At 43.6% G+C, this 72,089-nt stretch overlaps 1 long non-coding RNA gene across 1 annotated transcript; it reads right to left on the reverse strand.

Annotated features, from left to right (window-relative positions):
• Positions 1-8,582: 8,582 nt before the first annotated feature.
• Positions 8,583-59,969, reverse strand: LOC141088369 (uncharacterized). Its single transcript, XR_012231931.1, has 3 exons — positions 59,789-59,969; positions 10,046-10,178; positions 8,583-8,896 (listed from the first exon to the last, which is right to left on the reverse strand). It is a non-coding gene; the product is annotated as an uncharacterized lncRNA (long non-coding RNA).
• Positions 59,970-72,089: the final 12,120 nt, after the last annotated feature.

Consider the following 72,089-nt stretch of genomic DNA (forward strand, 5'->3'; position numbering starts at 1 on the left):
TAGGTCACCCTAAGATGATAGAATATTGAATGCGCAATAGACTAAGTAGATGATGTGATAGACGAGTTACTAACAATGCAATAATGATGATGAAAGAATAAAGACACAATTTTTCAATAAGCCTGCATGAAAGATGTCATAAGTAATTACAATCTCCTCTGGATCTTGAAAATTAGAGTCAATCAGTACATTTAAGCATCATATTCGTTTTCAGCAGTACAAAATTAGTTAGGTTCACCTATTGTTGTCTCTGAACCAATTTGGCTGTAGAACAGTGTACTATTATTGGTATCACATGGTGGCCTTGATGTTTTTCTTTTAGTTCTTTTATTGGCGTAAAGGAAAGGAAATGCCAACCTCTGCTGGGCCAATAGGAGGGCTGGTGCCAGACTGGGACTGAACAACAACCAAGGGATCAATATTTAATTATCAAACAGCTACTAAACAGCTTTTGTTTTGCCTTTTAGGCAAGTTATTTTGGCGCCCCTGAGGGTTCAGTCGCCACAGAGGTACTGCACCTCCTCCTGAGGTGTGGTACCCCATCATCCAGGTACGGTGGAGACACCTAACCACGCTCCAACACCTGCATCCCACACAACATAGTAGTGTAGCAAAGCACCTTTGGTGGCTCCCTGCTTGGAACACGAAGCGTGCTGGGAGACGGGTGGAGTTTAGTTTTTTTACTCAAAAGAGCAGGAAGAGGATAGGAATTAGTCAGTTAGTCACAGGAGTCAGACGAGGTCAGTCTGTGAAAGGAGATCCCCTGAGTGGGATGGATAAAGGGAGTGCTGCAACCAACCTCAGTGATCTGGGTCCGCTGGCACAGGAAAGGAACATTGATAGAAAGCCTGACTCTCCATAAGAAGGAAAGGATTAGTACGGAACGTGAGGAGAAGAAGAGAACTAAGGATTAGGGTTAGAGGAGAACCCTTCCCAAGTTCTAAGCGCAAGGCCGGGGTCCGGTCCCCGAGGTTGTATGGATACTAATGGTCCTGCAACAGACACCGGAGGAATAGAAGTTGTCACCACTTTATTCCCACACCAGACTTGGGGGCACAACAGCATCGATAGTGAGCCGGGACTAGTTAGTAAGGAGTCACCGAAGCTGCCGTACAAGTAGAGTTCATATGAACATCTGACAGGAGGAACTCCAGTGTAACTCAGTACTGTGAGTACTTCACTAAAGGCGCTAAGAGGGAGACGTTCAGAAAAGGCACATATGTTGGCGGAGTGTTGGAAAGGAGTACTTCATCTTGCCTGGAAGTTGGCTGAGCTCCTGACCTGGAGGACACGGATCAGATGCAGGCTCTGGTGACTCAACAGACTACACGTTTCGACCTGTGCGGTCTTTGTCAAAGCCATGACATGACATGGCTTTGACAAAGACCGCACAGGTCGAAACGCGTAGCCTCTGTCAAGCGTGTGGCTATCATGTGGAGAGTTCATCTATTTATCTGATTTTAACATGATTCAATAAAGAAGAAATTTTACGCAGCTGGAGCTATCCAAGATTTTAACCCTGATTACAACTATGGTGGCGTACACTAATAGTGGATGTAGGAGAACCTCAGTAGATGACCCTACTACTACTAAAAAAACTCTATACAAAGACCAACACAGATAATACCGCCATATGATGACTCCTGGATACCCAACGTTTACATTAGAAACCAGCGTCCAGCGTCGCTGGTCCTAATCGCTGGGGCTGTCAATGTGACAGCTCACCAGCGATCAGCCTAACGATGTCCCAGCGATCCCATCCATGTCGGATCGTTAGTGGGATCGCTGGGACATCATTATGTGTGACGGGGCTTATTTCTGCACCTGTTTGGTACTGTGTGCCCTCTAATATTCCTCCAACTGGAGCCCTATCATTGCACTCAATGATGTCAAAAAAACGGCCCCACAGACACTGTAAGGTACCACCACAGTGAATTCCTCCACAGTACCCTCCACACGCACAGTATGATGACTCTACTGTACCCCACCCCACAATTCACCCAGAAAAGTATGATGTCCCCTACATCGTATGATCACCTTAAGGTACTGTCACACTTAGCGATGCACCAGCGATCCCGACCAGCGATATGACGCGGTCAGGATCGCTGGTGCATTGCTAATTGGTCGCTAGTGAGCTGCCACACAGGCAGATCTCACCAGCGACATCGCAGCGGTCAGGGGTCGTTACTTACCTGTCAGACAAGGTGATGAAGACGTCCTCCTGCCCGCGTCGCTCGTCGGCGCCACAGGAAGCCCAGCAGGAAGCTGACGACGAGAAACAGCCCAGGACGTTCTCGCGCGATCAGCGATAACCAGCGGGGGAGCGGTCGGAGGTAAGTATCACACATAGCGATATCGCTAGCAATATCGCTGCTACGTCACAAAAACCAGTGACGTTATAGCGATATTGCTAGCGATATCACTTAGTATGACAGGTCCTTAAATGTGACTCTCACACAATGATCACACAGTATAATGCATCGCTTTGTCCTCTTCATAATAGAATGCACCACATGCTCCCTAGAGTATAATGCACCCCATAGTCCTCGGTATAGTATAATGTACCCAATACTTCATATAGCATAATGCATTCTATAGTCCTCTGTAGAGTATAATGCACCTCATACTTCATACAGCATAATGCACTCCATAGTCCTATGTATAGAATAATACACCCCATACTTCATACAGCATAATGCATTCCATAGTCCTCTGTATACACCGTGTGCAGAATTATTAGGCAAGTTGTATTTGAGAGGATTCTTTTTATTATTGAATAACAACTATGTTCTCAATCAACCCAAAAGACTCATAGATATCAAAGCGTAATATTTTTGGAAGCTGGAGTGGTTTTTTTTGGATTTGGCTATCTTAGGCCTCTTTCACACTTCAGTTTTTTGCATCAGTTCAAATCTGCCAAAAAGGCAGACAAGCGGATCCGTTCTAAACTGATGTGAATGGATGCCACAGGAAGGAGAGAGAGAGAGAGAATGAATGAGAATATGTTTTTTGTCCGGCACCCAGAAAGAATGTCGGGTTAAATGAGTGTCTGGAGGATCCGCCAGAGAAAAAAACGTTACAAGCTCCGTTTTGAAATCTTTGAGGATGGTGACGGACAGCAACTTTTGGCGGATCCTCAAAAAAAACGGATGCAACGGACAGCAATCCGTCACAATCCGCCATTAATGCAAGTCAATGGGGAAAAAAACGGATCCTCAAAAAAAAAATTGAGGATCCGTTTTTTTCAAAACCTGGCGGATTGTGACTGATTGTAAAAAACTGAAGTGTGAAAGGGGCCTTAGGAGAATATCTGTTTGTGCAGGTAACTATTACAGTGCAGAATTATTAGGCAACTTAATAAAAGCCAAATATATACCCATCTCACTTCTTTATTTTCACCAGGTAAACCAATAGAGCAACACAAAATTTAGAAATAAACATTTCTGACATTCAAAAACAAAACAAAAAAAATTAGTGACCAATATAGCCACCTTTGTTTACAATGACACTCAAAAGCCTTCCATCCATAGATTTTGTCAGTTGCTTGATCTGTTTACGATCAGCATTGCGTGCCGCAGCCACCACAGCTTCCCAGACACTGTTCCGAGAGGTGTAATGTTTTCACTCCCTGTAGATCTCACATTTTATGAGGGACCACAGGTTCTCTTTGGGGTTCAGATCAGGTGAACAAGGGGGCCATGTCATTATTTTTTCTTCTTTTAGACCTTTACTGGCCAGCCACGCTGTGGAGTATTTGGATGCATGTGATGGAGCATTGTCCTGTGTGAAAATCATGTTTTTCTTGAACGATACTGACTTCTTCCTGTACCACTGCTTGAAGAAGGTGTCATCCAGAAACTGCCAGTAGGTCTGGGAGTTGAGCTTCACTCCATCCTCAACCCGAAAAGGTCCCACAAGTTCATCTTTGATGATACCAGCCCATACCAGTACCCCGCCTCCACCTTGCTGGCGTCTAAGTCGGAGTGGAGCTCTCTGCCCTTTACTGATCCAGCCTTGGGCCCATCCATCTGGCCAATCAAGAGTTGCTCTCATTTCATCAGTCCATAAAACCTTAGAAAAATCAGTCTTTACATATTTCTTGGCCCAGTCTTCATGTTTTATCTTATGTTTCTTGTTGAAAGGTGGTCGTTTTTCAGCCTTCCTTAGCTTGACCATGTCCCTGAGTATGGCACACCTTGAGCTTTTTGATACTCCAGTAACGTTGCAGCTCTGAAATATGGCAAAACTGGCAGCAAATAGCATCTTGGCAGCTTCACGATTGATTTTCCTCAATTCATGGGCAGTTATTTTGTGCCTTTTTTATCAACACACTTCTTGCCACCGTGTTGGATATTTGCCATGAAACACTTGATTGTTCAGTGATCACGCTTCAAAAGTTTGGCAATTTCAAGGCTGCTGCATCCCTCTGCAAGACTTCTCACAATTTTTGACTTTTCAGAGTCCATCAAATCTTTCTTCGAACCCATTTTGCCAAAGGAAAGGAAGTTGCCTAATAATTAAGCACACCTTATATAGGGTGTTGATGTCATTAGACCACACCCCTCCTCATTACAGAGATGCAAATCACCTGATTTACATAATTGGCAGTTGGCTTTCAAGCCTATACAGCTTGGAGTAGGACAACATGTATAAAAAGGATGATGTGATCAAAATACTCATTTGCCTAATAATTCTGCACCCAGTGTAGTATAATGGACCCCATACAGCATAATGCATTCCATAGTTCTATGGATAGTATAACTCACCCCATACTCTTTACAGTATAATGCACCCCAAAGATCTCTGTATTGTATAATGCATCCCATAGTCCATACAATGTATGCAAAACATGGTCCATACAGCATAATGCACCCCATAGTTTATGCAGTGCACCAATAGTCCTCTGTATAGTAAGATGTCCCCCATAGTCCTCTGTACAATATAATGCACCCCATAGTCCTCTGTATATTATAATGCTCCCCAAAGTCCACAAAGTATAATGCATCCCATAGTCTATACAACATAATGCACCCAATAATCCATATAGTATAATGTACCCCATTGTCCTCTGCATAGTATAGTGCACCCCATAGTCATCCATACAGTATAATGCACCCCATAATCCATTCAGCATATTGCACCAGATAGTCCATACAGCATGATGCACCCAATAATCCATGCAGTATAATGCAGCCTGGTGTCTTTTCTACAGTATAATTCACCACATAGTCATCCACACAATATAATGCACCCTATAGTCCATACAGTATAATGCAATTAGTCCATACTGTATAATGCATCCTACAGTTCTAAAAGCAATGTGAGAATTCCTTTTTTGCTTTTACAATTTCTCCTTGCTTGGAATTTTTTAATGTTTTCTTGTACACTATGTGGTGAAATGAATGGTGTCATTCAAAAGTACAACTTCTCCCCCCAATAAAGAAGCAGTCATATGGCTATGTGGACAGAAAAATAAAAAAGTTGTGAGTTTTGGATAAGTAGAGGAAGAAACAAAGACACAAAAATGAAAATTGACCTTGTCATTAAGGGGCTTAAATAATGACTTTACAGGGAGCTAGAAAGCAGATGACAATTACTCTCTTCCATTGGACGATCTAGTGAACATGTTACACATCACACTTCTCTCATCACATGACTTTAGTATCATCATTATTACATGGGGCTTTCACTGCTGCCATTTCCCAAACATCAGTTAATAAATGGAATAACATGACAACTTCCCCAAAAAACACTCATTGGAATAAAGAGGAAAACTACAAAGATAGAGATAAAAGTCATACACTGCATCTCCTTATAACATTACTAGAATGCGCTGTCCCTTTAAATATAGCGCCGCATGCATCATGTGTCTCATCCATCAACCAATCACATTGCAAGATTTGAATTCAAAGAAAGAAAAAAAACGTCAGTTGGTGCCAGTCTGCGATTGCTCTATTAGAGAAGAGACCGGCTCCTTATTGATTCCTAGAAGCGACACTTTGCATTGATACCCGGATCGTTACCTGCTGATTGGGAGAGACAGCCGCCACCGGCCGCTCTACAGAGGTGAGAATCATTGTGTGAGGAGTAAACTGCCGACTTATCTCATCCCGGATACTGACAGTTGGGATCTATACTGGAAGCAACACATAGAAAAAAGGAAATGATTTCACCATAAAGACCCAAATATAGATAACGGGGTGATAACGGATAAATGGGATAAAATATGGGGATTCTGAGAAAATATTTACAATGTGGATAATGATGTGTAAAGATTAATCTGAAAAATACGGGGCCACATATTTCTCCTAGAAATTCCCAGATCCAATATTTAGAAGTGCATGGCCATTATTAGCCTGTATATAATAGTTATATAATACATATAGTGGAGATATGAAGAATATGTTACTGGCTCATCAGTTACTATACAGGGAGGTAGCGGATATATGCAGAGGTTTATATGGCGGGTCACAGTGCGGTCAGTATAGTGTAGATATGTGTAGTCTTCTCTTACCATAGGACATAAAATCAATCTGGTTAGACATAGATGACCGATTATATATATATATATATATTTTTTTTTTGAAGCACCACTCCAGTGGTTCTCTTTCTCGTTAGTGCACCGCAGGAGTGGTGCCTTATATGTGATTCTCCGGGCCCCTGCCTCATCCTCATCTGTCGCTACTTTAATCCTTTTCCAGTGTTGCTTCTATCAGTCTCTGGTGAAAAGTGACCTACCATCAGCGCCAGTGTTTCATGCAGCGGCGCAGGGGTCACTTTTCAATACATCTGTATGAGAGCCTAGTTCTGGCGCTCATAGACTTGCATTGAGATCTTGTGACGTAACTTCTCACTTGCAGCCAGTCAGAAGTTTCGGGCACAAGATGGCGCCACAGCAGCGGAGCACCGTCGGTATAACAACGTGGTCAGGCGGCTTACATTTAAAGCGCCACTCCAGCTGTACAAACAAAACAAAACACTGGAGTGGCGCTTTAAGTAGAAAATAGGGTTTGCTTTGTTTACTAGCTACAGCGCCACTTCTGTCAGTGGGTCATGTTGGGTATTACAACTAAATACCAATCAAGTCAATAAAGCTGCAATACTGGAACACATGTAATGCAGGCCGTGGTAGTTACGTTTTTGGTTACACATTAGGTTGATAGCATTACTCTACTAGAGATCCTATAGAAAGCGCCATCCTCTGCATACTCAGGTTTTCCTTTTTCTGTATGGTAGTTTCCAGGAAGAAGAGTAAAAATGGCCATGAGGAAGCAGAAGAGAGAACTGATCGCCCAGTATGAAGAGGAGTGGTAAGTAGATGAGGTTCCATCACTGCGGTCATCACAATCCATACACTTACACCGGAAAGTCCATAGTGACCATTACACACCACCACTACACATATTTATCCCATGTACAGCTCCAAACTAATGTCAGATCCCCATGAGGAGAACACCCATCAGGATGTGAGTTATGTGTAGCCGCAGTACGGCCATGAGCGTGAGAACTAATAATATAATATCTACCTCTTCTATTACAGCTCACGGTCTGCCGCCCAGGAAGAGGCCAAGAGGAGGAAGACAGAAGAGGACATCCCCCAGCCAGAAGAGCGGGCAGCTTTCACCGCACTCCTTGGTAAGACTCATTGCACCTTCCAAGGTTTCCAGACCCAAAGTGTTAGATTAATATAAAATACATGTCATATAATCTATTTTATGTGTATTATGGTGGAGAAACATGTAGGGAAGTGTTCTCCCTCCTCCTCTTATAGTCACACCTAGTATGATACAGACACTATGTGGTGAGCAGTGTCGGGGCTTTGGTGTCTCCTCAATACTGATGGCATGTCTTTAGGACAATTCTTCAGTATCTGATCAGTGGGTGTCAGGCGCCAAATCTCCACCAATCTGACACTGATGAGCGATCCTGAGGATAATCCATCATTGATGAGGAGCCCTACAACCCCATTAATTTAGAATTAATAGCATTAAACAGGATTTCATTACAAAGTTCACAGTGAAATAATTCTATTTCCTCATTTTTGTAGAATAATAATAATCTTTATTTTTATATAGCACTAACATATTCTGCAGCGCTTTACAGTTTGCACACATTTTCATCACTGTCCCCGATGGGGCTCACAATCTAAATTCCCTATCAGTATGTCTTTGGAGTGTGGGAAGAAACCCACGCAAACACGGGGAGAACATACAAACTCCTTGCAGATGTTGTCCTTGGTGGGATTTGAACCCAGGACTCCAGCGCTGCAAGGCTGCAGTGCTAACCACTGAGCCACCGTGCTGCCCTCGAAGAAGAAGAATACATCAGATGTTTTCTAGCCAGGGACAGCTGTCTTAAGATTTCGGACAAGGTATTATTGTAGTGAAGGATAAGAAATTATCCAGATCTGAGAAGATGTGCTGTGTTATATATCCCTCTAACTCGGCTTCTCCTCCCTCCAGTATCTCCTCGCCATGGTCGTCGCTTACTTCAGGAGAGCAGGACTGCCATCTTCAGAATATGGAACCTTCTTCTTTCCAGCTCTGTGAGTCTCTTTTATTATTACACATTCACGTCTATAAATAACATTGTTTTATTTTATTGTAAAACCAAAATCTCTTTTCGGCCACTCGGCTAAATACATGATAATGGCATTTGTTGTTGTTGTCTGTATTTTCTTCTGAAGTGGATTGTAATTTATCTGGTTTCATTTCTCTTCCCTCCAAGGTTTTTAGCCAACCAGTTTGAGCAAGAAGAGGTGCGATATCGACATGAGATCTACCGCTGGGCCCTTGGACGGAAGTGGAGGATGAAGAAGGACCGACTGCTACAATGCCCTAATGTTCTGCTCACCAGGATGGGATTCCGGGCTTGGGTGGATCGGGACACGTGTGATCTGGTGAGCAATAGAAACAATAATAATATAAAGCTGATCTGTAAATAGAGATCACAATATAAACAGTATGCTTAAATAAATTCCTTAGACCTGATGAGGCGCTTGTACTTACTTTGTAAAGCCACGTCAAAATGGTCATATAATCCTGATATTAGGCAGAGCATTTTATGACTGCAGCCATAGCTGGACTCATGACATGCTTGCTTTAATGTCAAGCAAGAAAACTTTAATAAGTGATTATAAAGTCATTCTGCCATGGATTTCAGTCATCACACCAGTATCATCAGGTCTAAAATATATGCAAATTGGATTATGATTAATGGTGACATATGCCCTTTACACTCTGATTATAATCACTTATTTTATTCTAGATCATGGCAGAAGACCCTGACCACTGGGCATGGAAGAGAGAGAGGAATATCCACTGATGCCTGGAAACAGAGCTGCAGGACCTACAAGGAGAAGAACATGGCTGGAGGAGAAATGTGGCTGACGGTCCTAGAAGAACAGATAGAAGATGTGACGGATGAAGAACTGGAGAAAGTAGAGAAGTATGCTGGTATGGTGTACAGGGGATATAGACTAGATTCCTTGATAGGGCGTTGATCCAGGGATCTAGTCTGATTGCCGTATGTGGAGTCAGGAAGGAATTTTTTTCCCCAATGTGGCGCTGTTTGCCGCATGGGTTTTTTTTGCCTTCCTCTGGATCAACATGTTAGGCTATAGGTTGAACTAGATGGACTTAAAGTCTCCCTTCAACCTTAAATACTATGTTACTATGTTACTATGCTGAATAGTCACACACAGAAAAAGCCCACCCCACTGTACATAGGCAACATACAGACACCCCATATACTGTACTCATAGACACACTATATACTTTACACATAATTGTTATTTTATCACACGTGTATTTTATAGTAGTGACCTCCCTTAGTATGCCCAGAGGAAGGGCAGTAGTACAGCAGCCATGGTTTCCCTACAGGTCTCCACCACTGGGGTTTTTCCTGTCCTGAGTGTTGCTGTATGCTCTTTGTGAGTGATGGAAGGTAACCAGCATATAATAAATAATAATAATATAGTTTAATATAATAAATCCAACAATGTAGACCAGCTCACTCCTGTGAACCACCTGGAACCTCAGCTGACCTGGTTAACTCCGTTGTGCCCGGATCTGGATGTAGGAGTCCATCCATACAAATGTGAACAACGACAAAGCAAAGTCCAGCAATAACGTGAGCGTCCTATCTGCACGAATTTCCTGCGTTATTGCTGTTTTGAACTGCTTGGACCATTGCATTTTAATGGATTTATGAATAAAAAGAAAAAAAAAAGTTTAATATAATAAATATATAATATAATAAATATATAATATAAATATAAAATGTTAAATATATAATAAATAATAATATAGTATAATATATAATATAATTTAATATAATATAATAAATATATATTATAATATAATAAATATATAATGCATAAATATAACCAGCATATAAGAAATAATAATAATAATATAGTTTAATATAATAAATATAAATATGAATATAAAATGTTAAATCTATAATAAATAATAATATAATATAATATAATAAGCATATATGTTAAATATATAATAAATAATATAATTTAATATAATAAATATATAATATAATATAATAAATATATAATGCATAAATATAATATAATAAATAACATATAATAAAGCGTATAATAAACTTCCCACTATTTAAACTTTCCATGATGTGTCTGAGTCTTTATTTTATACTTTTATGCGTGGACAGGACCGCCATCAGAGCATTACTGCCCTCACTGTTGTGAGGGACCCAGTGAGCAGAAGCACAAGAGGGGGGGCTTGGACTTTAGTATTATACCATAGCATTATAAAATGCAGCATTTAAATAAAAAACATAATTAAAGTGCACATGTGCAAATAATATAAACAACTGCATATACAAAAGTTCATGAACAACACTATTATTACTGTATCAAACAATAATATGCAGTTTAAGATGAAGTGTTCATAAGTGTTCATCCTGACACCAGAGGGGTCCTCATATGATGATGGTTTAGGTGGATTTGAGTTGTTTAGGGTCGTAGACCCCACACTCACTAATAAATCCCCAATTCTGACCTTATCAAGGCAGCAGCTGTCCCTACACTATCTCAATCCGGAGCTGAATGTGGCGAGCAGGGCAGTATCCGGTCTCTTATACCCTGATGATGCTGTGCGACCAGCCAATCACTGCACGACCACAACAAAGATGGTTGCGGCATTTCATTTATTTTTTTTTCTGGGTGTAGCTGGGCCCAGATGACTCTGTAAACTGTTGCCTCTGTTCACATGGTATGCATCTTTTAGCACTGGTTTGCCCGCCTGATCTAATAGTATGGGCGACACTAATAGGTTCAGCCGGACGCTTTGCATTTTCTGTGTGAACACTGCCCCATACAGATTCTATTTTTTGTGCATTATTATACCAAGCAGCCATGTCCTGATTGGAGGCTGGCTGCCTCATCAGGTATTTTTGCACCTGTGCCATCTCAATGGGTTCGCTGCACCTTGTTTAGTGCATTTGTTCTGTGGCCTTAGCAGGTAAGCATCTCTGCCTGCATTTTGGTGTTTTTTTGAGGCATTGCATTGCCTGGCAGACAATCCCTGCATCGTGATTGGTTCTGTAAAGTCCGCCAAAAATGCTGGGTGGAGACCTGAGTTCCCTCCGAGTAATCCTAGAAATGCTCGGTGCTCACCGAGTACACCGAGTACAGTGATACTCGGGTGAGTACCGAGTAGTGGCGAACACGTTCGCTCATCACTACTCTGAACCATAGATTTGGCCAAAGGTTCACCTTCCAACAAGACAATGACCCTAAGCACACAGCTAAAATAACAAAGGAGTGGCTTCAGAACTACTCTGTGACCATTCCTGACTGGCCCAGCCAGAGCCCTGACCTAAACCCAATTGAGCATCTCTGGAGAGACCTGAAAATGGCTGTCCACCAAAGTTCACCATCCAACCTGACGGAACTGGAGAGGATCTGCAAGGAAGAATGGCAGAGGATCCCCAAATCCAGGTGTGAAAAACTTGTTGCATGATTCCCAAAAAGACTCATGGCTGTACTAGCTCAATAGGGTGCTTCTATTCAATACTAAGCAAAGGGTCTGAATACTTATGACCATGTGATATTTCAGTTTCTTTTTTGATAAATGTGCAAAAATTCCTACATTTCTGTTTTTTTCAGTCAAGATGGGGTGCAGAGTGTACATTAATGAGAAAAAAATACTTTTTAGAATTTACCAAATGGCTGAAATGAAACAAAGAATGAAAAATTTAAAGGGGTCTGAATACTTTCTGTACACACTGTATATCTAACTATTCTTTGTGTATTTACTGTATGTAATCCATCCCTTATATCCTGTCGGCTCCTGCTGTGATTTCACACTATGTGGCTGCTGAATTTACAGCTTTTATTCTATCTATCTATCTATCTATCTATCTATCTATCTATCTATCTATCATGTAAACACATATATACATACACTTTATATATATGTGTCACTGACATCTATATATCTATGTATTGTATGTGTATAACTTATTCTATCTATTTTATTCTAACCTGTCACGCTGTGATTATACTGTATGCAGCACACAAATTGCTGGCTTTTTATCTATCTATCTATCTATCTATCTATCTATCTTTCATCTACGTTAACACCTTTCTGACATCAGAAGTACTATCCCGTCCACGGTACCCGGGACCGTATGACCGGGGACAGGATAGTACGTCTAAGGCCTGTTTCACACTTGCTTTTTTTTGCAGCGCGTTTTTCCCGCAAAAAAACGCATTGAAAAACGCATACAAAAGCATACAACTGCTGCGTTTTTTTCAAGCATTTTTATGAGCATGCATGAAAAAAACGCAGCGTTTTTATGCGTTTTTAGTGCGTTTTTACCGCGTTTGCGTTTTTTTCCAACATTAGGTGGCCCCTCACACTAACCCAAACCATGACTTTACTAACCCTAACCCTGACCCTAACCCTAACCCTAACCCTGACCCTAACCCTAACCCTTAACCAAACCATACTTAACCCTAACCCTGACCCTAACCCTTAACCAAACCATACTTAACCTTAACCCTGACCCTAACCCTAACCCTAACCCTGACCCTAACCCTTAACCAAACCATACTTAACCCTAACCCTGACCCTAACCCTGACCCTAACCCTTAACCAAACCATACTTAACCCTAACCCTGACCCTAACCCTAACCCTAACCCTGACCCTAACCCTAACCCTAACCCTGACCCTAACCCTTAACCAAACCATACTTAACCCTAACCCTGACCCTAACCCTTAACCAAACCATACTTAACCTTAACCCTAACCCTAACCCTGACCCTAACCCTAACCCTAACCCTGACCCTAACCCTTAACCAAACCATACTTAACCCTAACCCTGACCCTAACCCTGACCCTAACCCTAACCCTAACCCTAACCCTGACCCTAACCCTTAACCAAACCATACTTAACCCTAACCCTGACCCTAACCCTAACCCTAACCCTGACCCTAACCCTTAACCAAACCATACTTAACCCTAACCCTGACACTAACCCTAACCCTAACCCTGACCCTAACCCTAACCCTAAACCCCCTTAACTAACCCTAACTTTACCCAAACCCCTAAATTCCATTGTCTAAACTAATGGTAAAAAAAAAAACGCATGTGCAAAAAAACGCATACATAAGCATGCCAATGCGCACATATGCTCACCATAGACTTATAATGGGTGTCTTGCTGTAAAAAAACGCATTGCGCGCGCATGCGTTTTTTTGAGGCAAATCGGACGCACAAAAAATGCACCAAGTTGCATTTTGTGCGCCCGAGCGCATACCGCAAAAAAACGCATGCGCGGTAAAACGCGTACAAACACATGTGTATGCGCACATAAGTGCATCCCATGCAAAGTATAGGAAAAAAAAACACATGCGCTATTTAGCGCTAAATTACCGCGAAAAAAAACGCAAATGTGAAACCAGCCTAAGATATCAACAGCTCCCCTGGGGCGGTCACAGACCGCCTCCGGCACATTAACCCCTGGTACACTGCGATCAAACATGATCTCAGTGTACCGGGGGATTAGGGAAGAATCAAGCAGGGAGGGGGAGCGCAATGTGCTGCGCTACTCTGAGGGTCTCCTTCCCTGCAGGCCCCTGGATCCAAGATGGCCACGGGGGCCTTGGGGGGGCTGCAGGGAGGCGGCTTCCTCAGTGCCTGCAGAGAGTAGGCGCTGAGAAAGCCTGCTGCAGTGCCTATGTCAGATCACTGATCTGACACTGCACTGCAAAGTAATAATAAAGTAAAAAAAAAAACACGTGTAAGAATAATTTATAAAAAAAATCCCTAAATAAATTATAAAAAAAAATTATTCACTAATAAATTCATTTTTTGGAAATAAAAAAACAAACAATAAAAGTACATATATTTAGTATTGCTGCGTCGATATCGACCCACCCTATAAAACTGTCCCACTAGTTAACCCCTTTAGTGAACCCCTTAAAAAATAAAAATAAAAAACAATGCTTTATTATCATACAGCCGAACAAAAAGTGCAATAATGCACAATAAAAAAAGTATATAAACATCCATGGTACCGCTGAAAACGTCATCTTGTCCTGCAAAAAACGAGCTGCCAGACAGTGTCATCAGCGAAAAAATAAAAACGTTATAGCTCGCAGAATAAAGCGATGCAAAAATAATTATTTTTTATATAACATTGTTTTTATTGCATAAAAGTGCCAAAGCATAAAAAACGACCTAAATGAGGTATCGCTGTAACCGTACTGACCCAAACAATAAAACCGCATTATTAATTTTACCACACGTGGAACGGTGTAAACGCACCTCCCAAAAGAATTTCATGAAATGCTGTTTTTTTGTACATTCTGCATCCCAAAAATCGCAACAAAAAGCAATAAAAAATGTCACGTGCCCAAAAATGGTACCAATAAACATGTCAACTCATCCCGCAAAAAATAAGACCTCACATGACTCGGTGGGTCAAAATATGGAAAAATTATAGCTCTCAAAATGTGGTGATGCAAAAATTATTTTTACAATAAAAAGCGTCTTTTAGCGTGCGACAGCTGCCAAATATAAAAACCCGCCATAAATAGTAAATCAAACCCCCCGTTATCACCCCCTTAGTTAGGGCAAAATAATAATATTAAAAAAAATTATTTATTTCCATTTTCCCATTAGGGTTAGGGCTAGGTCAAGGGTTAGAGTTAGTTCTAGGGTTAGGATTAGGGCTAGGGTTAGGGCTGAGATTAGGGTTAGGGGTGTGTTGGGGTTAGGGTTGGAGTTAGAATTGGGGTTTTCCACTGTTTAGGCACATCAGGGGCTCTCCAAACGCAACATGGCGTCTGATCTCAATTCCAGCCAATTCTGCGTTGAAAAAGTAAAACGGTGCTCCTTCACTTCCAAGCTCTGCCATGCGCCCAAACAGTGGTTTACCCCCCACATATGGGATATCACCCTACTCAGGACAAATTGTACAACAACTTTTAGGGTCCAATTTCTCCTGTTACCCTTGGGAAAATAAAAAATTGGGGGCAAAAATATCATTTTTGTGGAAAAAAAACATGATTTTTTTATTTTTATGGCTCTACGTTATAAACTTCTCTGAAGCACTTGGGGGTTCAAAGTGCTCACCACACATCTAGATAAGTTCCTTGGGGGCTCTAGTTTCCAAAATGGTGTCATTTGTGGGGGATTTCCACTGTTTAGGTACATCAGGGGCTTTCCAAACGCAGCATGGCGTCCGATATCAATTCCAGCCAAAAAAGTCAAATGGCGCTGCTTCCCTTCAGAGCTCTGCCATGCGCCCAGATAGTAGTTTGGGTATCAGCATACTCAGGACAAATTGCACAATAACTTTTGGTGTCCTGCTACCCTTAGGAAAATAAAAGTTGGGGGTGAAAAGGGGGCTATATGACCCCATGTACATAATGAGGCGCTGGGGGGGCTACACTGAATGTGTGGGGGATGAGAGACTGTGCTGTTAGGGACTGGGGAATCCTATACTGTAGTGTGTGCTGCACTGTATAACATGTGGTGCTGATGGGTTTTATACTGTAAGGACATGGGGATGAATTTAATGTTATACTGAGGGGTTTTAGTGTGATGGGCTGGGTTTGCTACACTGTACTCTGTGTGTGAGGAGCTTTGTGGATTTTCCCTGAACAAATGAGAAGTTTGTGGATCTGGATGACAGCATGTAGAGGCTAAAGGGATGGTCTGCACCAAAAGTTCATCCTTAGGGTATGTTTCCACAGTCAGTAATTGCTGCAGATTGGACGCTGCGTACAGCCACAGCATCCAAATGTTACAGCATAGTGGAGGGGATTTTATGAAATCCCATCTCCACTATGCATGCATGGCCGCATCCGGCGGCCCTGCATATACACACATGCAGTGTGTCTTTATAGACCGCAACATGTCATGTCAAGATAAATATCACCGTCCTATGTATAGGATACGGTGATTCCGCGTGGTTCAATGAACACATGCGGAATCATCGCGTGTACAAAAGCCGGCAGCGCTTTGGACGGAGCGGTCATGTGCTGCGTCCAAAGCGCTGTCAATACTGACCGTGCGCACATACCCTAAAAGTTTATTTCAAGTGGTTGTCTGGCCTTAAGCTACAAGTCTGCAGTCAATCCATGTGACTGCAGACTTGTGAATCCTCCCATCACGCAAACTTCACCCTGTGAGGATTCTCCGGTGCTGGGGGTGGTCGGCACATGACTGAAAGTATTTCATACATGCTGTCATATGATTGGCATACATGCAGTCACATGCCTATTACATGAGCACAGCCTCACTCAGTGCCAGTGTACTGAGCGAGGCTGGAAAAAGTGTAGTTGGAAATTTGACGGAAGTATGTAAATCACATGTTTGCAGTCATGAGTCCTCCGCTCAACTTGCATTGCACCCAATGAGAGGATTCACAAGTCTGCAGTCACATAAAGTGACTGCAGACTTGTAGTCTAAGGCTGGACAACCCTTTTAATTTAATAATTAGAATCATTTTTCTAATATATTTTAATCAAAAATCACCAAGTCACAGTAGCCAAGCCCCCTGGTAACAACCCGTTTGAGTATCCCAGCATACCCTGAGGATTCGCAAACTTAATGTCTTCAGAATGGAAGTAAAAAAGTAGAGAGGGAGCAGTAGGAAATTCATTCAAAATATTTTAGAAAAGTGATTCAAATATTACATTAAAGAGATAGACATTTATAATGAACTTCAAATTTGGTTTGAGAGCACCCCTTTCACGCCGTGGTCATTTTTCATTTTCGTTTTTTCATCCCCTTCTTCCAAGAGTCATAACTTTTTTATTTTTCTGTCCCCATAGCCATATGAAGGCTTGTTTTTTTGTGGGACGAGTTGTATTTTTGAATGGCAGCACTAAACTGTATGTGTCATTTCATGTCGGGTTTTGTATTGATTTTACAGAAGCCGGCAATTGATTTAGCGGCTATTCTGCTGTGTAGAACTCTATGAAATCTAAATATATTGTGGTGTGACAGGTGATCGCGTGGTTAATGGGAGATATGTCACATGGAGGGATGCTCCCTGCGATGTAACCCGGAGTATTTTGCCTATAGTGTACATGAGCACTAAAGATGTCATTTAGTGCACTGGGTGCGGACTGTACTCCGTTTTGCCTGAAGATATGTGTATGTTCAGGACCTGTGGTGAAGTCCTGACCATGTGACCAGCTCATGTGATCCATACCTCACCTATGGGTGTGGTTACAGGGCTATGTAATGGAGGTGTTTGGCACATGTGAGGAAGACTGTGAGGGAGTCTGTCAGAGTGTGGACAGACTTCCATGTGTCCAGGTGGGACACTACAGAGAGTGGTCTGTGTTCCAAGGAAGGAGAAGCCTTCTTGTGTCTGCGGCTGCAGATAGAGCTCTGCTATGGACATTGCCCTGGCCTGTGTGCACAGGACCTGAGGGAACACAGCCCAGCTAAGGACTGTTTATGTGCTGTCTATGGTTTATGGAGTAATAAACCCTGTGAAATTTTAAAGGAACGTGCCTCATGTTTGACTCCCGCTGCCCCTAAGCGAGTCGAATCCTTACAATTGGTGACAGACTGCGGGCAGCGATTCCCAGGAGCACTGGGTGACTCAGTAGGTATGTCTGGAGTACCGCAGTGTATGTGCAGGTCTTTTTCAGAATGTGGAATATCCTTTCCGGGTAGTAATGACGGGCCAAAGATGTGTACAGTGATGCTGCACCGGGAAGGAGCCTTTGGTCAGCTGGACTCAGAGAGTCAGGTGACTGACAGGAACGCCTCTCGTTTTCTCTCTGACCAAGAAAAACGTCAGGGTTCGCTGTAAACACGGGGTCACGGTGAACTACGCAGTAGACAGAGTAGTGTTTGAGGGGACCAAAGGTGGTGAGTGCCAAGGTAGAGGGATACCACGGGACTTAGTCTATGCCTGGGAGAGGGGCCGGGACTTTCTTTTGTTTGATGACGTTTGGTCGGACGACGTAGACGTTTCGACTGTGGGGCAAGCAGACACTGAGACAGTGACGGCTCCTGACATGGACAGGTCAGAGGTAGAACTGACCAGAGGAAGAAGTACATCTGCCCAACTTACGGACCTGACGGAAGGTGGGCTGGGAGATGAGACGATTGTGAGTAGCTCGGTCAGTGAACCGACACTACAGTGCTTCTTCTGGCTGGATGGAGAACGGGTGATGGGATTGTTAGACCCTGGGAGTCTGGTATCTGTGCTAAGAACCACACCTGGACATTCTGTGTCCCCCTGGCTCACTCTCCACATTCGCTCCCATCACAGAAGAAGAAGTCTCCAGGCTCCTCTCCTCTTCTCGTCCGACTACATGCACAACCGACCCCATTCCCTCACATCTCCTCCAGTCTCTCTCCCCAGTTGTCACAACTCACCTAACTACAATCTTTAATCTCTCCCTCTCCTCTGGCATTTTCCCCTCCTCCTTCAAACACTCTATCATTACTCCATTACTAAAGAAACCCACCCTCGACCCATCCTGCACAAACAACTACAGACCAGTCTCCAATCTCCCCTTCATCTCTAAACTCTTGGAGCGCCTGATATACTCACGCCTTACCCGTTACCTCTCCACTCACTCCCTCCTAGACCCTTCACAGTCCGGTTTCCGCCCCCTACATTCGACAGAAACTACACTCATCAAAGTGACCAATGACCTTCTGACAGCAAAACGTAATGGTGACCACTCTCTGCTCATTCTTCTCGACCTTTCTGCAGCTTTCGACACTGTTGACCATCCTCTCCTACTCTCTAGGCTCCAGTCACTAGGCATTAAGGACACTGCTCTTTCCTGGTTCTCCTCCTATCTTTCCGACCGCTCCTTCAGTGTTCTGTTTTCTGGCTCCACTTCATCTCCTCTTCCTCTCACTGTTGGGGTACCTCAGGGCTCAGTCCTTGGCCCCCTTCTCTTCTCTCTCTATACGGCCCCAATTGGACAGACCATCAGCAGATTTGGCTTTCAGTACCATCTTTATGCTGATGACACACAACTGTACACATCATCCCCTGACCTTACCTCCGCTGTACTACAGAACGCCACTGACTGTCTGTCTGCAGTCTCCAACATCATGTCTGCTCTCTATCTGAAACTCAACCTCTCCAAAACTGAACTTCTTCTGCTCCCACCATCTACTAACCTCCCTAAATCTGACATTTCCCTCTCTGTGGGTGGCACCATAATAACACCCCGACAGCAGGCACGCTGTCTGGGTGTTATGTTCGACTCCGATCTCTCCTTCACCTCCCATATACAATCTCTTGCCCGCTCATGCCGCTTACACCTAAAGAACATCTCTAGAATCCGCCCTTTTCTCACCATGGAAACAACAAAAACTCTCACTGTCGCCCTGATCCACTCCCGCCTGGACTACTGTAATGCTCTATTAATTGGCCTCCCTCTCACTCGACTCTCCCCTCTCCAGTCTATCCTTAATGCAGCAGCCAGGGTTGTCCATCTGGCTAATCGTTACTCAGACGCGTCCGCTCTTCGCCAGTCGTTACACTGGCTGCCAATTCATTACAGGGTACAATTCAAAGTACTTGTTCTCACCCACAAAGCTCTCCACAGTGCGGCACCCCCTTACATCTCCTCCCTCATTTCTGTCTATCGGCCTAACCGACCGCTGCGCTCTGCAAATGACTTTCGACTAACCTCTGCCCTAATCCGTACCTCCCACTCCCGACTCCAAGACTTCTCCCGTGCTGCGCCAATCCTCTGGAATGCTCTACCCCAAGATATTAGGATCATCCACAATTTGCATAGTTTTAGGCGCTCGCTCAAAACGCATTTGTTCAGAGCGGCCTATCACATTCAGTAATCAAAGTCATGTTATGTTTGTGTGTGTGTAGCCCATTCACTATCTCCATCTAACCCCCACCCCCTGAAGATGGCTGGACCGTCATTGTAAATACATCATTGTAAATACAAACCTATGCTTTGTATCTCCCCCACCTCATTGTAGATTGTAAGCTCCACAAGCAGGGTCGTCTTATTTCGCTTTAATTATTGTATTGTTAACGTTGTTACTTATGACTGTTGTGTTTGAAACTGTTCAACTGTAAAGCGCTGCGGAATATGTTGGCGCTATATAAATAAAGATTATTATTATTATTATTATTATTCTGTGTCCCCTGGGACGGTGACGAGAGTGAATGGCTTTGGTGGGGACGATAAAGAACTTTTGACAGCATACCTCTACATTGACATGACTGAGAGTTCCACGTACCATGTAGTGACAGTAGACCCAGACTTACAGTATACTATGGTAATAGGGCGGGACTTAGAAGCCCTGTGGGACTGGTGGACAAAAGGAGAAGTGTCTGTTGATATAATGTGTATGGGAGGTAATGGTGTGAAAAGTCCGCCTCCTAAAGTTGACAGGCCTAAGTTAAGCATGACCAGAGAGAACAGTGCGTCAGCCCTACTTACGGACATGATGTCACCTGACGGGTACCACAGGGGGACTGATAGTGGTGTGGTAATTAAAAAGAGTGCACCTAACACCCGAACAGAGAGCAACATGAGCGTTTCCCATACGGTGGGGTGTGACACAGGTACCAGGCGTGACTGTAATATGTTATTGCCAGTAGCAACCACTAGGGCTGAAGACAGTGTTTGTCAGACAGAAGCACGAACCCAGTGTAATGACAGTTTGCACCAGGTAGAAGCGCACCTACGAGACTTGGAGCAAGGGCGCGAAGAGATGTGTCAGCAGCTGGCGAGGGAGTGTCTGAAGGTGGTGAGTCTGGAAGTCGCCAACTCCGCGCAGGTGGAGCAGCTGCACCACCTAGAGTCCGAGCTCTTGGCAGGCAAGGCATTGAGACAAGTGACTGAGCACAGAGTGGATGAGCTGGAGAAGGAAGTCTCTGAGCTCAGAGGTCACCTGTCAGCTTGTAAAACCATGAACAAGACCCTGTTGGAAGATATGGAGGTGCTCAGAGAGGCCCAAGAGAAGCATCAACAGGAGATTCTCAGGAGAGAGGATGAGCATCGCTACCTGGCAGAGGAGCGAGATAAAGTTCTGCAAGAACTTAGTGGAGTAGTAAAAGGGCTTCTGCAGGTGAAGTGGATGGGCGAAGACGTACAGCGGCCGTGCTCGACTGATAGCAAGGCAGAACTGCCAAAGCCCATCTTGGAAAAGGGTCCTGAAGACGGTAAATCTCAGGAAGATGGTGAGCCAAGGGCTGCACAAGACAGTCATCCGATCGTGACAGATATCTTGAGGGAAGTGTCCGTAGGGAACCCAGAGCCATCTGTCCACGATGAGAGCAAGTCCACAACCTTCAAGGTTGTAATTGATGTACCAGAAGACATGCAGGAAGCCTGTGCTGAGGAAGGTGTGCATGAGGCCTTTAGGAAGGCTATAGAAGCATGTAGTGCGATCTGGGCACCAGAGATGAAGCAGCTGGTCATACTGTCATCTAAGGAAGTCACAAGGAAGCGGGTTACTATCCTGAGGGATATGCATCTACAATGCCTCCGCACAAGGAAGATGATCCTGTTGGAAAAAAAAAGAAGCCGCTCGATGTCTAGAGTGTGCGAGGAAAGTTCAAAGTCAGCAGGGCATTGCAGAAGACATCATTCAAGTGCCCGGAGGTCTGGTGAGGAAAGTCATCGGAAGGTTTGGGAAAGTGATGCAGGACATGGTGAACAGGTCTGGTGTGATGAGAGTGAGGATTCCGGCTGATGACGAAGCCCAGGACAAGGGTGAAGATGGAATGGTTCCATTCCTCGTTGTCGGGTCCATGGAGAGCCTTGGGAATATCCGGATGCTCCTGGAGTATCGCGTGTCATACCTGAAAGAAGTAGAGCAGCTAAGACTTGAGAGGAAGCAGATCAGTAGAGAGCTGGAGGAAATGGAAAGAAGATGGCCGCCTCCTTCAACTCGCGGTATAGAAAGGCAAAAAGGTTCACTTAAGACTGGAAGTCCTGAAGCTGGAGATAAGAGAGTACATAGAGATAAATGGAAGGGCTGCTCTCGGGACCTTATAGACATTAGGAGAAATGGCCAGCAGAGAGATGACAGTAGGTGGCCTGATGGAAGAGGAAGTAGTGATGCCTCAGTTAGCTCAGAGCTGAGTGACCTAGGCGGGAGACCCTGTAGAAGAAGTGGTGACTAAGAGTCAGTCCAGACAAGAGGTATGGGGGCAAGGGAGTCGCAACACCATACTGAACGCTGGGGATGCGGGTGGTCTGACATGGGCCCATCTTTATCAAAGAACAAGACAGAGTCGGATAATGGACACCTACTGAAGGGTTCACTAGCAGGGCCTGACTTTGATAGACGATTTGACTGGCAGAGACGACCGAGAAGGATCTCTGGTCAAGTAATAGAAAGTGCCAAGCCCCACGGCTTTAGGCAGAGGAGGGGGATATGTGGTGTGACAGGTGATCGCGTGGTTAATGGGAGATATGTCACATGGAGGGATGCTCCCTGCGATGCAACCCGAAGTATTTTGCCTATAGTGTACATGAGCACTAAAGATGTCATTTAGTGCACTGGGTGCGGACTGTACTCCGTTTTGCCTGAAGATATGTGTATGTTCAGGACCTGTGGTGAAGTCCTGACCATGTGACCAGCTCATGTGATCCATACCTCACCTATGGGTGTGGTTACAGGGCTATGTAATTAACGTGTTTAGCACATGTGAGGAAGATTGTGAGGGAGTCTGTCAGAGTGTGGACAGACTTCCATGTGTCCAGGTGGGACACTACAGAGAGTGGTCTGTGTTCCAAGGAAGGAGAAGCCTTCCTGTGTCTGCGGCTGCAGATAGAGCGCTGCTCTGGACATTGCCCTGGCCTGTGTGCATAGGACCTGAGGGAACACAGCCCAGCTAAGGACTGTTTATGTGCTGTCTATGGTTTATGGAGTAATAAACCCTGTGAAATTTTAAAGGAACGTGCGTCATGTTTGACTCCCGCTGCACCTAAGGCTAGTTTCACATTAGCGTTTTTTTGCGCAGCGCATCGGGCGCATAAAAAATGCAAAGAAAAACGCAAAACAAACGCGCGGTTTTTTAACGTCATGCGCACGCTGATGTGTAAAAAAAACGCAGCGTTGTTTGCGTTTTACATGCGTTTTTGCATGAGTTTGCGTTTTTTATGCGCATGCGTTTTTAAGTGTGACGTTTTTTCCATTGTCTAGAGAACATTCTAGACTTGTTTAACTCAAAAACGCATGCGCAAAAAAACGCAAGCGTGTGCAAGACCATGCGCACGCATGCGTTCCCATAGGCTCCAATGTGGTGTTTTTGCGCATTCCGTGCGCAAGCGTGCGCATGCATTTATTTGACGAGACAGGGCGGAACCAAAAATGCAACATGTTGCGTCTGGCGCGCCTGGCGCAAAAGACAAAAAAACGCATGCGCACGAAAACGCAAGTATGCGCAAGACCATGCTCACGTCATGTTAAGTATAGGTGCGCAGTGCGCATGCGCACGGGTGCGCACGATGCGCTGCGCACAAAAGCGCTAATGTGAAACCAGCCTAAGCGAGTCGAATCCTTACAATATGTATATATGTGTCTCAATGACATGTATATATATTCTATGTGTATATATCTATTCTTTCGTTCGGGTTTTAACCTGTCATAGGGATCCATTATATGTCCATTTTGCAAGCCTGCGAGAAAATCTCGGCATACGGATGCCTACATGCGCAAAATATGCGGCCACACCCTGACAACGGATGACATACGGATCACTGTTCAGGGAACATTTCTACGTATTACGACCGTACAATACGATCCGTATTTTTATACGTTGTGACTGACGCCGGCCTTATACTTTTCCTCTGATTGTTCCTCTCTACTAATACTGGAGGTGTGACCATGGCCTAAGACCCTCAAACATATTAGATAACTGTCAGCTCTATACCGGTGCATCTCACAAAATTAGAATATCATCAAAAAGTTAATTTATTTCAGTTCTTCAATACAAAAAGTGAATCTCATATATTATATATTCATTACAGAGTGATCTATCTCACGTGTTTATTTCTGTTAATGTTGATGATTATGGCTTACAGCCAATGAAAACCCAAAAGTCATTATCTCAGTGAATTAGAATAATTAACAAAAAACACCTGCAAAGGCTTCCTAAGCGTTTAAAAACATCCCTTATGCTGTTTCAGTAGCTCCACAATCACGGGGAAGACTGCAGACTTGACAGATGTCCAGAAGGCAGTCACTGACACACTCCATAAGAAGGGTAAGAACAAAAGATCATTGCTAAAGAAGCTGGCTGTTCAAACAGTGCTGTATCCAAGCTTTTTAATGGAAATTGAGTGGAAGGAAAAAGTGTGGTAGAAAAAGGTATGTATATATACTAATTATAAATATATATATATAATTAGTACAGTGCTTGTATAGCTTACTATACATACAGTATCTTTAGTTAATAACTAAAGATCTGAAAAAATGGCATGGGATCCCTCAAAATTTTATTAACCAGTAGAGGGAAAGCAGACGGCTAGGGGTTGATGTTTATAGCCTGGGAAGGGGGTAATACCCATGTAGTTTCCCAGGCTATTAATATAAGTTGACAGCTGTATACTTAATTTTTACTAGCCATTAAAATGGGGGACCCAACAAAAAGATTACTTAGGGTCCCATTATAATTAATAACCAGCAAAGGCTAGGCAGCCAGCTGCAGGCTGATATTAATAGGCTAGGAAAGGGCCATGGATATTGGCCCCCTCCCAGACTAAAAACATCAGCTCTCAGCCACCCCAGAAAAAAAAGCATAGCGCTTAGCCTTGTTCTTACCACATGCCCAGTTGCATTGGCAAATGGGGTAATGGGGTAGGGGTTGATGTCAGCTTTGTATTTGTATATAAAGCTTTTTATTTACAATATGACAATAGGGTTAGTAATGGAGGCATCTTATAGACGCCACTGCATTACTAAACTCAGGGCTTGATGTCAACTGTCAATACAAAGCTGACATCATTATGTGATAACACGGAAAGAGGGCTGACTAGTCCGGGGCAACTAACGCCCCATCGACCAGTCAAAGCCTTAATTAGCATCCAGTAGGAATCGGCAACAATATAAATGCCTTTTTTTAAACCTCATCAACAGAAAAACATTATACGGGGCTGGTTAGGCAGAGAATTTACTGATAAATAAGTGAATGTTGCTGGGTTGGAGGTCATTGGGGTCTTAACAGGTTCACTTTAAAGCCCTTTCAGGTCTGATGAGGGTCAATATTAGACATGGCTTGAAAAAAAAAGTCATATGATTTGAAATGTGTCCCTCTCTTCTGTCAGTATGTGTAAAATGTTTCCCTTAGCCTTTTCCTGCTATTTGCAGACCAAGTGTACACATATGTTTAGTGAGGTTTTTCCACATATTGTGTTTACTGTACACTCGTAGCTGCGTACATACGAGGGCGTGAGAGTGTAATCTCCACCTAGGAAAACCACGACAAAGTTCAATCTGTTTAAAGGAAACTTTTACTTTTTAGCATAAAGAGGTATACAGTATGAAACTGTGTATAGTCTCATGCGATGACTTTCTTACCTGCCAGCAGACGATCGTTTGCTATTTTCTGCTTCTAGAATGTCTGTGTAAGGCTACGTTCACACGTCACGTTTTTTTCGCGTTTTCGAGGCGGTTTTAAATGCGCGATTTTGCAGCGAAAGTGCGAAAAATAAGCATCCCATGCTTTCCAATGGGATTCCGCAATGCTGTGCTAATGCTGCATTTTTTTCCGCGGCGGAATCGCTTTGCGGTAAAAAATGCAGCATGCTCATTAATTTAGCGGAATCGCAGCGATCCCGCACCCATAGGATTGCATTGTTCTGCTTATTTTACGCATGTGGCTGTGCACACCATGTGAAAAGTAAGCAGAACATTTGCAGATGATACCTACGACCCGGAGGAGGGGAGACTCTCCTCGGGGCTGTGGGTACCATATCCCTGTAAAAAAATAGAATTAAAAAAGATTGTTATTCTTACCTTCCGGTGTCCCGCGCAGCCTTCCCGCCTCTCTCCACGCTCCCGGTCCCAGTAATCCTTTGCGAGAATGACATCGCGATCTCACGGGAGCGCGACGTCTCGCGGTCATTCGCGCAAAGGATTACTGGGACCGGGAGAGTGGAGAGAGGCAGGAAGGCTGCGCATGACGCCAGAAGGTGAGAATAACAATATATATATTTTTTTAATTATTTTTTACATACTATCTTTTACTACTGATGCTGCATAGGCAGCCTCAGTAGTAAAAAATTGGTTACACTTGTCAAACACTATGTTTGATGAGTGTGACCAACCTGTCAATCAGTTCTCCAAGCGATGCTACAGATCGCTTGGAAAAAGCTAGCATTCTGCAAGCTAATTACGCTTGCAAAACACTAGTTTTTCCGCGGGAAAATCGCGGGAATGTAAATGCAATTTTCCCATGGAATGGAATTCTCGCGGTAATTTACGCGAGAGTTCCGCTACGTGTGCACATAGCCTAAATGTCCAGAAATCTCTTTTGTCAGCAGAAAAAGACTTATTGATTAAATCAGTTTTTTTTAATAGAATGTGTCTTAATATGTGCAGCAAATATTGAAAACACTTCCTAATATATTTATTACTATTACCAATAACAGAAATCGCATTGCATACGGATTGCATATGGATCACCATACGGAGAACATTTGTGCGATTCTCGGCTGAGAGAATCGGACGGATTTTTCATATGGCAAGTGTGACACCGGCCTTATAGGTTTATTGCATTTTTTTAGGAGTTTAAATAGAGAAAAATATCAATGGCGCCATTTTTTATGTCATTTGTCGATTCACGTATATTATCTGATCGCTGTGTTGTGCAGGTACTTATGATTAAAGAGACACCAAATATGTCTGTGTTATTTGATGATTTGTGATGCTTATTGTTTTATAAAAACGCCTTAAGAATGACATTATTTTTTTCATTATGAAGTGTTTTTCATTATTATTTTATAATAATTTTATAGGATGAAACAAAATTTCTTATTTTCCCTATAGAATACAAATACATGCATTGTACATAGCAGTGTATTTCTTTCAATATAATCTACTTGCGGAGTCAGAGCCAGTAGTACAGATTAAATTCTCCATGACTTCATCAAAGTTTGTGGCTCAGTGGCATTAGCATCTGCCTGTAATGTTAAGGTTGTGGTTTCAGACCTGGCGAGACTTACAGGAAAAAAAAAAAGACATTTTTGTAATTGCTGCTTATTATGTTTGCTACTTTTATAGGAACAAAAAATATTTTTCTTCTCTTCAGTATACAAGGACCAGAGAAATACATTGTTATGTATCCAATGTATCTCTATGGACATGTATAACCTGAATGTGGGTTCATTGTCTGCAATAGAGTTCAAGATTACCACATTCTCATAGCTACACTATTACAAGCTGTGCCTCATTGGTAGAATTGCAGCCTGCAAAAATGGAGATGCGTGTTTGACTCCTGGGGGAACCCAATCATAGGAGGGAGAAGCAGTGAATATATAAATTAATTTATGCACTGAGCAGAAAGATGCAGCCCTGTCCCTCAAGGAGGAGCTACAGAACGATGAAGCTGTCGGAAAGAAGAGAGGTGAGTATAGAAGCCGGGAAAAAAGCTCTAACGTGTAGGGACGTTTGGGAGCTATGTTAAAGCTTGCTACGGGCTTAGGAACTATCAGGCAGGAAGTTACTAACTACCTGCCTGATGTGCCCGGCAGCAATCTCTGCCGCCACTGTCAGCGATTCAGCTGCTTCTGCTGATTTCACATCGACAGAGCAGTGGCTTCTCTTCCACTCTGCTCTGTTGATGGGGCGTGACTGCTAACGTCATGCTGACTGACTACCAGCCACCGCTGGATAACTACAGGAAGTCAGCTGTGAATCAGCATGACATTGGCAGTCATGCCCTGTCACCAGAGCAGCCCGGAAGAAGAAGAGCTGCCCTGTTGACGTGGAGCAGCTGAATCGCCGGCAGGAGCAGTCAGTAATGACTCTGAATTCGCACTGGGTAGAATAGGCAACTAGTTGCCTCTGTTAGCAGCTAGCTGCCTGTTAGTTTTTAGGCCCATAGTAAGAAAAACAAATTAGTCCTCGAAATCCCCTTTACAGAAGAAGCAATAAACCACAGTCCTCTGATAGATGGTTCGAAAAAGCCCAATTAGTGGTCTAAGTGCTCCCGGCAATCTCGGTGCCAGAACAGAAGATGGTGGAAACAGCTGGTGGTCTTGGCACAAAGATTGACTGACAGCATAAAAAGTCTGTTGTATATTCTCCTAAGCAAGGGGAAATTTTAACTAGCATCATATATTTGGGCTTTTGATCTGTGTGTAGTCAAACATTATTAAAATGTGCTCTGTGTGCAAAGTTACAGCCTGGGACAGATTCCGCTCAATGTGCCAAATGGAGAACTAGAATTATGATCTGTTATTATATTCACAAGTGATTGGTATTTTCCAGTACAGGTGACTTCATTTTGATAGAATTCCAACAAGATTTCATTTCAGTCCACAAATAAACAAAAAAGTGCTAAATGGATGATTGGGAGTGTAGCTTTGCTCCTGGAATATTTGGGAGGTTATTAATGTCACTGGTCACCCAAGAAAATGACTTCACATTCTATAGATGATTATTTGCACTTATGTGACCACATGGATTACTTTCCAATGTCATGCGCAATTCTTTCATAGTCTTCCAAAACCAGTAACTCATATGGCTGACAAGCCTCCTACAAGTGGCACCTCAGTGGTTCGCAGCTACACATAGCAATAATGATGCTGGGAAGCTTACTAAACATCTACATTGAAAAGGAACTTTGTAAACTTTTCGGCACTGAACCGCTAATATGTCATCCTGCTGCTGACTCAAACATATCCCTATCAAAAGTATCCATTGTAGCATTAAGTCTAAAACTAAGTAAAAATAAAGAGCGTGATGTCTGTAAAATAATGGACAAGGGTCCAGCGACATCCAACAGGATGTGGTTTCATCTGCGCATGCGCCGGATGCAGCTGGATTTACATATAACACGTTCTATAGTGTAAATTCTTATTATGTGAAAATGTTGAAATGAAGGTGCCTGGCCACAGTACTGAAAGAGCAGCACCCAGGAGAAAATTATTTTGCCCCTGAGCCGCAAGCGTGCTCGGAGCAATTACCGCTTCCAGTACTGAGGGCAATGGCTGTAAGTATGGCCCGCCACTGTCTGACAGTCGGCTCTACAGTGCATCAGTACAGAACCAGTCAGTGACAGAGCGTGCTTAGAGCTGCCACTCTCAGTGGCTCTGGGCACGCCTGCATAACTGAAAGCCGGCGGCTCCTGGGAGGAATAAGTTCATTTTCTCACAGCTGCTGCACTTTCAGTACTGTGTTCGAGAACCTACACATGTGGTCAAAATTGTTGGTACCCCTTGTTTAATGACAGAAAAACCCACAATGGTCACAGAAATAGTTTGAATCTGACAAAAGTAATAATAAATCACAAATCTATGAAAATGAACAAATGAAAGTCAGACATTGCTTTTCAACCATGCTTCCACAGAATTAAAAAAAAAATAAAGCTCATGAAATAGTTCTGGACAGAAATTTTGGTACCTTAACGTAATATTTTGTTGCACAACCTTTTGAGGCAATCACTGCAATCAAACGATTCCTGTAACTGTCAATGAGACTTCTGCACCTCTTGACAGGTATAAAGGCCCACTCCTCAAGAGCAAACTGCTCCAGTTGTCTTGTGTTTGAAGGTTGCTTTTTCCAGATGGCACGTTTCAGCTCTTTCCAAAGATTCTTAATAGAATAGCCTAATGTTTTCCTCTTAACCATGCTTGGGTGTTTTAGCTGTGTGCTTTGTGTCATTATCCTGTTGCAAGACCCATGACCTGCGACCAAGCTTTCTGACACTGGGCAGCACATTTCTCTGTAGAATCCCTTGACAGTCTTGAGATTTCATTGTACCCTGCACAGATTCTAGACACCCTGAGCCAGATGCAGCAAAGCAGCCCCAGAACATAACAGAGCCTCCTCCATGCTTCACAGTAGGGACAGTGTTCTTTTCTTGATATGCTTCATTTTTCTGTCTGTGAACATAGAGTTGATGTGCCTTGCCAAAAAGTTTCAATTTTGTCTCATCTGTCCACAGGACATTCTCCCAGAAACTTTATGGCTTGTCAACATGTAGTTTGGTAAATTCCAGTCTGGCCTTTTTATGATTTTTTTTTTTAACAATGGTGTCCTCCTTGGTCGTCTCCCATGAAGTCCACGTTGGCTCATACAACAACGGATGGTGCAATCTGACACTGATGTTCCTTGAGATTGAAGTTCACCTTTAATCTGTTTAGAAGTTTTTCTGGGCTCTTTTGTTACTATTCGTATTATCCGTCTCTTTGATATGTCATCAATTTTCCTCCTGCGGCCACGGAGGTTGGCTACAGTCCCATGGAGCTTAAATTTTTGGATAATATGTGCAACTGTATTCACAGGAACATCAAGCTGCTTGGAGATGGTCTTATAACTTTTACCTTTAACATGTTTGTCTATAATTTTCTTTCTAATCTCCTGAGACAACTCTTTCCTTCCTTCCTCTGGTCCATGTTGAGTGTGATACACACCATGTCACCAAACAGCACAGTGAGTATCTGTTGCCCTCTATACAGGCCCACTCACATTCTTTTCAGGGGTACCATAATTTCTGTCCAGGCCTATTTCATGAGTTTTATTTTGTAAAAATGTCTGTGGAAGCATGATGGAAAAGCAATGTCCGACTTTCATTTGGTCATTTTCATAGAGTTTTGATTTATTATTACTTTTGTCAGATTCAAGTTATTTTTGTGACCATTGTGGGTTTTTCTGTCATTAAACGAGGGGTACCAACAATTTTGACCACGTGTGTACATAACGCTATTAATCCACAGATTAACCCTATTTCTCAGGTAATAGCATTATTGGACAGGACAGGTTCCCAGGGGATGCATAGTATAAGAAAAAAAATTTAAAAAACCAATTTCCATCGAAAAGTATTTTGTGAATTTCTTTTGTTGCATATTTTAATTGCGTAAAAAAGCAGCATCTTACAGTTCTACTAAACTCCCATGCCCACTGTGCTTTTTTTTTTTTAAACTACGTAAACTGACCTGTAGTGCATTTTATAAGTCCCCAACATGTCAATTTATCTAGCTGTAAATGTTCTTTTAATTTGTGGATTCTCCCCATAGACTTGAATGAGGAATATCAGCAAAAAAAAAATTGCACATGTGTTTTTAGTGCATCTCTGCAGCAGAAACGCATTGAGAATGCATATACTCCACATTAAGGCTATGTGCACACACTGTAGATTCACCCACGGATTTGTATCTGCGGATCCGCAGGTAAAACCGCAGCTAAAATGATCTGTGGTTTTACCTGCGGTTTGACACCTGGACAATGGAATAGGTGGCAAACCGCAGCGGAATCCGCAGAAAGATTTGACTTGTCAATTCTTTCTGCGGATTCAAAACCGCAGCTTTTCCGCAGTTGAAAATCCGCAGCATGTGCACAGCAGAATGTAAATCACATAGACTTACATTGTACTGTACATTGTCTGCAGAACTGCTGCGGATCCGCAGAGGCCAATTCCGCAGCGGATCCGCAGCAGAATCTGCAGTGTGTGCACATAGCCTCACAAACTAAATACGAGGAAGTATGCAAAATAAAGCAGTTTTATTTAAAACATGACATATCAAAAGAAGACAAAAACCACAAATGAAAAAAATGGAATAAAAATGCATGTAAAAACCGCAATGAAAAAACGCAATTAACCTAATAAAGCTAATACAGAAATGCTGTAGGAAATCTGCAGAGTCCAAAAATGTACCAAGAACTTATTGTGGGAACATAACCTATGATTAAGTGGGTTGTCCAGATTTGTATGGGATAGGTGATAACTTTGTGATCGGTGGGTGTCTGACTGCTGTGACTCCTGCCAGTCTTTAAAACAAGGCTGCTAATACCCCTGCATAAGTGGGCTACAATTCAATTCATCTGCCAGAAAACGTTACGTGCTATACTCGGCTCTCTCTGGCGCATCTAATGACAATGAATGAAGGAGTGGTGCATATGCGCCACTGACACTCCATTCTGATGAGGTATTCCACAGAACCGCTCTCGCGATTGGTGGGGGTCCCAGAGGTCGATCCTACATCTATAACTTTTAACGTTCGTAATACATAAATAAATCATATAAATATATTTGGAATAAATAGCTAAATACTCAAATAGAGTTATTGAAAGTTATCTTGATTTTAGGCAAAGGATCAGTGTAGACGTGCCCTGGATGAAGCTGATTAAGCGAAACGTGAGTCGAGCTAGAGTGCAATACTGCCATTTGCTTCATCCCATCTCGTGAGTATAATAAATGCTTTTGAGTGATCTGCCTTACTAACCATTGTGGATTCCGTTGGCTTTTTTAAATATCTAGACTGTTTTAAGGATTATCATCATCTTTGGCGAAGGTGTGATTCTGCTGCCCGCTGACTTCATCTAGGTCTCTGCGGACTGTAACATCTCCCACCATGCCATCTAGTATAATCAGTTCAGCTACTCACTGCACGATGCTTGCACTGTTTTTTTATTTTTACCCGTGTGCTGCCCAACACCAATAACACCTGCTGTATTTGTCCTATTTGTAGGTTTTCCTATTTAATAACTGTTTTTTCTGGACTTTGCGTTAATACTATTCATCGTGACGAAACTGTGAAACGCATTCATCCAGTCTCAGACCTTACAAAAGCCCAAATCACATCAAATTGGCATCCAGCATCTTGCCGCGATTTTCTATCCAGCTTGTGGTATTTTCTGACTGCGTAAGCAAGCAGCACACAGATGTCTTTCTATGCCACTTCACAGTTAAAATGGAGATACCATAAATAGTCACTTTTCTGGCAAGTTTAAAAGAAATTTCTATATTTCCTACAGCTCAGAAGAGATTGTTAGGTGCCTGTTTTTTTATGTCTCTATTTCCAAGCCAAAGAGACAACCATTTGGCACTGCATAGAGGATTTGGTCACTGACAGTGTCTCAAAGAGGGTCTGCAGCAGCTGCAGTATGCAATATGAGGGTCTTATTCACTGTGCTACAGCTGTTGAAACTGTCAGATATTTTTCTCCTGATTTCACGATGCATCCCTAAAACGTCAACCACACTACCCTAGTAAAGTAAGGCTATGTGCAGCCAGACACATTACGTCCCCAGAATGTCCCTAAACCACAGTGTTCAGGATAATCAAAACCGTTCACAGTGGTGCCAATATACTGTATTTCCAACCAGAGTTGCCTCAAAACCGAGGTCAACACAAGGGAAGAAATACGCAATTGTTGACAGCTGAAGGCTGTCCATAATGAGTTTTAAGGCTGGGTTCACACGTAGCGGAACTCTCGCAGAAATTACCGCGAGAATTCCGAAATTCCATTCCGTGGGAAAATCGCATTTTAAAACTAGCATTTTGCAAGCGTAATTAGCTTGCAGAATTGCTAGCATTTTCCAAGCGATCTGTAGCATCGCTTGGAGAACTGATTGACAGGTTGGTCACACTCCTTAAACATAGTGTTTGACGAGTGTGACCAACTTTTTACTATTGAGGCCGCCTATGCGGCCTCAATAGTAAAAGATAGAATGTAAAAAATAATAATTAAAAAAAAATATTGTTATTCTCACCTTCCGACGTCCTGCGTAGCCTTCCCGCCTCTCTCCACGCTCCCGGTCCTGGTAATCCTTTGCGACAATTACCGCGATGACGTCTGTTTTCGCGGGATCGCGACGTCTCGCGGTCATTTGCGATGACGTCGCGCAAATGACCGAGAGACTTCGCGATCCCGCGAGAACGGACGTCATCTCTCGCAAAGGCTTACTGGGACCGGAGCGTGGAGAGAGGAGGGAAGGCTGCGCGGGACGTCGGAAGGTGAGAATAACAATATTTTTTATTTTAAATTCTATTTTTTACAGGGATATGGTACCCAAAGCCCGGAGGACAGTTTCCTCTCCTCCGGACCATGGGTACCTTCCGCAAATGTTCTGCTTACTTTTCGCATGGTGTGCACAGCCACATGCGGAAAGTAAGCAGAACAATGCATTCCTATGGGTGCGGGATCGCCGCGATTCCGTGATATTAATGAGCATGATGCGTTTTTTACCGCAAAGCGATTCTGCCGCGGTAAAAACCGCAGCATTAGCACAGCATTGCGGAATCCCATAGGAATGCATGGGATGCTTATTTTTCGTGTTTTCGCGGCAAAATCGCGCGGTTGAAACCGCCGCGGAAGCGCGAAAAAAACGCCACGTGTGAACTCAGCCTTAGGGTAAGAAGACAATGACATACACTTCTGCTTCTCTTGAGGATTGGGCAAGTTGACATTTAACATGGCCAATACTTTTTCTCTTGACATATGCCAAACGAACATTGTCAGAACATTTCATACTTTCGATGTTCGACCGTTCCCACCTAAATCGGTGGGTTTGGTCATTTTAGACTTGGGTGTGCCCCCATTGCTAGCACTGAGACTTTCAATCAAAGGATTCTCTAGTTACAAGATATTAATGACCCATCCAAAGAACAAGGAATCAATACCAGATTGGTGAGGGTCTGACAGCCAGCACCCCTCCTGATGATCAGATATTATTAGCTCTAAAGACATTGGATCGAGATGCACTACACGTCTAAAATGAGTGTGCTGCAGCCTCTGCCGGGTACTGCAGAACAGCTTCTATTCAAGAGACCTGAAAGTGACTGCTACATATTTAATGGAGCCGCACAGTGCCAGAGAAAGTTGCCTCCATGGGAGGCAAAGCAGCAAAGCAGCAAAGGCGCCATTAGTATTTACATGGTTGTGGCGCTAGATATGTATAAAGGTAGAAAATCATGTTTAGAACAGAACGATAGAGATTGTTAATTTCTTAGGTTGTTTTTAGTTTTTGGATTGTGATGGCACAGCTCAGGAAATGTTAGAAAAGCCACAAGAGCCACTGCTACACCCCAATAGCTTGTGGAGAGAGCAGTGGATGGTGGAGTAAATGCAATGGAGGTAGCATAGGTATAGCATGACACATAGGTGAGCCATGTGTCTCCTGTCCTAATAGATAAGGGTTAGTCAGTGTAGGTGGCATAGCCTAGGGCACTGGATTGCATTTTTTGTTTAAAGGTGTTGTCCAAGACTAACATATTGATGGCTGATCCATAGGATATCAGATTAATGAGTGTCCAACATTTGGCAACCCTACCAATCAGCTGTTAACAGTACAGCTGTAAATGTTGTTTTGAGGCTTCTCTGGATCATGCATCTTACCTCCCTTTTATTCGAATAAGAAATAAGATGCCGTCCAACCATTATTGGATGAGAACAATGCAGTCAGGGTCGGACTGGCCCACCGGAGAACCGGAGGATTCTCCGGTGGACCCAGGCACTGACACCTGCTGGCATACTGGCCAGCAACTGCCTTGTGCCCCACTGCTCCAGGGGCCCCCAGCCAGAGGTGTAGCAAAAAAGATTGTTTGGTGTTCTTAGCTATTTCAAAGCACAATCAAAGTATACACCTCTAATTTAAATAGCCCAACAACCCTGCTGACGCCAAATCATTTAAATACTGTATGTCCCCAATAAAAAAGCCCCTAAAAAGAGCAAGACAAAAAATCTGTGTCCTAAAACATAGAAAATAATGTAAACTATAAATTCATATCATTAGTTGGTCTTGATCATCACATAAGCTCACTCAGAGCAACAGAAGTAGGCTGGAAACATGCAGAACCACACTGATCATAAATAACTTGTATAATTCAATTGTTCATTTAACCCTTTAGGACTCCGTGATTTGAGCCAGAAGATCCAGCGTGTTTCCGCGGTCAGGAAGGGTCATTTTAGGGCCCATTAGGACATTATAGATTTTTTTTGCCCCTGTATATATGTATTTTTGTCTCTACTATCAATTGTTGATATGAGTGACTGAACGCTGACCCCCGTTGTATATGGGTTGTGTCCAATTTATGGGTGATATTAATGATTCTATTAAAGGCTAAATTTTAAAGGTTTTTTTTTTGTTTTTTTGGTGCTTTCTGGTTTTGATATTTGATCTCTGAACCCTGAAACATTTAGATACTGAGTTTTTTTCGTGGTGGGGGAGAAGACAATGATGGTTGTTGTTACGGTACTGCAGCACAGGACTAGGGTAGGAGGGGGAAAACTGACCCTGCACAGAGACTAGGCTGATAACCTACGATGGAGTGGGCGACCCATTCCTTGCGAATAGACCCACCGACGATCCTAGGTTCATCTCAAGCGAAGACCTATAGATAGGGGGAAGGGGTTCCCTGAAAGATCTAAGGACTGGGTACAAAAACGGGTCACCTCCTAATAGAAAACAAAGAGAAGGCTGCAGAAATAAGCTGAAAACAGAAACTAAGACTTGCAGAACCAGAGGTCCCAGCGCTGCAATAATTAAACACAAAGAAGGCAAAGCAAAGCTCCAAGCCAGAACTCAAGCGGATTAACACTGTTGTCCAGCAAGGAATGGGAGACAGGTGCAGGTTAATAAAGGGTGATACAATCACCTGACCCAAGACAATCCCCGCACCAGAGAAAAAGACCAGCAGCCAGAACACGACAAGAAAATGGCCGATACTCACAAACTGAACAGATACTAACAGTACCTCACCCTTTAACGAGGATCCCCCAGATCCTCTACGCCGGGCCTTATTCGGAAATCTCCTGTGAAAAGCCTTAATTAATCTTGAGGCTGAGACGTCCACAGCTTTCACCCAGGAATTGTCCTCGGGACCGAAACCCTTCCAGGACACGAGACACTGTAAGTGGGTCGCCCTCCCAGGACTGTGGGGTACTCGGTACCGGACCGGTCTCTCAGAGGGGATTGTCACAGCAGCGGTGACCCGGTCCGTGGCCCTGGGCGCCCATGTAAGAGGGGTTGATTTGGGAATAAAGTTTATAAGTGATTCGTGACGCCACCTGTGGTATTCGGCAAGGGAGGTGTTAAGCCGACGCTGCAGACAGATCCTCTGGGACAGATGGTGTGGTGCAGCAATTATGTTGTAGCCCTCCACAGGCAGAGCTGTAGTCCCAGGGCAGTGTAGATAAAGGGTTAGGAAGAGGGTGCAGTGTTTGGCACAGATATGTAGCAGTGCTGAGGATGTTGCAGGAAGGAGGCAAGGACACAACAGAGTGCAGTTTCTATACCTTTACTTGGCAACCGCAGTCCAGGGTCCTCATTACAGATGGCACAGGAGCAGGCTAGCCTGGAAGCAACTCAGGAATCTCTCTATCAGATGGGTTGTGTAGTCTCCTTCCTAGCGCTGGATTGAGGTACATCCAGTACTGTGTTACACTGAAGTTCCTCCTTCTTATCTTCTCTTAGAACTACCTCGTATGGCAGACAGCTGTAGCCCTCTATCTCTCTTGGCTCACCCGTCGCTGTTGTGCCTCCGAGTCTTAGTTGGTAATAGAGCATTTACAGCTTCCTACTCCTCTGGATTCTGTTGCAGGACCTTCAGTATCCATACAACCATGGAGACCAAGCTCCAGATCATGCACTTTCACTGTGAGGGAGTTCTCTATCCTCAGCTCAACCTCCAGCTTCTTTCCACATGTCTACACTCGTTGCCCTCCTCACACTAACTATTTCCCCTCCTGGCCCTCAGAGTGCGCTCCTCCCCCAATCCTGGTTCAGAGCTCCCTCTGCTGGCCTGGAGTAGGAACTGTGTTGTATGGAAATGATTAACTGCTAGAGAGACCCTTCCTTGCTTCCAAGCATGACATCACCCTCCCTGGAGGAAGGTAATGCCTGTTGTGAGTTCATTTTCCCCTTCGTCACTGAGGTCTGGTGAACTCCCTATTCTGGTAAAGGAAGGTAATGAGTCCACAGAAGGAGTCCACCTTCCCTGAAGAAAATCGAGGATGAAAAAAGGGATAGGCGTCTGCGGAGGTGTCATCGGAAATCCACAACGTTTAGCAAAATCCAAGTCCATTAGGTTTAGCGCTGCTCCCGAATCCACAAAAGCCTTGGCGGAAAATGTGGACAGGGAGCAGATCAGAGTAATTGCCAGAAGAAACTTAGGTTGAACACCACCAACAGAAAATGTGTGTGCAAAGCGTTTCTCTAGTTTAGGACAAACAGAAATAATATGCGAGGCATCTCCACAGAAAAAACACAGCTTATTACGCCTTCTGAACTCCTGACGTTGCGCCTTAGACAAAACTCTATCACATTGCATAGGTTCAGACATCTGTTCAACTGGTGGCAACACCTCTCGTGCAATCCTGCGTTCACGTAAACACCGATCAACCTGAATGGCTAATGACATAGAATCGTCAAGACCAGAGGGAACAGGAAATCCCACCATAGTATCTTTTACGGCTTCTGACAAACCCTTCCGAAAGAGAGCAGCCAAGGCATTGTCATTCCAGGTAGTAAGGACCGCCCACTTTCGGAACTTTTGACAGTACAACTCTGCAGAATCTCGACCCTGGTTCAATGCCAACAGGGTCTTTTCAGCCTGATCAATAGCATTAGGTTCGTCATACAACAACCCCAAGGCTTGAAAGAATGCGTTCACATTAGTCAGAATAGGATCATCTGGTTTCAAAGAAAACGCCCAATCCTGGGGATCGCCACGCAGCAAAGAGATGACAATTTTAACCTGCTGCACAGAGCTCCCTGACGAGTTAGGCTTCAAGGCAAAAAATAATTTACAATTATTTTTGAAACTCAAAAATTTAGATCGATCCCCAAAAAATACATCAGGTGTAGGGATCTTTGGTTCAACAGCATGCGAACGAGCAAGGTAGGCGGAAATTCCCCGCACTTCCGCAGCGAGCTGCTCCACACAATCAGACTATTGCTTTATCTCCATTGAGAGAAAAAAAAAATTCCCCCTACGGCCTCAGAGATATAGAGGAAAGAATATACACACTCTTTTTTTTTTTTTTTTTAAACACAATTCTTTCCTGCTATTTAGTACCCTAGGATCTGCGGTATGGCGGGTGATTCTGTTATGATTGAGTCACCATAGGAGGCAAAAACAGAAATGCTAGCTAAGTCCAGAAAACCAGAGAGGTTGGCAGCTATCGGATTGCAGACCCCTGAACCTATCAACACAACTAGCAGTAGCCGTGGGGGGTTCCTACGATGCCCTAGACCCCTCAATCACAGCCGGAGGACTAAATAGCCTAAAGACAGAAAGGGAAATCTAAACTGCCCCAGAGCAGACCCCAAAGCAAAAGGCAGCCCCCCACATATAATGACGGTGAAGCAAGAAGAAAGAACACAACACAGACAGAAAGATAGACTGAGCAAAGACGGGGCCCAAGCTAACTAGATAGGAAAGGACAGGAAGGCTGCTGTCTGCAATCCGTGAAAAACCCTAAGAAAATAAGAGCCAACAGACTGACAGTGAAAAAGGCCCTGAAGACGCTAGGCTTCAAAAAGACTATGTCAATACTCAGGAATATTCTGAAGACAGAGCAACCGGCAAAAGGAGATTCAGCTCACCCCAGCAGGGAATGGCAGAATCCAGAAAAGCAAGGCAAACAAAAACAAAACACAAATGCTAAAAGGCAAAGCAGAAAACTTAGCTTTAGAGGAGCAGGAATCAGACTGGTCTCCTAGAAGTCCACAGAGAAATCACCCGCAGGGCAGAAGGGCGTTGGCAGCCTTATATCCAGTCCGTGACTCCACTCAGCCAGTCATCATCATTAGGCTCAGGTGCCTGATAATCAGGCTCATTACCTTCCTTTACCAGAATAGGGAGTTCACCAGACCTCAGTGACGAAGGGAAAAATGAACTCACAACAGTACCTCCCCCTTGAGGAGGGGTCACCGAACCCTCAACCAGGCCACCAGGGCGATCAGGGTGAGCCCGATGAAAGGCACGCACCAATCTTTTGGCATGAATATCAGAGGCAGAGACCCAGGAATTATCCTCCTGACCATAACCCTTCCACTTAACCAAATACTGGAGTCTCCGTCTAGCCAGGCGAGAATCCAGTATCTTCTCAACCTCATATTCCACATTACCTTCAACCAATACTGGGTCAGGAGGTGCCACCACAGGAACTACTGGTTCAACAAACCTCTTCAACAAGGACTTATGGAACACATTATGGATTTTAAATGTGACAGGAAGAGCCAAATGAAAAGAGTCCGGATTAATAATCTCCAAAATCTTGTAAGGTCCAATAAATCTAGGCTTAAACTTAGGAGAAGCCACCTTCATAGCAATATTTTTTGATGATAACCACACCATATCACCAATCTTAAACTGGGGACCAATGGTCCTATGTCGATTGGAAAACCGCTGGGCCTTTTCCTGGGAGAGAGACAACTTATCCACCACTTGGTCCCAGATCTGGTGCATTCTCTCCACCACAGTGTCAACACCTGGGCAGGCAGAAGGCTCAACCTGCCCTGAAGAGAATCGAGGATGAAACCCAAAGTTACTAAAAAAAGGTGACATCAAAGTGGCAGAACTAGCTCTATTATTTAAAGCAAATTCGGCCAAGGGCAAAAATGAAACCCAATCATCCTGATCAGCAGAAATAAAACATCTCAAATACGACTCCAAAGTCTGGTTTGTTCTCTCCGTCTGCCCATTGGTCTGAGGGTGAAACGCAGAGGAGAAGGACAACTGAATTCCCAGCTTGGAACAGAAAGTCCTCCAAAATCTAGACACAAACTGAACTCCTCTGTCAGATAAAATGTTCTCAGGAATCCCGTGCAAGCGAACTACCTGTTGCAAAAACAAGGGCACCAACTCTGAGGAAGATGGCAACTTAGGGAGTGTTACAAGATGGACCATCTTAGAGAATCTATCACAAATCACCCAAATAACAGTCATTCTCTGAGAGACTGGCATATCAGAGATAAAATCCATTGAAATATGGGTCCATGGCCTCCTGGGCACCGGCAAAGGCATCAACAACCCACTAGAGCGAGAACAAGGTTTAGACCGAGAGCAAGTCCCACAGGACTGCACAAAATTCCTGACATCACGAGACAAGACGGGCCACCAAAAAGACCGACTCACCAAATCTCTAGTACCAAAAATACCTGGATGACCAGCCAATGCAAAGCAATGAACTTCAGACATCACTCTCTTCCTCCACTGGTCATGAACATACAATTTTCTAATGGGACAATGCTCAGGTTTGTCCCCCTGAAACTCTTCCAGAGCACGTCTCAAATCGGGCGAGATGGCTGAAAGAACTACCCCCTCACCTAAGATGGTAGCAGGCTTGGTCACAACAGGAGAATCAGCAAACAAACTCCTATAGAGGGCGTCTGCCTTGACATTCTTAGTGCCCGGAAGAAAAGAGACCACAAAATCAAAACGTGTGAAAAACAAGGCCACCTAGCCTGTCTAGGATTCAAGCGTTTGGCCGACTCCAGGTAAATCAAATTCTTGTGGTCAGTAAGGACCACAACTTGATGTTTAGCTCCCTCCAAACAATGTCTCCACTCCTCAAATGCCCATTTCATGGCTAACAGTTCCCGATTCCCCACATCATAGTTACGTTCGAATGGGGAGAACTTTCGGGAAAAGAAAGCACAGGGATTCATTTTAGATGTTACAGGATCTTTTTGGGACAAAACAGCTCCTGCACCAATCTCAGAAACGTCCACCTCTACCTGAAACAGGAGTGAGACATCAGGTTGCCGCAAAACCGGAGCAGACGTGAACCTTCGCTTCAGCTCCTGAAAGGAAGAAACAGCCTCCGGAGACCAATTCAGCACATCAGCACCCTTCCTAGTCAAATCCGTCAATGGCTTGGCAATACCAGAAAAATTAGCTATAAATTTCCGATAAAAATTAGCAAAACCCAAAAACTTCTGAAGGGCCTTCAAAGAAGTGGGCTGAACCCAATCATAAATGGCCTGTACCTTTGCCGGGTCCATTTCAATAGTTGACGGAGACAAAATAAATCCCAAAAATGAAATCCTTTATACACCAAAAAGACATTTCGATCCCTTGACATACAGGGAATTCTCCCTCAAAATCAGGAACACAGTCCGAACATGTTCCACATGAGAGTCCCAATCCTTGGAAAAGATCAAAATATCATCCAGATAGATGATTAAAAATTTATCCACCAAGTCTCGGAAAATATCATTCATGAAGCACTGGAAGACAGAAGGGGCATTAGTGAGCCCAAAAGGCATCACCAGGTACTCAAAATGTCCCTCCGGAGTATTAAACGCCGTCTTCCATTCATCCCCATGCTTGATGCGAATAAGATTATACGCCCCCCTGAGGTCAAGCTTTGTAAACCAGCAAGCACCTTTAACTCTGGAGAATAGATCAGAAATCAGGGGTAACGGATACTGATATTTAATAGTAATTTTGTTGAGGGAATCATAGTCAATACAAGGCCTTAATGACCCATCTTTCTTAGCTACGAAAAAAGACCCAGCACCTAAGGGTGAAGAGGATGGTTTAATATGACCCTTCTCCAACGACTCCTTAATATAGGATCACATAGCCTCGTGCTCGGGTACAGATAAATTGAAACGTCGACCCTTGGGAAATTTACACCCAGGGCTCAGCTCAATTGCACAGTCATAACTCCTATGAGGAGACAAAGACGCAGACTCATTCTCACTAAATACATCATAAAAATCAGCCAAATAGTCAGGAACATCATGCGACTGGGGAGAGGTGGAGAAAACAGGAGCATCACTAAGGGCACACCGACAACCCCAACTCACCACAGACTCAGATTTCCAATCCAAAACTGGATTATGGATTTGCAACCAGGGAAACCCCAGAACAATGGTATCATGCAAATTATGCAGCACCAAAAATCTGCAATTCTCTTGATGGTCTGGGGCGACCCGCATTACCACCTGGGTGCAAAACTGAGGTTTATTCTTCGCCAAGGGAGTAGCATCAATACCCCTCAAAGGGATAGGCGTCCGCAGAGGTGTCATAGGAAATCCACAACGTTTAGCAAAATCCAAGTCCATCAGGTTCAGAGCTGCTCCCGAATCAACAAAAGCCTTAGCGGAAAATGTGGACAGGAAGCAGATCAGAGTAATTGCCAGAAGAAACTTAGGTTGAACACCACCCACAGCAAATGTGTGTGCAAAACGTTTCTCTCGTTTAGGGCAGACAGAAATAATATGCGAGGCATCACCACAGAAGAAACACAGCTTATTATGCCTTCTAAACTCCTGACGTTGCGCCCTAGACAAAACTCTATCACATTGCATAGGTTCAGACATTTGTTCAACAGGTGGCAACACCTCTCGTGCGGTTTTGCGTTCACGCAAACGCCGATCAACCTGAATGGCTAATGACATAGAATCGTCAAGACCAGAGGGAACAGGAAATCCCACCATAGTATCTTTTACGGTTTCTGACAAACCCTTCCAAAAGAGAGCTGCCAAGGCACCATCATTCCAGGTAGTAAGGACCGCCCACTTTCGGAATTTTTGACAGTACAACTCTGCAGAATCCCGACCCTGGCTCAATGCCAACAGGGCCTTTTCAGCCTGATCAATAGCATTAGGTTCATCATACAACAACCCCAAGGCTTGAAAAAATGTGTTCACATTAGTAAGAATAGGATCATCAGGTTTCAAAGAAAACGCCCAATCCTGAGGATCGCCGCGCAGCAAAGAGATGACAATTTTAACCTGCTGTGCGGAGCTCCCCGACGAGTTAGGCTTCAAGGCAAAAAATAATTTACAATTATTCTTAAAATTCAAAAATTTAGACCGATCCCCAAAAAACACATCAGGAGTAGGGATCTTTGGTTCAGCAGCATGTGAATGAGCAAGATAGGCGGAAATTCCCCGCACTTCAGCAGTGAGCTGCTCCACACGATCAGACAATTGCTTCATCTCCATTGAGAAAGAAAAAAAAAATTCCCCCTACGGCCTCAGAGACATAGAGGAAAAAATATACACAAAAAAAAAAATTCTGACAAACTCTTTTTTTTTTTTACAATTCTTTCCTGCTATTGAGTACCCTAGGATCTGCGGTATGGCTGGTGATTCTGTTATGAATGAGTCACCGAAGGAGGAAAAAACAAAAATACAAGCTAAGTCCAGAAAACTGGAGAGGTTGGTAGCTATCGGATTGCAGACCCCTGATCCTATCCACAACAACAACTAACAGAAGCCGTGGGGGGTTCCTACGATGCCCTAGACCCCTCGATCACAGCCGGAGAACTAAATAGGCCTAAAGAAAGAAAGGGGAAATCTAAACTGCCCCAGAGCAGACCCCAAAGCAATAGGTAGCCCCCAACATATAATGACGGTGAAGCAAGATGAAAACACTAACACAGATAGAAAGATAGGTTGAGCAAACGATGGGGCCCAAGCTAACTAAAATGGACAGGATAGAAAAGCTGCTGTCTGCAATCCGTAAAAAACCCTACCAAAAAATGTCCCAACCGTCTGATAGGAAAAACAGGCCCTGAAGTTGCTAGGACTTCAAAATGACTATATCAGCACTCAGGTAAATTCTGAAGACAGAGCAAAGAGACAAACTGATCAGGGACAAAAATGGAACTCAGCACACCCCGACCGGGGATGGCTGAACTCCAAAAAACAAGGTAAACAAAACAAAACTAATAAGTTCAATAGCAGAGCAAAAACTTATCTTTGGGAAGCAGGAATCAGACTGGTCTCCAAGAATCCAGCAGAGAAATCACTAGCGACTCAGAAGGGCGTCGGCTGCCTTATATCCAGTCAGAAGTTCCTGTTACCCAGTCATCATCTACCAGATCAGGTGTTTGGTAATCAGCCTCACTACCTTCCTTCACCAGAAGAGGGAGTTCATCTGACATCGACGGAGAAGGGGAAAATGAACTCACAACAGCCTCCTCTGTGCCACCTGGAATCAAGAATATGTGAAATTTCAAACTCACAGTCCTCATCAATTGGAGGAGCAGACGGCATAGCCACCTTTTCTGGTGTGTCAACTTTCTTCAGCAAAGATACATGGAAAGCTGAATTAATTTTCCAGGACAAAGGAATGTCCAATCTTACAGCTGCCGAGTTGACAATCTGAACCACTTTGAAGGGTCCTACAAACTTAGGCCCCAACTTTTTAGAAGAGACCTTTAACCTCTTTCTGTCATGTGATGTACTATCCCGTCCATGTGCCCTGGGACTTAATTCCCAGGGACGGGATAGTAAGTCACAGCGATCAGCGGCGCCCACGTGGTGAGCGCCGCTGATCGCGGCCGGGTGTCAGCTGATTATCACAGCTGACACCCGGCACAATGTGTCAGGGGCGGTCACGGACTGCCCCGTCACGTTAACCCCTTGCACACCGCGATCAAAGACGATCGCGGTGTACCGGGGGTTAAAGGGAAGCATCGGCAGGGAGGGACTCCCTCCGTGCTTCCCTGAGCCCCCCACCGCAGCGCAATGTGCAGCGCTGCTGCGGGGGGCTCCATCCCTGCAGGTCTTCGAATCCAAGATGGCGACGGGGACCTTCGGGGGCCTGCAGGGAGCTGGCATCCTCAGTGCCTGCAAAGCGCAGGCACGAGGAAGCCTGCTGCACTGCCTGTGACAGATCGCTGATCTGTCACAGTGATCTGTGATGTGACAGATCAGCGATCTGTCACATGACAGCTATGTCCCCCCTGGGACAATGTAATAAAGTTAAAAAAAAAAAAAAATGTGTAAAAATAATTTTAAAAAAATCGCTAAATAAATTAAAAAAAAAAATATTCCCTAATAAATTCATTTTTTGGAAATAAGAAAAACAAAAACAATAAAAGTACACATATTTGGTATCGCCGCGTCCGTAACGACCCGCCCTATAAAACTGTCCCATTAGTTAACCCCTTTAGTGAACCCCTTAAAAAATAAAAATAAAAAAAACGACGCAAAAAATAATGATTTATTATCATACCGCCAAACAAAAAGTGCAATAACGTGCGATCAAAAAGATGCATACAAATATGAATGGTACCGCTGAAAATGTCATCTTGTCCCTCAAAAAACGAGCCACCATACAGCATCATCAGTGAAAAAATAAAAAAGTTATAGCTTGCAGAATAAAGCAATGCAAAAATAATTATTTTTTTATATAAAATTGTTTTCATTGCATAAAAGCGCCAAAACATAAAAAAAAGACCTAAATGAGGTATCGCTGTAACCGTACTGACCCGAAGAATAAAAGGGCTTTATCAATTTTACCGCAAGCGGAGCGGTGTAAACGCACCCCCCCAAAAGAAATTCATGAAACGCTGGTTTTGTTCATTCTGCGTCCCAAAAATCGGAATAAAAAGCGATCAAAAGATGTCACGTGCCCGAAAATAGAGCAACAAAAATGTCAACTCGTCCTGCAAAAAATAAGACCTCAGAAAACTCCATGGGTTAAAATATGGAAAAATTATAGCTCTCAATATGTGATGATGCAAAAACTATTTTTACAATAAAAAGCGTCTTTTAGTGTGTGACAGCTGCCAAAAATAAAAACCCGCTATAAATAGTAACTCAAACCCCCCGTTATCACCCCCTTAGTTAGGGAAAAATAATAAAATTAAAAGAAAATGTATTTATTTCCATTTTCCCATTAGGGTTAGGGTTAGGGCTAGGGTTAGGGCTAGGGCTAGGGTTAGGGCTAGGGCTAGGGTTAGGGCTAGGGCTAGGGTTAGGGCTAGGGTTAGAGCTAGGGTTAGGGCTAGGGTTAGGGCTGAGATTAGGGTTAGGTGTGTGTTGGGGTTAGGGTTGGAGTTATAATTGGGGGGTTTCCACTGTTTGGGCACATCAGGTGCTCTCTAAATGCAACATGGCATCTGATCTCAATTCCAGCCTATTCTGCGTTGAAAAAGTCAAATGGTGCTACTTCCCTTCCAAGCTCTGCCATGCGCCAAATTGCAAAACAACTTTTAGGGTCCAATTTCTCCTGTTACCCTTAGGAAAATAAAAAAATTGGGGGCAAAAATATCATTTTTGTGGAAAAAAATGATTTTTTTTATTTTCACGCCCGGGCGTTATAAACATCTGTGAAGAACTTGGGGGTTCAAAGTGCTCACCAGACATCTAGATAAGTTCCGTGGGGGGGTCTAGTTTCCAAAATGGGGTCACTTGTGGGGAGTTTCAATAGTTTAGGTACATCAGGGGCTCTCCAAACGCTCATGACACCCGCAGACCATTCCATCAAAGTCTGCATTCCAAAACGTCATTACTTCCCTTGAGAGCTCCGACGTGTGCCCATACAGTAGTTTTCTCCCACATATGTGGTATCAGCATACTCAGGACAAATTGCAAAACAACTTTTTGGGTCCAATTTCTCCTGTTACCCTTGGGAAAATAAAAAAATGGGGACTAAAAGATCATGTTTGTTGAAAAAATAGATTTTTTTTATTTTCACGCCCGGTCGTTATAAACTTCTGTGAAGCACTGGGGGGTTCAAAGTGCTCACCATACATCTAGATAAGTTCCTTAAGGGGTCGAGTTCCCAAAATGGGGTCACTTGTGGGGGGTTTCCACTGTTTAGGTACATCAGGGGCTCTCCAAAAGCAACATGACACCCGCAGATCATTCCATCAAAGTCTGCATTCGAAAACGTCACTACTTCCCTTCCGAGCTCTGACGTGTGCCCATACAGTAGTTTTCTCCCACATATGGGGTATCAGCGTACTCAGGACAAATTGGATATCAACCTTTGGGGTCCAATTTCTCCTGGTACCCTTGGGAAAATAAAAAAATTGGTGACTAAAATATCATGTTTGTGGAAAAAATTTGATTTTTTTATTTTCAGCCCGAGCGTTATAAACTTCTATGAAGCACGGGGGGGGGGTTCAAAGTGCTCACCACACATCTAGATAAGTTCCTTGGGGGGTATAGTTTCCAAAATGGTGTCATTTGTTGGGGGTTTTCACTGTTTTGGTACATCAGGGGGTTTCTAAACGCGACATGGTGTCCGATCTCAATACCAGCCAAAAACGTCAAATGGCGCTGCTTCCCTTCCGAGCGCTGCGCCCAAATAGTGGTTTAGCCCCACATGTGGGGTATCAGCGTACTCATAAACTTCTTGAATGTAGTTTTGAGCACCTTAAAGGGAATCGGTCACCCTTTTTTTGGCTTTGCAGCTGCTGGCATAGACATCGGGGGCTTACCTACAGCATTCTGTAATGCTGTAGATAAGCCTCTGATGTAACCTGAAAGAAAAGAAAAACACGTTATATTATACTCACCGAGGTGGGCGGTCCGGTCCGATGGGTGTTGCGGTCCGGTCCGACGCCTCCCTTCTTCATGCAATGACGTCCTCTTCTCCCGTCCTGTAATGGCTCCGGCGCAGGCGCACTGCTCTGCCCTGTTGAGGGCAGAGCAGAGTCCTGCAGTGCGCAGGCGTCGGGAGAGGTCTGGCGCCTGCGCACTGCAGAATTCTGCTCTGCCCTCAACAGGAGCCATTTCAGGTCGGGAGAAGAGGACGTCATCGCATGAAGAAGGGAGGCGCCGGACCGAACCGCAACACCCATCGGACCGGACCGCCCACCTCGGTGAGTATAATATAACGTGTTTTTCCTCTTTCAGGTTACATCGGGGGAATTCTGTAATGCTGTAGATAAGCCCTCGATGTCTATGCCGGCAGCTAATAGGGTATAAAAATGGTGACAGATCCCCTTTAAGGGGTGCAGTTTTTAGAATGGTGTCACTTTTGGGTATTTTCTATCATATAGACCCCTCAAAGTGGCTTCAAATGTGATGTGGTCCAAAAAAATAAAATGGTGTTGCTAAAATGAGAAATCGCTGATCAACTTTTAACCCTTATAACTTCCTAAGTAAAAAAAATTTTGGTTCCAAAATTGTGCTGATGTAAAGTAAACATGTGGGAAATGTTACTTATTAAGTTTTTTGTGTGCCGTATCTCTGTGATTTAAGGGCATAAAAATTCAAAGTTGGAAAATTGCAAAATTTTAAATTTTTTTGCCAAATTTCCATTTTTTTCACAAATAAACGCAAGTTGTTTGAATGAAATTTTACCACTAACATGAAGTACAATATGTCACAAGAAAACAATGTCAGAATCACCGGGATCCATGGAAGCGTTTCAGAGATATTACCTCATAAAGGGACAGTGGTCAGAATTGTAAAAATTGGCCCGGTCATGAATGTGCAAACCACCCTTGGGGGTTAAGGGGTTAAATGCAGATTCCTAGAGGACAATCAAACCATGTCCCTAAAAACAAACCTCGCCTCCCTTCTTCTCTTGTCAAAATATTTCTTAGACCTCCTATTAGCCTGATTCAGATTATGGCGCACAGTTGTCCAAACCCTTTCCAAATTTCCAGAAAACTCTCCTCCTCAGGCACCGCCGCCCCAATCCTAGAAAAAGGACCAAAAGATGGATGCTTTCCAGTGCAACAAAAAAAAGGAGAACACCCAGCCGAAGAAGACATATGATTATTGAGAGCAAACTCAGCTAATGGTAGTTATTCCGACCACATCTCCTGATTGTCTGCTACAAAACATCTCAAAAACTGCTCAATGTCATGGTTCTTCCTCTCGGTCTGTCCATTGGACTCCGGATGATAACCTGACGAAAATGACAAATTAACCTTAAGTCTGTCACAAAAGGCACACCAAAATCGAGCCACAAACTGTGGTCCCCTATCGGAGACAATGTCCGTGGGAACACCATGGAGTCTGACAATCTCTTTCACAAATGCCCTGGCAAGTGTCTTAGCGCAGGGTAATTTATTGAACGGGACCAGATAACGCATCTTCCTAAACCAGTCCACTACAACCCAGGTGACAGAAAAACCCTCAGAGACCGGCAGGTCGGTGATAAAATCCATTGCAAGATGCGTCCATGGGGAACTAGGAACCTCTAACAGTCACAGCAACCCTGCCGCTGGAGCATGAGAAGCCTTAGACCTGGTGCACACGGTACACTGACGCACCCACTTGACGATTTCTCTTAGCCAACCCGGCCACCAGAAACTCCGACCGATCGACTTTCTAGTCTCGGCAATCCCTGGATAACCCGCCAAACGAGACTCATGACATTCAATAAAGCTCTCCTCAGGGCTTTAGGCACAAATAATTTCCCATATGGAGTGTTAGTTGGTGCCGCATCCTGGGTTTTAAGAATGCTATTTTCCAACTCAGAACCTAATGCTGCCACCACCACCCATTTCTGCAGAATAGATTCCTCCTTTTCAGTATTAACTGCTGGAGAGAAACTTTGAGACAAAGCATCAGCTTTAACATTCTTTGTCCCAGGGATATATCTCACAGAGAAATGGAACCGGGCAAAAAACAATGCCCACCTAGCTTGACGAGCATTCAAACATTTAGCAGCATCCAGATAGATCAGATTTTTACGATCAGTAAAGACTTGTATAGGATGTCTAGCGCCCTCCAAAAAATGTCGCCAATGCTCAAACGCAAGCTTAATTGCCAGCAATTCTCGGTTCCCAACATCGTAGTTGAGCTCCGCCTCCAAAATTTCTTAGAAAAGAACGCACAGGGATGTACCCCATCCTCTCCCTCCTGTGACAGAAAAGCCCCTACTACTACTGATGAGGCATCCACCTCTACCAGAAAGGACTTAGTCTCATCTGTTTGGATCAAAACAGGCGCAGAGCTAAACTCCTTGAGATGCTCAAAGGCCTTAACAGCCTCAGGGGACCATTGGACAATACTGGAACCCTTCTTAGTCAGATTAGTAAGGGGTTTGGCGATAACAGAAAAATTCTTTATGAACTTTCTGTAATAATTAGCAAACCCCATGAATCTCTGAATTGACTTCAAGCATTCAGGTCTAGGCCACTCCAATACCATCTGAACCTTCACCGGGTCCATCTCAAACCCATCACTGGAAACAATGTGCCCCAAAAAGCTAATTTTCTGTACCGCAAACTCACATTTCTCCAGGTTAGCAAAGAGTGTGTTTTCTCTCAAAATCTGCAGAACCTCGCGGACTCTCTGCCAATGCGACTCCAGGTGGGCGAGTAGATCAAAATATCATCCAAATAAATAATAACACTCCTACCGATCAATGGCCTCAGAATGTCGTTAATGAAATTTTGAAAGAACGCCGGAGCATTTGTAAGGCCGAAAGGCATTACTAGACACTCAGAATGACCTTCTGGGGTATTAAAGACTGCCTTCCACTCATCGCCTTCTTTAATCCGCAGCAAATTATATGCCCCACGGAGATCAATCTTAGAGAACCACTTGGCTCCAACTAATTGGTTAAACAAATCCGGAATTAGCGGCAAGGGGTAAGGATTGCGCACAGTGATCTTATTAATCTCACTGAAATCCAGACACAGCCTAAGACCCCCATCTTTTTTTTTTTACAAAAAAGAATCTCACCGCCACAGGGGACTTGGAGGGTCTTATATGACCTGCAGCAAGACTAGTCTGCAGGTATTCCTTTAAGGCCTCCCTCTCGAGGATTGTCAGATTAAATAAACGACTCTTAGGGAGAGTAGCACCTGGGACGAACTCAATAGCGCAATCGTAATCTCTATGCGGTGGTAGAGCTTGTGACTCAACTTCAGAAAATACTTTCCAGAATTCCTGAATGGGTTCAGGTAGCTCATTTTTCACAACAGCAGCAATGTGTACATCACAACATTTCCCATAACACCCCTGACCCCAGGATCTTATAGTATTTGATGACCAGTCCAGTACAGGATTGTGCACTTTTAACCAGGGTAACCCCAGGACGACTGGAAAAGGCAATTTATCAAGTACAAACCTAAAGACTCCTGGTGCTCCATATTCACAGTGAGTGGAATCCCGGTGACTTTTCGAGAAACGCACCCATGTTCTAGAGGAGTGTTATCAATCGCCACTACAAGAAAAGGGGATGACAAAGGTATGGACTCAATCTTATCAAGAAACTGTTGATCGATAAAATTCAGTGCAGACCCACAGTCCACAATCACTTGAAAATCAATAGTATGACCATGACAGATAGAACTACCTGAAAAAGAAACTCCTGCGGACCTAAAAAATGCAATACGAATGGGAGGTTTACTCTGACACTTTTTTTTTCTCTTCCTGATTTATGCGACTTTCACATTGCTTCATAAAATGGCCAGTCTTACCACAATAAAGGCATAGCCCCTCAGAGAACCTTCCCTCCCTTTCCTGGGAACGAGAGGACAGAGCCCCAAGTTGCATTGGTTCCCCATAGTCCACGGGGGTCTCTTGAGAGACAGGACCCAGCAAAATTGAAGCCTTCTCCTCATTCTGTCTGTCTCTCAATCTTCTATCCACCCTGATAGCTAACTGCATGGTAGCCTCAAGTGTAGCAGGTGCAGGGTATGCAATGAGTAAATCTTTAACCCTGTCATTCAAACCTGCTAAAAATTGACTTTCATTCCAGCTGACTTCTGCAGACCATCGTCTGAACTGAGTACAATATCCCTCAGCATCACCAGAACCCTGCGTCAGCCGTCTGAGGTTAGCCTTGGCTGTAGCGACCCGATCCGGATCATCATATATTATCCCCATAGCAGAAAAAAACGCTTCTACTACGGTAACACCAAACAAAGGTCATCTGGACGCAATGAGAATGCCCAAACTTGCGGCTCACCTCGCAATAAGGACATAACAATCCCCGCAAGCTGTAATTCAGCCCCTGAAGACCTGGGTCTAAGCCGAAAATAAAGTAAACATGCATTTTTAAACGAAAAAAAATTCCTGCCGTTTACCAGAAAAACATTCAGGAAAACCCACCTTAGGCTCTTCAGGGCGGACCCCTGGGCAATTACTCATGCTGATGTAAGCTGGCAACTTCCAACGTTAACCTTTGCAGGCTTTGAGCGAGATCCTGAACGCTGTTCATTTTGCAGAAATCCGGGAGGGTTTTTTTTATACTTTCTCAGTCTGGACAAACTGGTATGGTACTGCAGCACAGGACTAGGGTAGGAGGGGGAAAACTGACCCTGCACTGAGACTAGGCTGATACCCTACGATGGAGTGGGCGACCCATTCCCTGCGAATAGAACCCCCTGACGATCCTAGGTTAATCTCAAGCGAAGACCTATAGATAGGGGGAAGGGGGTCCCTGAAAGATCTAAGGACTAGGTACAAAAACGGGTCACCTCCTAATAGAAAACAAAGAGAAGGCTGCAGAAACAAACTGAAAACAGAAACTAAGACTTGCAGAACCGGAGGTACCAGCGCTGCACTAAAAAACACACAGAAGGCAAAGCAAAGCTCCAAGCCAGAACTCAAGAGGATTAACACTGCTGTCCAGCAAGGAATGGGAGACAGGTGCAGGTTAATAAAGGGTGATACAATCACCTGACCCAAGACAAACCCAGCACCAGCAGCCAGAACAGTACAAGAAAATGGCGGATAGTCACAAACTGAACAGATACTAACAGTTGTGGTGGAAAGGACAATTATGGTGGTGGTGGTGGGGGGAAGCAATTATGGAGGTGTTGGAATGGGCAATGATGGGGGTGGTGTTGGAGTCAGTAATGATGGTTGATGTGGAAAGGACAATGGTGGTGAGGGAGGAGGCAATGATGGAGGTGGTGGAATGGGCAATGATGGGGGTGGTGGGGGACAAAGCAATGATGTTTGTGGTGGAAAGGACAATGATGGCAGTGGTGGAAAGGACAATGATGGTGGGGGAGGAGGCAATAATGGAGGTGGTGATGAGGACAATGATAGGGGTGGAGGGGGAGAACAGTGGTGGAGGGGGGAGTGCGTTATACCCTATGAAGGAGGCTGCATTATACCCTATGAGGGGCCTGTGTTATACTTTATGAGGGGGCTACATTATATTCTGTGGGGGCTGCATTATATTCTCTGTGGGCGCTGCATTATTCTCTCAGGGGCTACATCATACTATATGAGGGGGGCTGCATTATGCCCTATGAGGGGGCTACAGTATATTCTATGAGGGGGCTGCCTTATGAGGAGGTTGCATTAAAATATGAGGTGGCTAAATTATATTCTGTGGAGGGGCTGCATTATATTATATGAGGGGGATGCATTATACCATATGAAGGTGCTACATTATATTATATGGGGGGGCTGCATTATACCTTTTGAGGGGGTTGCATGATATTTTTTGGTTGCTGCATTATACCCTATGAGGGGGGCTGCATTATATTCTATGTAGGGGGCTACATTACATTATATGAGGGGGGTTGCATTATATTCCATGATGGAGGCTACATTATATTCTATGAGGGGGCTACGTTATATTCTATGAGGGGACTACTTTATATTCTAAGGGGGGCTACCCCAACCCCTGCTACATAATTAAGATGTGTACTACCTTATATTATACCCTGATATTAGTGTGTTTTACCACACAATTGGTTGTCTTGTATTTATTTCTATGTAGCTACATAGTGGGCCCCAAGAATGATTTTCTCTGGTGGGCCCAAGGTGCTCCAGTCCGATGCTGAATGCAGTTCGGTCATTTCTGGCGCGTAGAGGAGGGTTGTGTTGTGGCAATTTGTGCCAGGATCCTCTAGCTGTAAATAGTATATTTTTAAAATTTCTATTAAGAAAAGTGTTTCTCCCACTCATTTTGTTTTTTGTTTTTTTCATCAAACGCTCAAGTCTTGTGTGGTTGTGAATATCGTCTGAAAAATAAATAATAAGTAGAGTTTACGAGAATTCAGCAACTGGAATGTTATCAGATATTCATTCTTTTATTTCACTATAGACCTATTGATTTTATTTATCTGTATTTTGTGTTATTAAACTATTCCTTTACATGCTTTGTGTTTGTTTTGATTTTTTTTTATCTATCTATTTTATTTTTATCAAGTTTCATGTTGTATTTCAATCTCTCTTGTTGATATTTCAACAGAACTACCTGTATGCTTTGTTGCATTTTGATCTAATGAAAATTAAATTTTTGTTTTTTTTCCAGCCCATCAGCTTCTTCTAGGGAGAAATAATAGTACAGAATTTCTCATTCTCTGCTGGTCCATTGATGCCTTGCAACTCTGCACTTTTCGATACCCTATTGAGCATCGTGGCGCTGGATTGAGTAGCGAGCAATGCCGAGTATCGCGTGGTGTTCTATCAAGTAGTGAGCAATGCCGAGTATCATATGGTGCTCAATTAAGTAGCGAGCAATGCCGAGTATTGAGTGGTGCTCGATCGCAATGCCGAGTATCGCGTGGTGCTCTATCGAGTAGTGAGCAATGCCGAGTATCGCTTGGTGCTCAATAGAGTAGCGAGCAAAGCCGAGTATCGCGTGGTGTTCTATCAAGTAGCGAGCAATGCTGAGTATTGTGTGGTGCTCAATTGAGTAGCGAGCAATACCGGGTATCACATGGTGCTCGATCGAGTAGCGAGCAATGCCGAGTATCGCGTGGTGCTCGATCGAGTAACGAGCAATGCCGAGTATCGCGTGGTGCTCTATCGAGTAGAGAGCAATGCCGAGTATCGCTTGGTGCTCGATAGAGTAGTGAGCAATGCCGAGTATCGCTTGGTGCTCAATAGAGTAGCGAGCAAAGCCGAGTATCGTGTGGTGTTCTATCAAGTAGCGAGCAATGCTGAGTATTGTGTGGTGCTCGATTGAGTAGCGAGCAATACCGGGTATCACATGGTGCTCGATCGAGTAGCGAGCAATACCGAGTATCGCGTGGTGCTCGATCGAGTAACGAGCAATGCCGAGTATCGCGTGGTGCTCTATCGAGTAGCGAGCAATGCCGAGTATCGCGTGGTGCTCTATCGAGTAGCGAGCAATGCCGAGTATCGCTTGGTGCTCGATAGAGTAGTGAACAATGCCGAGTATCGCTTGGTGCTCGATCGAGTAGCGAGCAAAGCCGAGTATCGCGTGGTGTTCTATCAAGTAGCGGGCAATGCTGAGTATTGTGTGGTGCTCGATTGAGTAGCGAGCAATACCGGGTATCACATGGTGCTCGACCGAGTAGCGAGCAATGCCGAGTATCGCGTGGTGCTCGATCGAGTAACGAGCAATGCCGAGTATCGCGTGGTGCTCGATCGAGTAACGAGCAATGCCGAGTATCGCGTGGTGCTCTATCGAGTAGTGAGCAATGCCGAGTATCGCTTGGTGCTCGATAGAGTAGTGAGCAATGCCGAGTATCGTTTGGTGCTCGATCGAGTAACGAGCAATGCCGAGTATCGCGTGGTGCTCTATCGAGTAGTGAGCAATGCCGAGTATCGCGTAGTGCTCTATCGAGTAGTGAGAAATGCCGAGTATCGCATGGTGCTCGATAGAGTAGTGAGCAATGCCGAGTATCGCGTTGTTCTCGAGAGCTTAGATCCCCTTAAGTGCATTATCTGAGACGGGCACAGAGATGTGAGAGAGAGAGTTTCATCTGGGAAAATGCTTGCGTTTGCCATTCACTTACATTGTGCTCGCTACTGCAGTTGAGCACGTCCGGACGTCCAACATGCTTGAATCGAGTACCTAGCACTGGAGCATTTCACTGCTCGGTCAACATTACTCACAACTGCTGCTCTCGGTCATTGTTGATGGGCTGCAGTGGGAACGTATTAACTACAGCAGACGTGATCGATGCAGCTCATGCTGTCTACATCAGCATCATGTTTGAGCCCAGTGACTCCTACAGCCTGTCAACGAAGAATGGGGACAGTGGCAGAGAGGCAATACTGCAGCTGGGAATGTGATTCAGAGAAAGTAGGGGAGGCCTCAAATTGACACAAAAGACAAAAAAAGATGTTTCAGGAATACACCACCCTCGCTCTCCTGGAACATCTGCTGCTTCAAAAATGATGCAGTTACGCCAGCGACGCTGTGTGAAATTACCCTTATCCACCTTAGGTAACTCATTTTCTCAGTTTGGCCTCGCTTGTATGTGTTTTTAATTAGGGAAAAGGAATAAAATGGTGTCATACACTTCTGGGGGAAGCTTATTTGCTCTATGAACTAAAGGATTAATTACTGAAGTTAAACATGCCCAATCCGTTTTCCCACAGACCTCATGTGTTAGAGCACAGTTTTGAGGCCCCAATACAGATTAGATGTGTGGCACCCCTGAGGCTTGGTCGCCACAGAGGTACTGCACGTCCTCCTGAGGTGTGGTGCCCCACCATCCAGGTAAGTTGGAGGCTCCTGACCATGCTCCAACACTCGCATCCCACACAACACAGTAGTTCAGCAAAGCCACATTGCGGCTCCCTGCTTGGAGTGTAGCAGAGCACCTTTGGTGGCTCCCTGCTTGGAACACGAAACGTGCTGGGAGGCGGGTGGAGTTTAGAATACATAAAAGAGCGGGAAGGTGTAGGATGTGAGGTCAGTCAGTCAGTGAGTGAGAGGAAGTCACTCAGAGAGGAGTGAGAGAAGAAGATCCCTGAAAGAGGGATGGAGGAAGGAGGTGCTGCAGCAGACCTCAGTGACCTGGGACCACTGGCACAGGAAAGGAAAGAAGGAGAAAGACATTGAACTGAAACCTGATCTTCCAAAAGAAGGAGAGATTAGTACGGAACGAAGGAGTAAAAGGGAACAGAGGACGTGGGTTAGGAGAGAACCCTGCCTAGAAGTTCTAAGCGCAAGGCCGGGGCCCGGTCCCCGAGGTTGTATGGACACTAATGGTTCTGCAGCAGACACCGGTGGGCTGTAAATGCACTACTCCCATTTAAGACTTGGGGGCACAACAGCAACATTGATAGTGAGCCGGGATTCAGGAGTAAGGAGTCCCCGAAGCAGGCTACAGCTGTCTGCCGTACAAGTAGAGTTCTTGGGAACATCTGTCAGGAGGAACTCCAGTGTAACTCAGTACTAGGAGATCTTCACACTTAAAGGCGCTATAAGAGGAGATGTTCAGAAAGGTACATGTTGGCGGAGCATTAGAAGGGAGCATTCCATCTGGCCTGGAGGTTAATTGAGTCTCTGACCCGGAGGACACAGTACGGAGGCAGGCACCTGTGTGTACTACAGACTGTGAGTAAAGCTTTGGAACTACAAGGCCTGGTGTCCTCCATTGATTCTTGCGCCTAGACACCCAGCACTGCTACATCCGAGTACCAGCTACTACACTGCCTGCGCCCCTCAGCTACCCCCCCACATCTACATTGCCCTGGGACTACAGCTCCACCTCTGGGGAGCTTCACCATCTTGGCTGCAACACACCACCAGTCCCAGAGGATCTGCATGCAGCGTCGGCTTAACATCTCCCTTGCCAAACACCACAGGTGGCGTCACGAACTATTCATCAATTCTATTTCATTGTTCTTTCACCCCTTTTTGCAATGGAGCCCCAGGGCCACGGACCGGGTCACAGCTCCCGTGACAACTTCCATTGAGATCAACGGGCCCGGTGCCGAGTACCCCACAGCCCTGGCCAGGGCGCTCCAGATGTTCTTCTGGTTTTGCCGAAATCATCGGGTTTGGCCAATTTTTATCTGATGTGTATAGCATCCTTTATGTCCATCAATCTTTGGAAATAAACACTGTTGATCCAAGCGTGCACGTCAATGAGGACTGGAGGATATTTGAGATTTTCTCATGAGTGACGAAGTTTTCGAAAAGAGAAAGTTTAATTGTAGCAACATATGTGTACTAAATGTATGACAAAGAATTGAAGAGATGCATGATCAATATTTATTATGCTTGATAAATATTTTATCACCTTTTCATCATCTTTCTTTACATTTGATTGCAAATGTAAAAAAAAATTATATGCAACTCTGACTTCTGTATAACAGGTCCCAGACAGGTGAGGAGATTATAAAATAGGACTGAATCTTCTGTGCTTTTACAAACACCTTACAAGTCTAATTTTAAATCCCATATATAAGATATTATTATGGCACACCCGCAGAAGATCTAAGTCAGTTGAGGTCAATTTTATTGTGGGAGTGACCGTAACTAAAAATAAATAGCCTGCATTTATAATGTCATGTTACACCTCCATATAATTACATGCTAAATATAAGATAAAATTGTCTCATGGCATTCCTGTGCACTAAATACCAAGATGGAGATCACATCTTTCAGCTGCTGCTGGACAGTCCTTGAGAAGCCTCGTACTGCAAGAAAGATATGTTAGACAGAGGGTTTGCTTGTACTTCCCACTGAAGACTTAGATCCACCTAAATGTGAATATTATTGGTTATATATTTCACTAAAGGCAGATTGACCAGTGTGGATCACTGCGCCAAAGATGAAACTATTGTATACGACTCCATTCCGGCACTTTATGACTTAGAGATCTAGATGGTCTTCCTTTAGATTGTAGGATGTGGCCTTAGTCCTAACGGGGACTGAAAAGCCACCATACAGATTGAGTATTATACTTTTGCTTTGTATAGTGGGCATTGAACTTCTGTGCCTTGTAAGTAAAAAAATTTCAATTTGCACATTATTCCGAATTACCTCCATTTGTTTGTGGCCATTTCCATCAGTGGTTGGTCAACGTCAAATCCTTGTTGCCTTCATTAAACCTCATGGTTCTGTCGCGTTACAACGTACCAAATGGATGGAGCGGTGCCAAGAATCTTGTGGCTGAGTTTGCTTTAATAAAGCAGGTGAGAGCAAGACTTGAAGCTGGATAAAAAAAACTGAGAAAATTTGAATGAGTGGTGTGTTTAAGAAAAGAAAAAGTCTACATCTGAGGCCAAATAAAGAGGTGGTACTCTCACATGGCTCCATTGACTGAGCCTCAGCCAAAATGGCATCAGTCTAACTCAAGGTTAGACATATCATTGGTGCAACTTATGCACCCGAGGCCAGGTGGCAAGAGGGACCACCACTACTTCTAAAACAGGGGACATTGTGCATTCTGATGAGTTAGTGGGTCATATATTGTTCTTTCACAGGGGCCCTCTCCTGACTGTATCCGCCAGTGGTCTAGCTTGTTTGATGACGAATCCATTAAAGATTGAAAATGGAATGGAAAATCCATAAAATGGAATGGGAAATCCATTAAAGATTGAGGGATTTGTGGGATGTGCCTCGGATCAATCCATATGTGGACTGATATGCTAACCAAAATGTTTTTCGTAGCATGTGCTTTGTTACTTTAGTAATGTTTACCATGAATGTTTCGTATTTTCTCATCTGATGGGGAGTTTGTAACTCTTCTGTGTCTTTTTCTGAGCTCCTCTCAGCACAGACCACACCAAAGGTGAATGTGCTGGGAAAAAAAGAGCCTGTAAAAGTGAACGGCACTAAATATTTAATGAGATCCAACTGCAAAAATTATATTTTAGCCTCAAATTACATGCATTTAAGTTAAAAAAAATCTTGTTCCTAAAAGTGCTCAACCCCTTAAATAGAAGGGTGCTGTTAAGCGGTGTTGTGAGATATATTGGGTACTCTGTGTTTTAGTTGTAGAGTAGGGTCCTGGTTAGGAGGGAACCCTTTCTTTGATGATACTACTAGTAGCCGAATGGATAGGGTTAAGAGTAGAGTTGAGCGAATATGTTCGGAATCGATCGTCGAATATGAATTTGCCATATTCGTGCCATATTGCTACCGTATTTGTGTAGAATTTATGTTTGAAGATCGGTTCCAAACATATTCAGTAATTTCTACTCGGCAACATTCAGATTACCGTAGTCATAACCTTTTTACTTGGAACATGTTCTCAAACTGTGGAATGTAACCATCATGCGTCTGTGCCTTTTGTAAGAAATGGTGACAGGTCCTTTTTTCTCTATGTTTACACAAAACCAAGAATCCCTAATGGGAGATGAGCTTTTGCCGCTGGGACTGATTTTCTTATGGCAACACAAAAACTGAGTCAGGTTAGAGGCATGTGTACCAAAATTCCAGCAATCAACGATGCACAGTAGCTAGTCAATCGACACTTGGCTTTTTTATGTACAGTATTTCGTATACATTGTCCTAAGGAGCTTTTTTTTTTTTTTACAAATCTCTTTTTTTTCTAGTTACCTATAAGGAAACGTAAGAGTTAAGCAGGTGGTAAATTATTTTATATATGTCACTACTATGAACCATGTTTCTTCTTTGATAATCATTTCATTCAATTAAAATAACCATTACCTTGATTGAAAGCAGAGAGGACAGAGCCATGACACAATACCAGACAGAAATCACTGCCTTTTTTTCTTACCGTGGGAATTCTATGGTTACTATTTTTAATTTCCCAGAACCCTCTAATGCAGGGATCCCCAACCGGTAGCTCGGGAGCCTCATGTGTCTCGCGATCTTATGACTTGTGGCTCGCAGCTGTCTGCTAGCTTGATGCATGAGCTTCAGGTTTAGCAGCTATGAAGAGCGCATCTCAAAATGGTGAATTTTGTGAGTAGTCCAGCACAGAAGAGCAGATCTAGATGCACATATACTGGTCTTAGGGGTTTAGAGATAATTTAAGGATGTTGTGCTGGAGACAGGATGATACTACCGGTCAGAGGAGGTAACATACATAGTTTTGAAGGCTGAAGGAAGACCTTATGTCCATCTAGTTCAGCCTATTTTTAGTGCAGCTGTTCTGCATTGTTGATCCTGGGGAAGACAAAAAACCCACAGAGTAGAAGCCAATTCTCTCCATAGGAAAAAAATTCCTTCCCCTAAGCTGGGTCAACCATCTACCTATAATATTCTGTTATTCGTAACCTTCTATACTGTTACTCACAGAAAAGCATCCATTCCTTTCTTAAATTCATTCAGTGAGTTGGCCATCACCACTTCCTCAGGAAGAGAATTCCAGAGCCTCACTGCTCTTACCGTGAAGAACCCTCTTCTATGCTGATGCTTAAAGCTGGATATGACAGTGTGGTGGGAGTGCTTGATGGGAGAATACTGAAGGGGGAGATTGTGAGAACCCTTGGATCTTGGTATACTGATTCTGTGGAAAAGCTTTTGCTGTCATTATACCCATAATAGGGGCTTTGGTGGCCACTAATGTGAGGGACTGTGGGAGCCGGATGTGGCTCGCAACCATCTCTCAAAGCGGAACATGGCTCGTGACCCTCTCTCAGAGCTGTATGTGGCTCGCGACCCTCTCTCAGAGCTGTATGTGGCTCGTGACCCTCTCTAAGAGCTGGATGTGGCTCGCAACCCTCTCTCAGAGCTGTATGTGGCTCGCGAACCTCTCTCAGAGCTGTATGTGGCTCGCGACCCTCTCTCAGAGCTGTATGTGGCTCGTGACCCTCTCTCAGAGCTGGATGTGGCTCGAGACCCTCTCTCAGAGCTGGATGTGGCTCGCGACCCTCTCTCAGAACTGGATGTGGCTCGCGACCCTCTCTCAGAACTGGATGTGGCTCGAGACCCTCTCTCAGAGCTGGATGTGGCTCAAGACCCTGTCTCAGAGCTGGATGTGGCTCGTGACCCTCTCTCAGAGCTGGATGTGGCTCGCGACCCTCTCTCAGAGCTGGATGTGGCTCGCGACCCTCTCTCAGAGCTGGATATGGCTCGCGACCCTCTCTCAGAGCTGGATGTGGCTCGTGACCCTCTCTCAGAGCTGGATGTGGCTCGCGACCCTCTCTCAGAGCTGGATGTGGCTCGTGACCCTCTCTCAGAGCTGGATGTGGCTCGCGACCCTCTCTCAGAGCTGGATGTGGCTCGCGACCCTCTCTCAGAGCTGGATGTGGCTCGCGACCCTCTCTCAGAGCTGGATGTGGCTCGCGACCCTCTCTCAGAGCTGGATGTGGCTTGCGACCCTCTCTCAGAGCTGGATGTGGCTTGCGACCTTCTCTCAGAGCTGGATGTGGCTCGCGACCCTCTCTCAGAGCTGGATATGGCTCGCGACTCTCTCTCAGAGCTGGATGATGCTCTCAAGGTTAGAAAGGCTGGGGACTACTGCTCTAATGTCTTAACCTCAGATCACATTAAAGCCTAATGTGTAAATACAATATACGTTAATTTCAATGGTCTGATTTCCCAGACAAATTTAAGTTCTTACATTTTATCCACCCAAAAAAATCAAAAAATTGCATTAAAAAATCTACTTATACAATGTCTAGGAGTAAAGAGCCATTGGCTAAACATACTCTAGGCATCGTATGCCTGGGAAGAAAAATATTATTTTTTTTCCTACCATTGTTTTAAAGTAAAATAGAAATATTCCTGCCTACATGCCATAAATATAACAGAATATTTACAGTCTCATACGCACAGATGTATTATGAATCCATAATACGGCTCCTATACACTACTGTAGGTTCATTCTATACCTCCAATTTTACAGGGAGGAGGACAGATTATGACATGTTCTGTGGCATGTCACGTTACTGAGATCTTTTCTCTAGAAGCGCCTGTTGTATTCTCTCCAGAGTGCCTATGCGTCAGTAAAGCAGACTCGTTGGCACCTCTAAAGTATGTGCTCTGGTAATGATAGAAATCAAAGTCCTACACCCTGTTTACTGGTAAACTCATTATCGGGTTTGTTGAAATCCTCAATAAATAATCTGAAGTCTTTTCTTTCGAGAATACACATGAAAGAGAGTGGAGGGCCAGTCCATGCCACTAGAATAGTTCATGTGGAAAACAAATTAAACCATACTCCATAAGGGGCACCACTCTTAATGGTCGTAGACAATGGCACTCAGCTTGGTGGCTACAGTCTATAATATACAGCTTGGTGGCTACAGTCTATAATATACAGCTTGGTGGGTGCAGTCTATAATATACAGCTTGGTGGCTACAGTCTATAATATACAGCTTGGTGGGTACAGTCTATAATATACAGCTTGGTGGGTGCAGTCTATAATATACAGATTGGTGGCTTCAGTCTATAATATACAGCTTGGTGGTTACAGTCTATAGTATACAGCTTGGTGGGTACAGTCTATAATATACAGCTTGGTGGTTGCAGTCTATAATATACAGCTTGGTGGGTACAGTCTATAATATACAGCTTGGTGGGTGCAGTCTATAATATACAGCTTGGGGGGTACAGTCTGTAGTATACAGCTTGGTGGGTGCAGTCTATAATATACAGCTTGGTGGGTGCAGTCTATAATATACAGCTTGGGGGGTACAGTCTGTAGTATACAGCTTGGTGGGTGCAGTCTATAATATACAGCTTGGTGGGTGCAATGTATAATATACAGCTTGGTGGCTACAGTCTATAATATACAGCTTGGTGGGTGCAGTCTATAATATACAGCTTGGTGGCTAGTCTATAATATACAGCTTGGCAGGTACAGTCTATAATATACAGCTTGGGGGTACAGTCTATAATATACAGCTTGGGGGTACAGTCTATAATATACAGCTTGGGGGTACAGTCTATAATATACAGCTTGGTGGGTGCAGTGTATAATATACAGCTTGGGGGTACAATCTATAATATACAGCTTGGTGGCTACAGTCTATAATATACAGCTTGGTGGGTGCAGTCTATAATATACAGCTTGGTGGCTAGTCTATAATATACAGCTTGGTGGCTACAGTTTATAGTATACAGCTTGGTGGGTGCAGTATATAATATACAGCTTGGTGGCTACAGTCTATAATATACAGCTTGGGGGTACAGTCTATAATATACAGCTTGGTGGTTACAGTCTATAATATACAGCTTGGCAGGTACAGTCTATAGTATACAGCTTGGTGGCTACAGTCTATAATATACAGCTTGGTGGGTACAGTATATAATATACAGCTTGGTGGCTACAGTCTATAATATACAGCTTGGGGGTACAGTCTATAATATACAGCTTGGTGGTTACAGTCTATAATATACAGCTTGGCAGGTACAGTCTATAGTATACAGCTTGGTGGCTACAGTCTATAATATACAGCTTGGTGGGTGCAGTGTGTAATATACAGCTTGGCAGGTACAGTCTATAATATACAGCTTGGTGGCTACAGTCTATAATATACAGCTTGGTGGCTAGTCTATAATGTACAGCTTGGTGGCTACAGTCCATAATATACAGCTTGGTGGGTGCAGTATATAATATACAGCTTGGTGGCTACAGTCTATAATATACAGCTTGGCGGGTACAGTCTATAATATACAGCTTGGCAGGTACAGTCTGTAGTATACAGCTTGGTGGCTACAGTCTATAATATACAGCTTGGTGGCTACAGTCTATAATATACAGCTTGGCGGGTACAGTCTATAATATACAGCTTGGTGGCTACAGTCTATAATATACAGCTTGGTGGCTACAGTCTATAATATACAGCTTGGCAGGTACAGTCTATAATATACAGCTTGGTGGCTACAGTCTATAGTATACAGCTTGGTGGCTACAGTCTATAATATATAGCTTGGTGGCTACAGTCTATAGTATACAGCTTGGTGGTTGCAGTCTATAATATACAGCTTGGTGGGTACAGTCTATAATATACAGCTTGGTGGGTACAGTCTATAATATACAGCTTGGTGGGTGCAGTGTATAATATACAGCTTGGTGGGTGCAGTGTATAATATACAGCTTGGGGGTACAATCTATAATATACAGCTTGGTGGCTACAGTCTATAATATACAGCTTGGTGGGTGCAGTCTATAATATACAGCTTGGTGGCTAGTCTATAATATACAGCTTGGTGGCTACAGTTTATAGTATACAGCTTGGTGGGTGCAGTGTGTAATATACAGCTTGGCAGGTACAGTCTATAATATACAGCTTGGTGGCTAGTCTATAATATACAGCTTGGTGGCTACAGTTTATAGTATACAGCTTGGTGGGTGCAGTATATAATATACAGCTTGGTGGCTACAGTCTATAATATACAGCTTGGTGGGTGCAGTCTATAATATACAGCTTGGCAGGTACAGTCTATAGTATACAGCTTGGTGGCTACAGTCTATAATATACAGCTTGGTGGGTGCAGTATATAATATACAGCTTGGTGGCTACAGTCTATAATATACAGCTTGGGGGTACAGTCTATAATATACAGCTTGGTGGTTACAGTCTATAATATACAGCTTGGCAGGTACAGTCTATAGTATACAGCTTGGTGGCTACAGTCTATAATATACAGCTTGGTGGGTACAGTATATAATATACAGCTTGGTGGCTACAGTCTATAATATACAGCTTGGGGGTACAGTCTATAATATACAGCTTGGTGGTTACAGTCTATAATATACAGCTTGGCAGGTACAGTCTATAGTATACAGCTTGGTGGCTACAGTCTATAATATACAGCTTGGTGGGTGCAGTGTGTAATATACAGCTTGGCAGGTACAGTCTATAATATACAGCTTGGTGGCTACAGTCTATAATATACAGCTTGGTGGCTAGTCTATAATGTACAGCTTGGTGGCTACAGTCCATAATATACAGCTTGGTGGGTGCAGTATATAATATACAGCTTGGTGGCTACAGTCTATAATATACAGCTTGGTGGGTGCAGTGTGTAATATACAGCTTGGCAGGTACAGTCTATAATATACAGCTTGGTGGCTACAGTCTATAATATACAGCTTGGCGGGTACAGTCTATAATATACAGCTTGGTGGCTACAGTCTATAATATACAGCTTGGTGGCTACAGTCTATAATATACAGCTTGGCAGGTACAGTCTATAATATACAGCTTGGTGGCTACAGTCTATAGTATACAGCTTGGTGGCTACAGTCTATAATATATAGCTTGGTGGCTAAAGTCTATAGTATACAGCTTGGTGGTTGCAGTCTATAATATACAGCTTGGTGGGTACAGTCTATAATATACAGCTTGGTGGGTGCAGTCTATAATATACAGCTTGGCGGGTACAGTCTGTAGTATACAGCTTGGTGGCTACAGTCTATAATATACAGCTTGGTGGGTACAGTCTATAATATACAGCTTGGTGGCTACAGTCTATAATATACAGCTTGGTGGCTACAGTCTATAATATACAGCTTGGCAGGTACAGTCTATAATATACAGCTTGGTGGCTACAGTCTATAGTATACAGCTTGGTGGCTACAGTCTATAATATATAGCTTGGTGGCTACAGTCTATAGTATACAGCTTGGAGGTTGCAGTCTATAATATACAGCTTGGTGGTTGCAGGCTATAATATACAGCTTGGTGGGTGCAGTCTATAATATACAGCTTGGCGGGTACAGTCTGTAGTATACAGCTTGGTGGCTACAGTCTATAATATACAGCTTGGTGGGTACAGTCTATAATATACAGCTTGGTGGCTACAGTCTATAATATACAGCTTGGTGGCTACAGTCTATAATATACAGCTTGGTGGCTACAGTCCATAATATACAGCTTGGTGGGTGCAGTGTGTAATATACAGCTTGGTGGCTACAGTCTATAATATACAGCTTGGCAGGCACAGTCTGTAGTATACAGCTTGGTGGCTACAGTCTGTAGTATACAGCTTGGAGGCTACAGTCTATAGTATACAGCTTGGCAGGTACAGTCTGTAGTATACAGCTTGGTGGGTGCAGTCTATAATATACAGCTTGGTGGCTAGTCTATAATGTACAGCTTGGTGGCTACAGTCCATAATATACAGCTTGGTGGGTGCAGTATATAATATACAGCTTGGTGGCTACAGTCTATAATATACAGCTTGGCGGGTACAGTCTATAATATACAGCTTGGCAGGTACAGTCTGTAGTATACAGCTTGGTGGCTACAGTCTATAATATACAGCTTGGCGGGTACAGTCTATAATATACAGCTTGGTGGCTACAGTCTATAATATACAGCTTGGTGGCTACAGTCTATAATATACAGCTTGGCAGGTACAGTCTATAATATACAGCTTGGTGGCTACAGTCTATAGTATACAGCTTGGTGGCTACAGTCTATAATATATAGCTTGGTGGCTACAGTCTATAGTATACAGCTTGGTGGTTGCAGTCTATAATATACAGCTTGGTGGGTACAGTCTATAATATACAGCTTGGTGGGTGCAGTCTATAATATACAGCTTGGCGGGTACTGTCTGTAGTATACAGCTTGGTGGCTACAGTCTATAATATACAGCTTGGTGGGTACAGTCTATAATATACAGCTTGGTGGCTACAGTCTATAATATACAGCTTGGTGGCTACAGTCTATAATATACAGCTTGGCGGGTACATTCTGTAGTATACAGCTTGGTGGCTACAGTCTATAATATACAGCTTGGTGGGTACAGTCTATAATATACAGCTTGGTGGGTACAGTCTATAATATACAGCTTGGTGGCTACAGTCTATAGTATACAGCTTGGTGGCTACAGTCTATAATATATAGCTTGGTGGCTACAGTCTATAGTATACAGCTTGGTGGTTGCAGTCTATAATATACAGCTTGGTGGTTGCAGGCTATAATATACAGCTTGGTGGGTGCAGTCTATAATATACAGCTTGGCGGGTACAGTCTGTAGTATACAGCTTGGTGGCTACAGTCTATAATATACAGCTTGGTGGGTACAGTCTATAATATACAGCTTGGTGGCTACAGTCTATAATATACAGCTTGGTGGCTACAGTCTATAATATACAGCTTGGTGGCTACAGTCTATAATATACAGCTTGGTGGCTACAGTCCATAATATACAGCTTGGTGGTTGCAGTCTATAATATACAGCTTGGTGGGTGAAGTGTGTAATATACAGCTTGGTGGCTACAGTCTATAATATACAGCTTGGCAGGCACAGTCTGTAGTATACAGCTTGGTGGCTACAGTCTGTAGTATACAGCTTGGTGGCTACAGTCTATAGTATACAGCTTGGCAGGTACAGTCTGTAGTATACAGCTTGGTGGGTGCAGTCTATAATATACAGCTTGGTGGCTTCAGTCTATAATATACAGCTTGGTGGTTGCAGTCTATAATATACAGCTTGGAAGGTACAGTCTAGAATATACAGCTTGGTGGCTAGTCTATAATATACAGCTTGGTGGCTACAGTCTATAATATACAGCTTGGTGGCTTCAGTCTATAATATACAGCTTGGTGGCTTCAGTCTATAATATACAGCTTGGTGGCTACAGTCTATAATATACAGATTGGTGGCTTCAGTCTATAATATACAGCTTGGTGGGTGCAGTCTATAATATACTGCTTGGTGGCTTCAGTCTATAATATACAGCTTGGTGGCTTCAGTCTATAATATACAGCTTGGTGGGTGCAGTCTATAATATACTGCTTGGTGGCTTCAGTCTATAATATACAGCTTGGTGGCTTCAGTCTATAATATACAGCTTGGTGGTTACAGTCTATAATATACAGCTTGGTGGTTATAGTCTATAATATACAGGTTGGTGGTTACAGTCTATAATATACAGCTTGGTGGCTTCAGTCTATAATATACAGCTTGGTGGGTGCAGTCTATAATATACTGCTTGGTGGCTTCAGTCTATAATATACAGCTTGGTGGCTTCAGTCTATAATATACAGCTTGGTGGTTACAGTCTATAATATACAGCTTGGTGGTTATAGTCTATAATATACAGGTTGGTGGTTACAGTCTATAATATACAGCTTGGTGGCTTCAGTCTATAATATACAGCTTGGGGGTACAGTCTATAATATACAGCTTGGTGGCTACAGTCTATAATATACAGCTTGGTGGGTGCAGCCTATAATATACAGCTTGGTGGCTTCAGTCTATAATATACAGCTTGGTGGGTGCAGTCTATAATATACAGCTTGGGGGTACAGTCTATAATATACAGCTTGGTGGCTAGTCTATAATATACAGCTTGGCAGGTACAGTCTATAATATACAGCTTGGGGGTACAGTCTATAATATACAGCTTGGTGGCTACAGTCTATAATATACAGCTTGGTGGGTGCAGTGTATAATATACAGCTTGGTGGGTGCAGTGTATAATATACAGCTTGGGGGTACAATCTATAATATACAGCTTGGTGGCTACAGTCTATAATATACAGCTTGGTGGGTGTAGTCTATAATATACAGCTTGGTGGCTAGTCTATAATATACAGCTTGGTGGCTACAGTTTATAGTATACAGCTTGGTGGGTGCAGTATATAATATACAGCTTGGTGGCTACAGTCTATAATATACAGCTTGGTGGGTGCAGTCTATAATATACAGCTTGGCAGGTACAGTCTATAGTATACAGCTTGGTGGCTACAGTCTATAATATACAGCTTGGTGGGTGCAGTATATAATATGCAGCTTGGTGGCTACAGTCTATAATATACAGCTTGGGGGTACAGTCTATAATATACAGCTTGGTGGTTACAGTCTATAATATACAGCTTGGCAGGTACAGTCTATAGTATACAGCTTGGTGGCTACAGTCTATAATATACAGCTTGGTGGGTACAGTATATAATATACAGCTTGGTGGCTACAGTCTATAATATACAGCTTGAGGGTACAGTCTATAATATACAGCTTGGTGGTTACAGTCTATAATATACAGCTTGGCAGGTACAGTCTATAGTATACAGCTTGGTGGCTACAATCTATAATATACAGCTTGGTGGGTGCAGTGTGTAATATACAGCTTGGCAGGTACAGTCTATAATATACAGCTTGGTGGCTACAGTCTATAATATACAGCTTGGTGGCTAGTCTATAATGTACAGCTTGGTGGCTACAGTCCATAATATATAGCTTGGTGGGTGCAGTATATAATATACAGCTTGGTGGCTACAGTCTATAATATACAGCTTGGCGGGTACAGTCTATAATATACAGCTTGGCAGGTACAGTCTGTAGTATACAGCTTGGTGGCTACAGTCTATAATATACAGCTTGGTGGGTGCAGTGTGTAATATACAGCTTGGCAGGTACAGTCTATAATATACAGCTTGGTGGCTACAGTCTATAATATACAGCTTGGCGGGTACAGTCTATAATATACAGCTTGGTGGCTACAGTCTATAATATACAGCTTGGTGGCTACAGTCTATAATATACAGCTTGGCAGGTACAGTCTATAATATACAGCTTGGTGGCTACAGTCTATAGTATACAGCTTGGTGGCTACAGTCTATAATATATAGCTTGGTGGCTACAGTCTATAGTATACAGCTTGGTGGTTGCAGTCTATAATATACAGTTTGGTGGGTACAGTCTATAATATACAGCTTGGTGGGTACAGTCTATAATATACAGCTTGGTGGGTGCAGTGTATAATATACAGCTTGGTGGGTGCAGTGTATAATATACAGCTTGGGGGTACAATCTAAAATATACAGCTTGGTGGCTACAGTCTATAATATACAGCTTGGTGGGTGCAGTCTATAATATACAGCTTGGTGGCTAGTCTATAATATACAGCTTGGTGGCTACAGTTTATAGTATACAGCTTGGTGGGTGCAGTATATAATATACAGCTTGGTGGCTACAGTCTATAATATACAGCTTGGTGGGTGCAGTCTATAATATACAGCTTGGCAGGTACAGTCTATAGTATACAGCTTGGTGGCTACAGTCTATAATATACAGCTTGGTGGGTGCAGTATATAATATACAGCTTGGTGGCTACAGTCTATAATATACAGCTTGGGGGTACAGTCTATAATATACAGCTTGGTGGTTACAGTCTATAATATACAGCTTGGCAGGTACAGTCTATAGTATACAGCTTGGTGGCTACAGTCTATAATATACAGCTTGGTGGGTACAGTATATAATATACAGCTTGGTGGCTACAGTCTATAATATACAGCTTGGGGGTACAGTCTATAATATACAGCTTGGTGGTTACAGTCTATAATATACAGCTTGGCAGGTACAGTCTATAGTATACAGCTTGGTGGGTGCAGTGTGTAATATACAGCTTGGCAGGTACAGTCTATAATATACAGCTTGGTGGCTACAGTCCATAATATACAG

Source organism: Dendrobates tinctorius, unplaced genomic scaffold (genome assembly GCF_039654945.1).
Source record: "Dendrobates tinctorius isolate UK_male_01 unplaced genomic scaffold, ASM3965494v1 ptg000038l, whole genome shotgun sequence".
NCBI lineage: Eukaryota > Metazoa > Chordata > Amphibia > Anura > Dendrobatidae > Dendrobates > Dendrobates tinctorius.